The sequence below is a fragment of the Pseudophryne corroboree genome, chromosome 6, assembly GCF_028390025.1.
Source record: "Pseudophryne corroboree isolate aPseCor3 chromosome 6, aPseCor3.hap2, whole genome shotgun sequence".
In the NCBI taxonomy this organism is placed as follows: Eukaryota; Metazoa; Chordata; class Amphibia; order Anura; family Myobatrachidae; genus Pseudophryne; species Pseudophryne corroboree.
In genome coordinates, this window is record NC_086449.1 from 129,624,645 (window position 1) to 129,696,733 (window position 72,089).

Sequence of the window (72,089 nt, forward strand, 5' to 3'; positions counted from 1 at the left end):
AAGCAGCAGCGCTGACTCACGTGCCTACTAGAGTTTCCCTAGCCAAGTTCCCCAGTCGGGACCCTGCGTGCGCCAGCGGCCCGCTATCTGGCATGAATTTCCTGAATGTTACAACTATTAATCCTGGAAAGTGGGGCCTCCGGATGAATATTAAGCACAGGGAGAAACCAGCAATGAGGGACTGGAGGACCAGGGGAGAGACCCAGCCACCGCCTGACCCAGTCGGCAGCGGTGCTGACCAAGTACCTCGGCCGGGACTCTGCGTGCATCAGTGGCCCTGCCATCCGGTGTGAATTTCCCAACTGTTAAGGCCAGGTGAAGGAGCACTCCCCTCCGACTAGTAAGCGCTGAAAGCGAAGGATCCAGCTGAATATTAAGTAGAGGGAGGGACCAGCCATGGGGGACTGGAGGACCAGAAGAGAGACCCCGCCACCACCCGACCCGGCCGGCGACAGCGCTGACTTGCACGCCGACTGGTGTGTCCCCGGCCAAGACCACCTGCCAGGACTCTGCATGCACTGGCGGCCCGCCATCCGGTGTGAATTTCTCAACTGTTCAGCCCAGGTGAAGGGGCACTCCCCTCTGACTATTAAGTCCAGAGAGTGGGGATTCAAGCCGAATATTAAGCCCAGGACAGGACCAGCCATGGGGGACTAGAGGACCAGGGGTGAGACCCTACCGCTGCCCAACCTGGGCAGCAGCGGCGCTGACTAATGCGTCGACCAGAGTTTCCCTGGCCAAGTCCCCTAGTCAGGACCCTGCATGCCCTAGCTGCAAGCCATCTGGCGTGAATTTTCCGACTGTTAAGCCCAGGTGAAGGAGCTCCCTCCTACAACTATTAAGCGCAGAGAGCGGGGGCACTGGTCGAATATTAAGCACAGGAAGTGACCAGCCATGGGGGACTGGAGGACCAGGGTAGAAACCCAGCCACCGCCCGACCCAGCCGGCGGTGGCACTAACCAAGTACCCCAGCTGGGACTCTGCGTGCATCAGTGGCCCCACAATCTGGTGTGAATTTTCAAACTGTTAAGCCTGGGTGAAGGAGCACTCCTTTCTGACTAGTAAGCCCAGAGAGCGAAGGATCCAGCTGAATATTAAGCACAGGGAGGGACCAGCCAGGGGGACTGGAGGACCAGAAGAGTGACCCCACCACCACCCGACCAGGCCTGTGACAGCGCTGACTAGCATGCCGACTGGTGTGTCCCCAGCCAAGTCCCCCTGCCAGGACTCTGCGCGCACCAGCGGCCCACCATCCGGTGTGAATTTCTCGACTGTTCAGCCCAGGTGAAGGAGCACCCCCCTCCGACTAATAAGCCCGGAGAGGAAAGGCTCCGGCTGAATATTAAGCAAAGGGAGGGACAAGCCACAGGGGACTGAAGGACCAGGGGAGAGACCGCACCACTGCCCAACCTGGACAGTGGTGACGCTTACCCACATGCCCCGGCTAAGTCCCCATGCTGGGACTCTGTGCGCAACAGCTGCGGGTACGCTTCAGGTGTGAGGGCACGGATGCCCCATATGCTCACCCCCACAGATGGTAGCTCGGGCTCCTCTGGTTTCTCAGCTTTACACGTGCAACAAATTTCTGATCTTTTAGTTCCTCTCATATTTAGGAGTTCAATGGTGACAACACATCATCAGAAGGCTAAAACTAACCTTTCTTCCCAATAGTCTCTTGAGGACAGACGCACCAAGGCCCTCATTCCGAGTTGTTCGCTCGCTATCTGCTTTTAGCAGCTTTGCACACGCTAAGCCGCCGCCTACTTGGAGTGAATCTTAGCATAGTAGAATTGCGAACGAAAGATTAGCAGAATTGCGATTAGAAATTTCTTTGCAGTTTCTGAGTAGCTCGAGACTTACTCTGCCACTGCGATCAGTTCAGTCAGTTTCGTTCCTGGTTTGACGTCACAAACACACCCAGCGTTCACTCAGACACTCCCTCGTTCTCCAGACACTCCCACGTTTTTCCAAGAAATGGCTGCGTTTTTTCACACACCCATAAAACGGCCAGTTTCTGCCCAGAAACACCCACTTCCTGTCAATCACACTCCGATCACCAGAACGAAGAAATTTCTTCATAAAGCTGTGAGTAAAATACCAAACTTATTAGCAAATTTACTTGGCACAGACGCACTGCAAACATTGCGCATGCACATTAGCGACTAATCGCTCTGTTGCGAGAAAAAAATAACGAGCAAACAACTCTGAATGAGGGCCCAAGTGCGGAGGGGGTTCGCCCAATAGTAACAAAGTAACATAGTATTTGAGGTTGAATAGAGGCAAATTGCCCATCGTGTTCAACCTGTTTTAAGTTGTGATGATTCTACATACTTGCTAAATAATGTTTTATGACTAGTTAGCTACTATAACTCATGTTACCCCCAGATTAACCATGTTGATATTTTAAGTATTATAACCTTGGATAGCTTTTTTATTCAGAAATGTATCCATTCCTTTTTTAAATCCAATAACAGAGTCCGCCATTACCACCTTCCCTGGCAGGGAATTCCACATCCTGATTGCCCTAACAGTGAAGAACCCTGTCCTCCATTACGTTCGGAACTTTCTCTCCTCCAGTCGCAGCGAGTGCCCACGTGTCCTAAACAGTGTTCTTTTAATAAATAATTCCTCTGATAACTCTTTGTGATGTCCCTTTACATATTTGAAGATATTAATAATATCTCCTCTTAGGCGCCTCTTTTCTAGTGTATACATATTCAGCCTAGTAAGTCTTTCCTTATAGTCCAGTCTTTTTAGGCCTTTAATCAATGTAGTAGCTCGCCTTTGAACACTTTCGAGTTCACTGATGTTTTTTTTATACAATGGTGCCCAAAACTGAACACAATATTCCAGGTGCGGACGTACCAATGCCTTATACAGCGGCATGATTACATCCGAGTCCCTTGTCTCAATTCCCCTTTTTATGCACGCTAGCACCTTACTTGCCTTCTTTACTGCATTTTGACATTGTGTACAGTTATTAAGCCTATTATCAATGAATACCCCCAAATCTATTTCCAACTCTATTTCCCCTAGGCATTCCCCATTTAATATGTAGGATGCAAGTTTGTTTTTAGTCCCAAAATGCATAACCTTGCATTTGTCTGTATTGAACCACATTTTCCATTTAGACGCCCAGAGTTCAAGTTTAGATTGATCATTCTGCAAGGACTCCACATCCAACTCTGAATTAATTACCTTACACAGTTTAGTATCATCTGCAAAGATTGACACTGTGCTTTCCAGGCCTATTTCTAGGTCATTGATAAATATGTTGAACAGTAGTGGTCCGAGTACGGACCCTTGTGCTATTCCGCTGACTACTGGGGACCACTACTTGCTGTACCCTGCTATCCAACCAGCTGCTTATCCATGTGCAAATAGTTTTTCCTAGGCCAATCTTCTTTAATTTGATCATCAGTCTCCTGTGAGGAACTGTATCGAAGGCTTTTGCAAAATCTAGGTAGACCACATCCACTGCTTTATTGCTCACTTCCTCGTAGAAGCTAATTAAGTTAGTCTGACATGACCTGTCCCTCACAAACCCATGCTGGTTCTTGCTAATAATCCTAGTGGACTTTAGATACTCCTGTATGACATCCCTTAGAATTCCTTTCAATATTTTCCCCACTATAGATGTTAAACTAACTGGTCTGTAGTTTCCCGGAAGATTTTTGGGTCCCTTTTTAAATAATGGCACTACCTCAGCTATACGCCAATCCTTCGATACCATGCCTGATCTAATTGAACTATTGAAAATCAAGTATAGGGGTCGTGCAGGTTGTGAACTAAGCTCCATAAGAACCCTCGGGTGAAGTCCATCAGGACCAGGTGATTTATTAATCTTAATTTTGCTTAGTCTCTCCCGGACTGCTTCTTCGCTTAAACAAGTATCTAACCATGAATCATTACTATCACAATTGTTATGCTCTACTCCCACCATCAGTTCTTCACTGGGAAATACTGATGAAAAGAATTTGTTCAGTATTTCTGCTTTTATTTCATCATCATTTATCAATTCTCCTAATTCATCTTTTAATGGACCTATATTTTCCTTTTTTAACCCTTTACTGTTTATGTATTTAAAAAACTTTTTAGGATTGGTTTTACTTTCTATAGCGATTTGCTTTCCATTTTCCATTTTAGCTGCTCTTATTGCTTTTTTGCATTTCTTATTACACTCCTTGTAATAATTGAAAGACTCCTCCTTTCCATTAGATTTAAATGCTTTGAAAGCCCGCTTTTTTTTTCCATTTCTGCCTTAAACTTCTTGTTAAGCCACATCGGTTTGAGTTTAATACTCCTGCGTTTACTGCCCATGGGAATAAAGTTATGAATATTGCTATCCAGCAACCCTTTTAAAACATCTCACATTTCCGAAGTGTTCTTGTTATTAAACAGAACCTCCCACTCTGTGTTGTTAAGTGCACATCTAAGCATACTGAAATTAGCCTTCCTAAAGTTAAAAGTTTTGGTGGAAGCCCTGTAGCTATGTTTCCTGAAACTGACGTCGAATGTGATCATATAGTGATCACTGTTAACCAAAGTCTCCCCAACTTTAGTGTTTGATATAATGTCCACATTATTAGTAATTATTAGATCCAGAGTAGTTTTACCCCTAAGTTGGGTCCTCGACTAATTGAGAAAAGTAGTGATCCCTAAACATATTTAAGAACCTGCCGCCCCTCGCATTAGCACATGAATCGTTACTTCTGTTTATATCCGGGTAATTAAAATCCCCAATGACAAGGATATCCCCCAATCCAGCATCCGTTTTGATTTGCTGCAATAGTTGTTCTTCCTCATGTATGCTAATATCCGGCTGTTTGTAGCACATGCCTATGACTAGTTTTTTTGCATCAATTCCCCCACTTGAGATTTCTACCCATAGTGACTACACATTATCGCCAGTCTCCTCATAGATAACCTCCTTTAGGTATGGTTTAAGTGATGGTTTAACACCACCAGCGCCCAGCACCTCTCCCTGACACCAAAGGAAAAGACAACGACAGCAGACTCCCCCCCCCTCCAAGATGGAGGGGGGATGGAAAACCTCCCACAACAGCCCGCAGCGATGACATTGAACCATGGGTAATTAGTAAGGGAACAAGCAGCCCTCTGAACCATGCAGTGATATGCTGGAGGCAGGGTAGCCTAAGGAGGTGTCCCCTCCAGTCACCATCACCACCCTGCAGGGCCTGTCCCGCACCCCCACCGTGGGGAAGAAGGTAGCTATAACCCCCCTCCAGAATGGAGAGGAGTACGGACAACCTCAATCAGCATCCCACACCTGTGCCACTCAGCCTCGAGCAAGCATTGGGGAATCCGGCAGGCCTACGGATCATGTGGTGATGCAGGGGGAGGCAGCAGGCAAGGCAGCGGAGTGGCCGCTGAGGTATACCCCTCTGGCTGCATCACCTCCCTGCAGAGTCTGTCCCGCACCCCTGCCACCTAAGGAAAAGCGTCAGAGCGGCCAGTGAAGCGGACACCTCCAGCTGACATCACCACCCTGCGGAGCCTGTCCCGTACTCCCACCACCTAAGGGCAAATGAGGGTGGTTATCACCCCACCTCTGAGATGGAAGAGGAACTGACAACCTCCCATGAAAGATCCCAGCTATACCGCAAGCAAGCAATGGAGAATGCGGCAGCCCTCCGGGGGAGGCTGCGGACGGGGCAGAAGAGCGGCCAGTGGAAGTGACACCTCCAGCCGACATCACCGCCTTGTGGAGCCTGTCCCACACCCCCACAGCCTAAGGGGGATGAGGGTGGATGTCACCTCCCCCATCTCCAGGATGGATGGGGAGACAGACATCTTCAATTGACCACCGACCTGTGCTGCTCGGCCGCAAGCAAGCATTGGGGAATCCATCAGCCCTCCGGATCCTGTGGTGATGCGGGGGGAGGCTGCAAATGGGGCGGAAGAGCAGCCAGTGGAGGTGACACCTCCGGCCAACATCACCGCCCTGCTGAGCCTGTCCCGCACCCCCACCGCCTAAGTGCGATGAGGGTAGCTGTCACCTCCCCCTCCTCCGGGATGGAGGGTGGGTAGAAATCCTCAATCGATCCTGGACCTGTGCCGCTCAGTCGTGAGATAGCATTGGGGAATCCAGCAGCTCTCCGCATCCTGCGGTGATGCAAGGGGAGGCTGCAGATGTGGTAGAGGAGTGACCGGTGGAGGTGACACCTCATGCCAACATCACTGTCCTGCAGAGCCTAAGGGGGACGAGGGAGGCTGTCACCTCCTACCCCTTCCGGGATGGAGGGGGGGACAGACATCCTCAATTGATTCCTGACCCGTGCCGCTCGGCCACAAGTAAGCATTGGGAAATCCATCAGCTCTCCGCAGATGGGGCGGAAGAGCGTCCAGTGGAGGTGATACCTCTGGCTGACATCACCGCCCTGCTGAGCCTGTACCTCACCCCCGCCACCTAAGTGGGACGAGGGTGGCTGTTACCTCTCCCTCCTTTGGGATGGAGGGGGGGACAGACATCCTCAATCGATTCCTGACCTGTTCCACTCGGTCGTGAGAAAGCATTGGGGAATACAGCAGCCCTCCGCATCCTGCAGTGATGCGAGGGGGGGCTGCAGATGGGGCGGAGGAGCAGCTAGAGGAGGTGATACCTCCAGCCAACATCACCGCCCTGCAGAGCCTTTTCCACACAGCCACCACCTAAGGGGGGACGAGGGGGGTTATCACCCCACCTCCGAGATGAAAAAGGAACTGACAACCTCCCGTGACAGCCCCCGGCCGTGCCGATTGGCCGCAAGCAAACATTGGGTAATCCAGCAGCCGCCCGGATCCTGCGGTGATGCTGAGGAAGGCTGCAGACAGGGTGGAGGACTTGCCTTTGGAGAATACCCATCTGGCTGACAGTGTCCCACACCCCTATCGCCTAATGGGGACAAGGGTGCTTGTCACCTTCCCCCCTCCGGGGGGACAAACATCCTCAATAGATCCCGACCCATGCTGCTCGGCCGTGAGCATGTGTCAGGGAATCTGGCGGCCCTCCAGATCCTGCGGTGATGCAGAAGGAGGCTGCAGATGGGGCGGAGGAGTGGCCAGTGGAAGTCACACCTCCGGACGACATCACCGCCCTGCAGAACCTGTCCTGCACCCCCACCACCTAAGGAGGACAAGATGGAGGGGAAACTGTCAACCTCCCACTGTGCCTCTCAGCCGAGGGCAAGCATTTTGGGAAACAGCAGCCCTCCAGACCCTGCGTTAATGCGGGAGGCAACGATATTGTATCTGCACACTCACTCTTTTTGTCAGATAGAAATTTGAAACATAAGTTCCATAGCAAACCCCTTTAAAATTATTGCCCATTACAATTCACTGCGGGGGTGCTACCAACTACAGCTATAGTAAATACAAGAAGAAGAAGGAATAAAGGGCTGTATTATCGGTGCACGTTAGGAGGATTAGATCTGGTTATCACATCCCCCTATATTAATTTCAAAATTAACTTTTATTCATATCTATTAAAAAAATTGTGTAAAAAATGGTTACACACAAACTAGGAGTATAGGCGAAACATAGAGGTTAAAATATAACAGACAAAACATAGAAGTGCAATGAGATATAATAAAGGTGATTTTAAGATTAAAAAATGTGTCCGCGTGTTTATTCTAATGTCTAGATGTATATAATGTATCACGCCTTAATTGGATCGTTATTTATTTGTCCAGTCAATAAACGATTTCTGAAAAGGGTATTGAAAGGTATAGATATTAGTAATATTAGTATCTTTAGTATGAATTATTGAAAATCAGCTCAAATATATTGATATATTAAATCGTCTCAATATCAACATGAGACAAGTATAGGTGATAGACTATGAAATCTATGACACTCTGTTATGATACTCAGGTGTACATATTATTATTGTCCCAAAAAGGGAAACACCTTCTTTATTAGAGGCTGTTGACTCGTTGAGACTGTTCAGAATCAGCTTAAATATACTGAAAAATTTGCCACAGTATACTGTCACATTAAATATGAACAGTATGTTGTCTAGCATGTAACACTCTGTCAGGTATTAACAATATATACCACTCTAATATTCAGATATATATACTATCTTTATCCCTATAAGGAAGGCACCTTCTTTATTAGGGACTGTTGACACCTCAAAGCTAGTCAGGATCAACTCAAATATACTGAGATATTGATCAATATATGCAATCAGATGGAACATCTGGATATTACAATAGAGTGTCATACACCTAACAATTTATTACCGGGATTCTATCTGATTGTATATAGTGATCAATATCTCAGTATATTTGAGTTGATTCTGACTAGCTTTGAGGTGTCAACAGCCTCTAATAAAGAAGGTGTTTCCCTTTTTGGGACAATAATAATATGTACACCTGAGTACCATTTTTTAATAGATATGGATAAAAGTTAAATTTTAAATTAATATAGGAGGATGTGATAACCAGATCTAATCCTCCTTACGTGCACAGATAATACAGCCCTTTCCTCCTTCTTCTTCTTGATGCGGGAAGCTACTGGCAGGATCATCAAGGTAGCTCTCGACTTCCAGCGGTGACAGGGGTGAGCAAGCCGCAATCTCAAAAGCGGCAGGGCACCTCACAGAGGATAAGGCCTGGTGGATGGCCATCAAGTTCGGGCCAAGTGGGAAGTTCAGAGTCAAAAGGTCGGTGGGGCCTGCTCTGTTGGTGCCCAGGCACCAGTGCACATAGAACAGCCCCCAGATAAAGGGAGGACAGCACCCGCTCGATCTCACATTTATATCCTCACTCAACAACCCGTTCACTGGGAAACCAGTGCAAGCCATGCTGGGGGATGGTTTAGGCAAGCAGCTATTTAAAAAGGTCACTTGAGGCCTCCCAACCCAGATCCCCGCCGGTCAAGGTGAGGGTGAGCCTTCCACCCCCAGGGAGCCCCGCTGCCCCCAACCCACCACATCTCGATTAACGCCTGACAAGTTTCATCTTGTCCCGGGGGGTGAAAGGATGTAAAAGGCTCATCTTGCAGAGGGCTGACACCACTCTCCGGGATACTGATGGTGATACATGGGTAGTCCCGGGCACACTCAGTGTGCAGCTTCCACCAGCTTCCTTCAAGAGAGCCTCCCAATCTCCCTTTTTCTCCTGGATGGACTCCAGCCAGCCTTGCTCAGAGCCTGCACTTCTTTCTCACACCATGCGAGACTCGCCTTTCTCACACGCTTTCTCTCTCACTCTACCTCCAGGACCCACTTTTTTCCTCTATATTTGTGTATATATTGTACACTGGGAGGCAAGGCTTCCTTCCTCTGGTATGGGCACCCCTCCCATTTACCCTCAGGTATTTTAATTAGCTAGGTTCCTGCATTTCAGATCACACATTGAAAGGGCACTATTTAGTGGTAAGTCCTGTATACATTTATTTAATGTGATAGTATCATGAATGTTAGGGACCCATGTGATGAAGTCACCTGGCCGCGGTACATGGGCCCGCATATTTGTGCAAATGTGTGCTAAGAACTTCAATTATACTCCATGTTAATTATGAGAGTTTATTAAAATTATTTTTACTGTCAGTATTCTTAGTGCTTGGAGTGTGCATCTGCATCTCTCTTCCTCCAGCATAGTATTAGAAGCCTCAGCATGATAGCACCTCTTGAAATCTTTAGTATTTGGGTGTGCAGTCCAGGCCCCCCTTTTTTCTTCTCTCCATGGTGCCCCACAGCTGAACCCTTCCATGTGGCCACCTTGCCGTGGCGGCGCACAGGGCACTCTCCAGGAGCTCATGAAGAGCGTCTATTGATGGACCGCATACTTGGTTCATGGTGGCACTCGTGCAGTTCCCGGGAAATCGTGTGCTCCACCAGGGTCCAAGGGTGAGCTTTGCTAGGTGATGGAGACACTTCCCCAGCACCCCTGGCATTGTCAGACACCTGCTGGGCTTACAGACAGAGCAGACAGTATTGGCTGGAGTCACTAACAGGGCCCACCCAGCACTGGCCTGGAGCACTGGGAGGACACTTGAGGACTAGAAACCCTTACAACAGAGGGTTTCCAGGTGCGCCGTAGGCAGAAGGAGAGCCGGATTCACCTGGAGCTGGCAGGGATCCCTTGGTTCCAGCCAAGCGAGCATCCTTCCCCGCCGGGGCATGGATAGACACATCGATCGGGTTACAGGACAAAGAAAAGTCCTATCATTTCCCAGCTGGACTCTGGTCACAGCCTATGAATCTCTCAGATGGGTTCTCTCGGATGTAGCAGGACAGGTGATGCGCGCGACACTTTTGCAGTACAGTCTCCAATTTTCCCCAGGCTCTTGGAACCACTCCCATCCTGAGGGTTTGCCCATCCACACTCATCAGCACGACTTCCACAAATTTCAGTACTCAGTTCTACCCCCATTGGAGAGGGAGCCGGTCCAAGCCTGCTCTGCGGGCTCCACATGACACCCCGAGAAGCCCCCTCCTGGCCTCGGAGGGTAGGTCGGAGGAAGGGAAACTGTAAGTTCCAGAGGGACTGCACTTCCCCCATCTGCCACTGGGGGGGCGCTGCACCAAGGGAGAGGGAGCCAGCCAAACCAACTCAACAGGCTCCACACAAAGCCCATAGTAGCCTTCTCCCAGCCTCGCAGAGGAGGTCGGAGGAACAGGAGACTGGAAGTACCAGAGGGAATGCGCTTCCCCCGACTGCCAACAAGGGACTCTGTACTGCCAGGGAAGAGGGAGCCGGACCAAACACACTCTGTGGGCTCCAGGGGACGCCCAGAGTAGCCCGCTTCCGCCTAGGAGGGGAGTTTGGAGGAAAGGGAGAGAGGGAGGCAGGTCAAGCCCGCGGAGCGGGCTCCACGCGATGCATGGACTAGCCCCTCCGAGCCTCGCAGGGGACGTCAGAGAAACGGGAGACTGGAAGTCCCGAAGGGACTGCACTTCCCATGTCTGCCACCGGGGGGCGCTGCACCAGGGGAGAGGGAGCCGGGCCAAGACCACAGAGTAGGCTCCCCGTGACGCCTGGAGGAGCACCCTTCCAGCCTCGGAGCCCTGCCTGGGTTGCCTATGAAAGTGAAGACCACTCTCTATTGTTCAGCCTGTATCTGTCTCCAAGGCATTTATGTCACAGATTCTTCCGTGCAGTTCCAGTCTCTCAGCCACATCACCATCCCCTGAGGAACAGACCATATCAATATGCTCGAGGGGTTCTTTTGAGTGTAGCAGATCGGGTGCAGTACATGTCATTCTAGTCATGATCAGATTTTACCCTAGCTCCTGGAAGCATGTCCAGGCACGAGGGATACCTGTCCACACTCATTTGGGGGAGTTCCAGGATGGGAAATTCAACACTTTTTAACAAGGTATGCCAAATAGCTCCTCTCCAGTGCCTCGGAAAATTATAAGATGCCACTGGCTAAGGCTCTGCTGGGGAAAGTGGGAGGGGGATCACGAAGCGCCCCCCTGTGGCCACCTGGTGGTACTGCAGCGGGCCCTGAAAATCATGGGAAGGCGCCCTGGGTCCCCAAAATTACGTGGAGGCTGTCACGATCCGGGTATCTGGACGCCATTTCTTACCCATCAGGTGCCTCCTAAGGCTGGCTCAGCGCTCCAGGACCGGATCCCATCTGTTATCCTAATGTTCACATTCCTGCATCCTCTCCTGTCTCTCTGAGACGCTGTCACAGTAACGCCTTATTACATCTGGCATGGCGTCTCCCGCGGCCTCCGCCGCCGTCCCTGAGCTTCTGCATGCAGAGTGTCAAAGTGGCGATTACGTCAGCCGCGGCCTCCGCTGTGTCCGCGTGGTTGGATGTGCACTTGTCAGCCTGGCGTCTCCTGTGGCCGGCGCCGCCATTACTGTTTTCATTACCACATGGATTACAAACCAAACTTCCCTCCAAGTGTCTGCATGGGCGCAGCCATCTTGGATTCTGTCAGCTGATCGTTTCCTCCAATCTGTTGTCAGTATTGTTAATCTGCATAATTGCCTAGCCAATCCCTTCCTTGCTGCAGGTATAAATACACTGTGCCTGAGCAAGGAAGGCGTCAGTGCTTTGGTTGTCAAACCTAGTTCCTGTTTGTCTCTCTCCTGTGATTGTCTTCCAGGTTCCAGCTCCTGTCTCAAGACTTCCACCATAGAGACCCGCACCAGCATTCCACCTGCGGTGTAGCCTGACTCTCCAATCCATTGTGGATTCATCTGTTTCCAGCTACAACATTACCTGCTTCCAGCCCAGCTTACAGCAGAGTACAGCTTCTCTTAAAGGGCCGGTGTCCTTTCTACACTTTACCACTCTCCACCGGTATTATTATTTCTCCGCTCTCAAGTTCTACATTTCAGCTCATATTTCATCGCTCCCAAGTTCATTTATTATTTAACTGGTTCCAGCCAGTATCCACTCCGTGCTAACAACAGTCTGGTTCCAGACAGTATCCACAGCAGCCGTTTTATCTTCAGCAACCCAGCTTTTCCTGGAACACCAGCTGGTACAATCCTGGGTTATCTCCATTGCTACAGTCGGGCCTGGTAAGGACTTTCCATCTAGAAGATTATAAGAACTATCTCACACTACCAGTGCCCTGTGGCTCCTGCCATCCTGTAGTACCCAGGAACTGTATTTATTCTTTGCTGACTTTTACGTTTTCTTTTACTGCTGCTGTGTTGCGGAGTTGTCATAATAAACATCATTGACTTTTATCCAAGTTGTCGTGGTCACGCCTTCGGGCAGTTATTATTCATGTTACTTACATGTCCAGGGGTCTGATACAACCTCCCAGGTTCCGGTACATCTCAGCCCCTACAACTGAGGCTGCCTCCCGTCAGCTCAGGCCCTCAGTTGTGACAGTAAGCACTGGCCTAATGAATCCAGCCGGAGACCAGGATCAAGCGGCCAGGCCGATGCAAGAACTGGCAGCCCGACTAGAACATCAGGAGGCTGCACCTGGCCACATCATCCGCTGTCTCCAGGATCTCTCTACTCGGCTGGATGGGATTCAGACAACTCTCCGTGGATCAGGCGCTTCTGGTGCGTCAACCACAGTGATTCCAGTTATAACCCCACCCACCTTACCCATTTCTGCTCCACGTCTTCATCTTCCAACGCCAGCAAAATTTGACGGATCTCCAAGATTCTGCAGGGGATTTCTCAAACAGTGTGAGGAGGTAGAGCCTCTCTTGACCTTTTTTGTGAAGGGTTAAATAATAATGATCGCAATATAAAATTAGCCTTCACAATTAGTGACACCACCATAAACTTTTTAGATTTAACCATTTATGTGGAGAATAACCATATCTATACCAAGAATTATAGCAAACCCACCGACTGTAATTCTTATATTGATATGAGCAGTAATCATCATAGTAATTGGTTGTCTAGTATTCCTAACAGCCAATTCCAAAGACTACGTCGGAACTGTACAGATGTTAATGTTTTTGACCAACAGGCTGTCGAAATGAAACATCATTTTGTCAGCAAAGGATATAAAGAAATGGCTCTGGATAAGACCATCAGTAGATGTAGGGATTTGGATAGGGACACCATCTTAAAGAATACAAGAAGGGATATACCAGATAAGAAATATGGAGTACCCTTTATATCCAAATACACTAATCATCATAGAGAGATGGAGAGTATTATAAAAAGACATTGGGGAATACTTCAGGCGGACTCCGGTCTAAAGGAGTACATCGCCGAAACCCCTCGTTTTATATATAGAAGAGCGGACAATCTTAAAGATATTTTAGTGAATAGCGCAATAGAAACCCCTAAGCCCAGTATGCCAATTATAACTAAGGGTTTTCATAGATGTGGGGAATGTGCAATGTGCAAAGCCTGCAAAACAGAAAGAAAGATTGTAGAAGTAACATCAAGCAGTAATAACAAGAGAGAGAGGATTGATACCTTTATTACATGTAATAGCAAATATGTAATTTATTTGTTAGAATGTCAGTGCAACAAGCAATACATCGGCCGAACGACACGCCCACTAAAAGATAGGCTGACAGAACATGTCAGGAATATCAGACGGGGCTATGAAAACCACAATGTGTCAATGCATTTTAAGACCGCACATAATTGCGACCCAAAATATATCAAAATGTTTGCAGGGATAAAAATTGCAAGATGCAACTGGAGGACTAGTGATAGATCTGTCAGACTTGCAAAGTTGGAAATGCAAACGATTTTTGAGATGAGAACCTTGTTACCTGATGGCCTTAATAAAGACTTTGAGACCAAATGGTTTTTATAATGACCATCACTAATAATTGTCTCTTTTTTCCTTTTCTCTTCCCCTATGCATATGGAGCCCATCCATGGAGGAATAGTATGAATGGGAATGAAATGCTAGCATAGTTTTTATTGTATGTTTTTTTTAGTATTTATTGTTAATTAAACATATGCTTTTTATTATTTATTTACTATTGTGCAAATTACCATGTATATTGTATTTGCTGAATATGTAGACGAATGTCAATGTAATAGTGAAACACATAATGGTCTGAATGGGTGTGTGATTGAATTTAAAACTATCCGCCTACAATGACCTCATTGAGAATGATCCAATCAGAACCCAATTAAGAGCATATAAGGAAGATCCGGATCTACTACAGTGTATCTTGAGAAAGGGGGCGGACCCCCGAAACCGGTTGATGCTGTAGTGACGTGGGAACTGATCCAGGAGAGAGCTGCAACTTACCCGCACGCCTGAGGCTGTTTGCCGTTACAGCGGACTGAGATATTCCGGACATCTCAGTGGTGAAGCACAGCCTCTGTCTGGGAGCGGGTATGCGTTCCGTGTTCTCCTTCTTTTTTAAAGAAAAATTTGTTACGTCTTTGTGAATAAATTCCCTAAGGGGTACTTCTTTTTATCCATTTGTGATTGGTCTGTTGGAGTCCTGAATCCTGATGACACCAGATGGGATTAAGGAATACAAAGATACCTTTCAGTGAACGGTATTGGTTTTTTTAAAGTGAGTGTCAGTTTCATAGTGAGCACAGCAAAAAACAGAGATTCTGTTTAAACCGATCTCACTACTGACAATCAGCTGGATATCAAGTTTGCATAACGATTACCAACTGCTCTAATTAATGCACTCTATATCATATGCTTTTTCACTAATTATCCACTAAGCTATTTATTAGAGCTTGTATTACGCCCATTTGTATGTACAAAGGATAGAAGTTTGCATAACGATTACCAACTGCTCTAATTAATGCTCTCTATATCATATGCTTTTTCACTAATTATCCACTAAGCTATCTGTTAGAGCTTGGATTACTGCCCATTTTTATGTACAAAGGATAGAATAATCCTTTTTGTGTTTTATATATAGACACTATCCAGATTTTAAGGGTTTTTCAGCGCTGTACACTCCTCTCCAAATCTCTTTTTTGTGCAGTGTGATATTCAGTTTGAGCTACAACCTGGCAATTTTCCCAGTGACCGTACAAAAATTGCCTACATTATTTCTCTTCTCAGTGGCTCAGCCCTTGATTGGGCATCACCGTTATGGGAGAGGTCCGACACCCTGCTATCTTCTTACACTGCATTCGTGTCAACATTCAGGCGCATCTTCGACGAGCCAGGCCGGGTAACCTCAGCTTCATCCGAGATTCTCCGTTTACGCCAGGGGTCACGTACTGTAGGACAATATCTGATACAGTTCCAGATCCTGGCATCCGAACTGGCATGGAACAACGAGGCCCTGTATGCTGCATTCTGGCATGGCTTATCTGAGCGTATTAAAGATGAGTTAGCTACCAGAGACTTACCCTCTAAGTTAGATGAGCTAATCTCACTCTGCACGAAAGTTGATTTACGTTTCAGAGAGAGAGCAACTGAGCGTGGAAGATCATCTGCTCCAAAATCTTCTGCTCCTCCTCCTCGCCAACTGTCACCAACTAAAGATGAGCCCATGCAAATTGGCCGTTCCCGTTTAACTCCTGCTGAGCGCCGAAGACGTCTCTCCGAGTCTCTCTGTCTTTATTGTGCAGCTCCGTCTCACACCATTAATGCCTGTCCCAAACGTCCGGGAAACTCCAAATCCTAGCTCGCCAAGGAGAGGGCCGGCTAGGAGTAATGATCTCCTCTCCATCTCCTCAAGATTGTAATCTCCCAGTCTCGCTTCAAGTTGCTCAACGTTATCGGAACGTCATTGCCCTCCTTGATTCCGGAGCAGCTGGGAACTTTATTACCAAAGCCTATGTTAAACGGTGGTCCCTACCCACGAGAGACTTCCTTCGTCCATTTCTTTAACTGCCGTGGATGGCAGCAAATTTTTTGATGCAGTTATTTCTTTAAGGACTCTACCAGTTCGTCTGAGAGTGGGAGTTCTTCATTCCGAACTTATTTCTTTTTTAGTGATTCCAAGAGCCACACATCCTGTGGTCCTGGGCCTTCCATGGCTCCTTCTTCACAATCCTACAATTGATTGGACGACTACGCAAATCCTGGCATGGGGTTCCTCCTGTGCTGAGACATGTTTGTTTAAAGTATTGCCTGTCTGTTCTTCCTCCCCCAGGTCGTCTGATGTTCCACCTCCTCCATATCAAGATTTCACGGATGTGTTCAGTAAAGCTTCTGCTGATATCCTTCCTCCTCATAGAGAATGGGACTGCCCGATTGATCTCGTTCCAGGGAAGGATCCACCTCGAGGCCGAACTTACCCGTTGTCTCTGCCTGAGACGCATTCTATGGAGGAATACATTAAAGAGAACCTAGCAAAGGGGTTCATTCGACCTTCTTCTTCTCCAGCCGGCGCAGGCTTCTTTTTTGTAAAAAAGAAAGATGGTGGTCTGCGGCCGTGCATCGACTACAGAGGTTTGAACGACATTACCATCAAGAACCGTTATCCTTTACCCCTGATTACTGAGCTCTTTGACAGAGTTAGCGGAGCTACCATCTTTACAAAGCTGGACTTGAGAGGTGCATACAATCTCATCCGGATCCGTGAGGGTGACGAGTGGAAGACCGCCTTTAACACCCGTGACGGACATTATGAGTACCTCGTCATGCCCTTCGGATTGAGCAATGCTCCAGCTGTCTTCCAGCATTTTGTCAATGAGATCTTCAGAGACATTTTATACCATCATGTCGTGGTCTATCTAGACGATATCCTCATTTTTGCCAACGATTTAGAGGAACATCATTTTTGGGTTAAAGACGTTCTGTCCCGTCTCCGTGTCAATCATCTCTATTGCAAATTAGAGAAATGCGTCTTTGAAGTCAAGTCCATTCCGTTTCTAGGGTACATTGTGTCCGGTTCCGGACTAGAGATGGATCCTGAGAAACTACAAGCAATCCAAAATTGGCCGATACCCTTAACCCTCAAAGGGGTCCAGAGGTTCTTGGGGTTCGCCAACTATTACCGAAAGTTTATACGAGACTTTTCCACCATTGTGGCGCCTATTACTGCTTTCACTAAGAAGGGTGCTAACCCGTCCAAATGGTCTGAAGAAGCCATGCAAGCATTTCATCTTTTAAAACAAAGGTTCATCTCTGCGCCTGTTCTGAAACAGCCTGACATCGACTCTCCTTTCATCTTAGAGGTGGATGCCTCCTCCGTTGGAGTAGGAGCGGTGTTATCTCAGAGGGCTAAAGATGGCCATTTACACCCTTGTAGTTTCTTCTCCCGGAAGTTCTCCCCAGCTGAGCGCAACTATGCCATTGGCGACCAGGAGTTGCTAGCCATCAAGCTCGCTCTAGAAGAGTGGAGGTATCTGTTGGAGGGAGCTTCTCATTCAATCACCATACTTACAGACCACAAGAACCTTTTATATCTGAAAGGCGCACAATGTCTCAACCCTCGTCAGGCCAGATGGGCACTTTTCTTTTCCAGGTTCGACTTTAAACTCCAGTTCTGTCCGGGCTCTCAGAATCGCAAGGCCGATGCCCTTTCCCGCTCATGGGAGCAAGAAAATGAGTCAGAGTCTTCAGACAAGCATCCTATTATAAATCCGTTGGCATTCTCCACGGTAGGGATGGACTCTACGCCCCCATAAGGGAAAAGTTTTGTGAAACCGATGCTAAGGAAGAAGCTCATGCATTGGGCCCATGCTTCCCGTTTTGCCGGACATACAGGTATCCAAAAAACCCTGGAGTTTATCTCTAGGTCCTATTGGTGGCCAACTCTGAAAAAGGACGTCTTGGAGTTTATTGTATCTTGCCCAAAGTGTGCTCAACATAAGGTATCCCGCCAGTCGCCTGCGGGGAAACTGGTTCCACTATCTGTTCCCCGTCGACCTTGGACCCATTTGTCGATGGATTTTATTACAGATTTACCCATGTGCAACAAGTTCAATACCATCTGGGTGGTAGTTGACCGGTTCACCAAGATGGCACACTTCATTCCTCTCACCGGTCTTCCGTCAGCTTCCAAGTTGGCTCAAGTATTCATACAAGAGATCTTCCGACTCCACGGTCTTCCTGAAGAAATTATCTCAGATCGAGGAGTTCAATTCACAGCCAAATTCTGGCGAAGTTTATGTCAAGTCCTTCAAGTCAAGCTAAAGTTTTCCACGGCTTACCATCCTCAGACCAATGGTCAAACCGAGAGGGTGAATCAGGACTTGGAGGCCTTCCTCCGCATCTATGTGCCCTCCTCTCAAGATGACTGGGTTCAATTACTTCCCTGGGCCGAGTTCTGTCATAACAACCAGTATCATTCTTCATCTGCTTCAACACCATTCTTCACTAACTTTGGATTCCACCCTAAAGTCCCTGAGTTCCAACCGCTTCCAGCAACTTCTGTTCCCGCAGTGGATATCACCTTGCATCAGTTTGCCAATATCTGGAAGAGCGTACGATCAGCTCTGCTCAAGGCATCGTTCAGGTACAAGAAGTTTGCGGATAAGAAACGTCGAGAAGTTCCTGCTCTCAAGGTGGGTGATCGGGTATGGTTATCCACGAAGAATTTGAGGTTAAGAGTTCCCAGTATGAAGTTTGCACCTCGCTATATCGGTCCTTTCAAGATTGAACAAGTCATCAATCCTGTTGCTTACAGACTTCAGTTGCCTCCCTTCTTAAAAATACCCAGGACATTCCATGTTTCCCTGTTGAAACCGCTGATCTTGAATCGGTTTCATTCCTCACTTCCTCCAACTCCGAAAGTCCAAACTCAACGAGGCGTTGAGTATGAAGTAGCCAAGGTCCTGGACTCACGTCACCGTTACGGTCAACTACAATATCTTATTGACTGGAAGGGTTATGGCCCTGAGGAACGTTCATGGACCAATGCTTCTGATGTCCATGCTCCTGCCTTGGTCCGGAGATTCCATTCCAAGTTTCCTCAAAAGCCAAAGAAGTGTCCTGGGGCCACTCCTAAAGGGGGGGGGTGCTGTCACGATCCGGGTATCTGGACGCCATTTCTTACCCATCAGGTGCCTCCTAAGGCTGGCTCAGCGCTCCAGGACCGGATCCCATCTGTTATCCTAATGTTCACATTCCTGCATCCTCTCCTGTCTCTCTGAGACGCTGTCACAGTAACGCCTTATTACATCTGGCATGGCGTCTCCCGCGGCCTCCGCCGCCGTCCCTGAGCTTCTGCATGCAGAGTGTCAGAGTGGCGATTACGTCAGCCGCGGCCTCCGCTGTGTCCGCGTGGTTGGATGTGCACTTGTCAGCCTGGCGTCTCCTGTCTCCAGTGGCCGGCGCCGCCATTACTGTTTTCATTACCACATGGATTACAAACCAAACTTCCCTCCAAGTGTCTGCATGGGCGCAGCCATCTTGGATTCTGTCAGCTGATCATTTCCTCCAATCTGTTGTCAGTATTGTTAATCTGCATAATTGCCTAGCCAATCCCTTCCTTGCTGCAGGTATAAATACACTGTGCCTGAGCAAGGAAGGCGTCAGTGCTTTGGTTGTCAAACCTAGTTCCTGTTTGTCTCTCTCCTGTGATTGTCTTCCAGGTTCCAGCTCCTGTCTCAAGACTTCCACCATAGAGACCCGCACCAGCATTCCACCTGCGGTGTAGCCTGACTCTCCAATCCATTGTGGATTCATCTGTTTCCAGCTACAACATTACCTGCTTCCAGCCCAGCTTCCAGCAGAGTACAGCTTCTCTTAAAGGGCCGGTGTCCTTTCTACACTTTACCACTCTCCACCGGTATTATTATTTCTCCGCTCTCAAGTTCTACATTTCAGCTCATATTTCATCGCTCCCAAGTTCATTTATTATTTAACTGGTTCCAGCCAGTATCCACTCCGTGCTAACAACAGTCTGGTTCCAGACAGTATCCACAGCAGCCGTTTTATCTTCAGCAACCCAGCTTTTCCTGGAACACCAGCTGGTACAATCCTGGGTTATCTCCATTGCTACAGTCGGGCCTGGTAAGGACTTTCCATCTAGAAGATTATAAGAACTATCTCACACTACCAGTGCCCTGTGGCTCCTGACATCCTGTAGTACCCAGGAACTGTATTTATTCTTTGCTGACTTTTACGTTTTCTTTTACTGCTGCTGTGTTGCGGAGTTGTCATAATAAACATCATTGACTTTTATCCAAGTTGTCGGGGTCACGCCTTCGGGCAGTTATTATTCATGTTACTTACATGTCCAGGGGTCTGATACAACCTCCCAGGTTCCGGTACATCTCAGCCCCTACAACTGAGGCTGCCTCCCGTCAGCTCAGGCCCTCAGTTGTGACAGAGGCACTGTGCCTGCTGCACCTAAAGGGGGCAGGGGTCACATGCAATGGCTACCGGTGGCTGCCGGGCAGAACTGCAGCGGGCCTCCAAAATGATTGGATGGTGCCCTGGGTCCCCAAAATTGCGGGGAGGCACCCTGTCTGCTTCTCTTGCAGGGGTCAGGGGAAGGGGCACGCGCGGAACCCCTGGTGGCCGTCTGGCGGAACTGCAGTGTGCCCCTGAAATTATTGGAAGGTGCGCCAGGTCCTCAAATTGTGGGGAGGCACCCTGTCAGCTGCTTTTGCAGGGGGCAGGGGCACGTGCAGCGCCCACGGTGGCTACCGGGCAGAACTGCAAAATTATTGGAAGGTGCACTAGGTCCCCAAAATTACTGGGATGCATCCTGTCTGCTGCTCCTGCAGGGGGCAGGGGGAGAGGGTACGCTTGACACCCCCCGGTGGCCCCTGGGCAGAACTGCAGCAGGACCCTGAAATTATTGGAAGGTGCCACGGGTCCCCAAAATTACAGGGAGGCACCCTGTCTACTGCTCTTGCAGGGTGAAGGTGGATGGGGCATACTTGGCACCCCCGGTGGCTGCCAAATGGAACTGCAGCGGGCCCTTGAAATTATTAAAAAGCGTCCCGGGTCCCCCAAAATATGGGGAGGCATCCTGTCTGCTGTTCCTGGAGGGGTCAGAGGGAGAGGGCACATGCGGCACCCCCCAGTGGCCACCAGGCAGAACTGCAGCGGGCCCCCAAAATTATTGGGAAGTGTCCCAGGTCCCCAAAATTACAAGGAGGCACCCTGTCTGGTGCTCTTGCAGGGGGCAGGGGCCACACACGGCACGCACGGTGGCCGCCGGGTGGAACTGCAGTGGGCCATCAAAATTACAGGGAGGCACCCTGTCTACTTCTCTTGCAGGGAGCAGGGGGAGGGGCATGCATGGCGCACCCGGTGGATGCCAGGTGGAACTGCAGTGGGCCCCTGAAATTATTAGAAGGTGTCCCGGGTCACCAAAAATATGGGGAGGCATCATGTCTGCTGCTCCTGCAGGGGTCAGAGGGAGGGGGCACATGCAGCACCCCCAGTGGCTGCTGGGCGGAACTGCAGCGGGCCCCCAAAGTTATTGGAAGGGGACCTGGGTCTCTAAAATTACAGGGAGGCACCCTGTCTGCTGATCTTGCAGCAAGAGGGGGCATGCATGGTGCCCCCAGTGGTCACCTGATGGAACTGCAGTGGGACCCTAAAATTTATAAATCTATATTTTTTAGGAGACCAGTCAGTTGCTTTAACACACAATCTGCATTGTGCACTAATAAGCACAGTATGGTCTGGTAAATGTGATTCTCAAGGACATGCCCAATTTTGATGCTGGGTAGTTGGGACATGCCCTTACTATCACCTCCTGGGATCTGACTCATTTCAGATCCCCACCATGTTGAAAGTCCCATCAGCATTGGTGTGCTGTCTGGTCTGTGTCCCCATAAGGAAAAGAATACGAGTGCACTTACACACACAGACACTCACTCGGACATTCGCATACACATCGTATACTCAAAGCTGATGCAGAGGACCAGCTCCCAACGCTGCAGAAGACCCTACTTAGTTTGGTGAGTAATTACAGACTAATTACGCTATTTGGAAACTTCCAAATGCTTAATTAGTCCACAGGTGGGGGTGCTGTCGGGGTCTCAGAGCAGGTCTCAGTGAAAAAATAGACTTTCTTTGGAGGTGCAAGAAAAATGATGCAGTGATTTTTATATTCCATTTTCTGTTCCACAACTGACTACCAAAACCCTGCGGCTGCAGGCAAAAACCTGCCTTATGGGGTTTTTTTTACATTTCCCGTCATCAATTGGATTCACCCACAGTGTATAAATGTAGTGCCACTTCTGTGCATGTAGTATAAATTTAATTAAATATGAATTCACAAATATAGAGAAGAAATGATCATAAACATAACAGGTATCTGGAAGATAGGTCAACAGTAATAATATTAACAGTCAACAGGTTGACCACTACTTGTTGAAATACATTAGGTCGACATGTTCAAAAGTACAGCATGGTCAAAATGTCAACATGCCAGTGGTCGACACAGCATTTTGTCGACATTAGTTCTTTACAGTTTTCTTTATTTTTTTCATACTTTACCATTCACATGGACTACAATTGGGATCAGTAACTTGTGTCGTGCTCTGTGGTAGCGGAGTGAAGCATCTTGTCTGAAGCATGGTGAGCAAAGCCAGCCATGCATGGGGATGCCGTGCACTAATTGGGGTTCCTGGTCATTTTACTGATAAAATGACACCAAAAAACATAAAAAAAACCTCATGTCTACAAGAGATGACCAGGTTCGGTTCCCTGAGAACCGAACCCCCCCAAACTTCATTACCCAAGCCCGGATCCGAGTCAGGCTCAGGTTTTCCAAGAATGAGGCAAAACGTCATCATCGCTGTCAGATTCTCGTGAGGTTTGGATTCCATATAAGGAGCCACTCGTCACCGCCATTTTCACTCCGGCATTGGAGAGCGTAGAGAGAGGCCGTGTCTCCGTCCTCAGGGTCCTTCATCAGTTCAGTGGTAGTGTCTTGTGCTGCATCAGTCCAGTCACAGTGGTTGTGTCCTCTGCTGCCATATGTCCAGTGCTGCTGTATAAGTCCAGTCCAGTGGTGCTGTCTAGTGCTGCATCAGTCCAGTGGTGGTGTCTTTTGCTGCATCAGTCCAGTCACAGTGGTGGTGTCCTCTGCTGCCATATGTCCAGTGCTGCTGTATAAGTCCAGTCCATTGCAGTGGTGCTGTGTTGTCCAGCATCAGTCCAGTGGTGGTGTCCCTGTGCTGCCGTATAAGTCCAGTGGTACTGCCATATAAGTCCAGTGATACTGCCGTATATGTCCAGTGATACTGCCGTATATGTCCAGTGATACTGCCGTATATGTCCAGTGATACTGCCGTATAAGTCCAGTGATACTGCCATATAAATCCAGTGGTACTGGTGTATAAATTGAGTCCAGTGATACTGCATATAAGTCCAGTGATACTGCCCTATATGGCCAGTGGTACTGCCATATAAATCCAGTGGTACTGTCGTATAAATTCAGTCCAGTGATATTGCCGTACAAGTCCAGTGATACTGCTGTATATTACTAGAGGACTGGATTTGATTCCGCACAGGTTTAAGATCATTACATACGATGTTATTACCAGTTTATCTTAAATGTCTTGACAAAGTACCACATTAAATTAAACTGGTGGTGCACCCAGAAGTCCGTAATAAATTACTGTACACCTTATAGCAGAGAGAAGAAAGAAGACTTCTTTGTGGGCGCACTCTTATTTGAATATAGTACATTTCCTTATGAAGATGTGGAAATTAAAACTTCACTTTTAATAAAGTAGCTTAAAATAAAAATCTCCTACTACATAAAGACATAACATACATATAACACAACAGTGATTAAAAAGGCGATTGGCAGTAAGACTGTAATTCATACAGAGTATCTGTTCCTTAGTAATTGGGATATCCCTGGCGGTAAGAGGTCCCATAAACAATGTAAATGATATGGGGACCAGATATAAGGTGTATATTTGCTCCACTGGGAATTAGTAGGACCGATGGCGGGAGTCATAGAGAACAGATGAAAGAAAAAGTAGGATTCTGCTTTCAATGTTAGACTGGAGTTGTTCCTAGATTTTCAACTTACTGCACCGAGTCTTCCCTGGTAGTCGCCCACCAGGTACTGACCTTGCTGTTTAGCTTCCAAGATCGGATGAGATTGGGCACAAGCAGTGAGGTATGATAGTAGGTTATGAATGTTAACAAGCATCCGTCTCCTGAATCATTGATGAGAATTCAGAAGGAAGTAATTAAGAGTGGGGAAAAAGATGATCTGCTGTTGGTGTTAGATGGTGACCGGATGTCCCACCAGTTGAAAAACCGCCGTGGGAGGTTGTCCCCCAAATTACCAATGAGAGTACTGAATCGGAAAGATAGGTGTGCTCAAAGAGTGGCGCTCCTGTACTTATAAATGCTGAATATTTAAATATATTTACCAGTCTGTAGTGCTAAAAAGATCCATTGGTATCAATTATTGCCCTTAACTAAAGAGTACAGTATCAAAATATTGACAGTTTCAATCAAGCATAATTGTATTACAAAGTAGTATTGGCAAAGAGCAGATTTTAGAAAAAAATTGTATTTACATTTGTAGTATACTAAATAACATAGTAACCATCCATAAACCAGTCTTGTGTCTGAATGAGCAGATTGTTCAAAAGAACTCTATAGAGAGGTAATATTATTTTCAGACGTGACAGACAGGTCAGATAATAATTGTTAGAATGAGAAATAAACCTGACTTAAGAACAGGTTAACAGACAAGTATTTTGTCAATGGTTCAAAAGGAATTGGTCTGTGCAAGAAATGGTGATAGCCTTGATTGCCCACCTTTGGGAATGGATCAGTAACAAAGCAAGCCTATCTATAATAATGGCAGCTTAGATTTGCTGGAAAAAATTGACTCACACCACTCAAAATGAGAAACATGATCTTATCAATAATCAAAAAAAAATGTGGTTCACAGTGGTGGCCCATTCCACCTATGTGAATCATAGAAATCAATCAATTAATAAATACACATAGGAAAAGAAAAAAGAAAACAATAATATACCAATGGCAGAAAGAGAGTATGAAATTCAGTGTATTTGGAAGTGCCAATTTGATAAATGTACATATTCACCCGTTAATACAATGGACTGGTGAAAGCTAAGGTATTACCACTAATAGAGCTACCTGGAGGAAGTGACCAAGCCCGTAGGTAACGGAAAAAACACATCTTCCGATTCCAACAGGCGACTGCGTATATTATTTACTCCAAATAAAGGAGTTATTAATATTTAATCCAAATAAATGTTACAGTGTTTTCCCTGTGTGGTGTAGGGGTACGCTATCCTGTGCCGCATATTGTGTAATATAACTCCCGAAAAATAATGGAGAATCCAACAGCGGGATGATGACGTTCGGGCGTGTTCGGGTTAACCGAGCAAGGTGGGAAGATCCGAGGCTGCCTCCGAACCGTGTAAAATGGGTGAAGTTCGAGGGGGTTCAGATTCCAAGGAACCGAACCCGCTCATCACTAATTGGTACTGGCATATAAAACCAGTCCAGTGATACTGCCGTATAAGTTCAGTGATACTGCCGTATATGTCCAGTGGTACTGCTGTATAAATCCAGTGATACTGTCATATATGTCCAGTGGTACTGCTGTATAAATACAGTCCAGTGATACTGCTGTATAATTCCTGTGATACTGACGTATAATTCCAGTGATACTGACATATAATTCCAGTGATACTGCTGTATAAATCCAGTGGTACTGCTTATAAGTCCAGTGGTACTGCTGTATAAGTCCAATGGTACTGATGTATAATTCCAGTGATACTGACATATAATTCCAGAGATACTGCCATATAAGTCCAGTGGTACTGCCGTATAAGTTCATTCGTACTGCTGGATAAATCCAGTGGTTCTGCCATATAATTCCAGTGATACTGCCGTATAAATACAGTCCAGTGGTACTGCCATATAATTCTAGTGGTACTGTCCTGTGCTGTATATTATCTACTCCATATAAAGGGGTTATTAATATTTAATCCAAATACTTTTTACAGGGTTTGCCCTGTGTGGCGTAGGGATACGCTTTCCTGTGCCGCACATTTTGTTATATAACTCCTGAAAAATAATGGAGAACAAAAATTTGGAGGATAAAATAGGGAAAGATCAATAGCAACTTCCTCCTAGTGCTGAAGCTGCTGCCACTAGACATGATGTAGACAATGAAGTGCCATCAACGTTGTCTGCCAAGTCCGATGCTCAATGTGATAGTAGACGGCATGTAAAATCAAAAAAGCCAAAGTTCAGTAAAAAGACCCAAAAAAATACATTTAAATGGTCTGAGGAGAAACATAAACTTGTCAATATGCCATTTACGATACGTAGTGGCAAGGAATGGCTAAGGCCCTGGCCTATGTTCGTGACTATTGGTTCAGTGTCACATGACTATGGAAGCTCTCATCCTCCTGCTAGAAAAATGAGAAAAGTTAAGCTGGCAAAAGCACAGCAAAGAACTGTGCACTCTAAGATGGTATCAAAAATCCCCAAGGAGAGTCCAAGTGTGTCGGCGGTTGCTATGCCAGACCTTCCCAGCATTGGACATGAAGAGGTGACTCCTTCCACCATTTGCATGCCCTCTGCAAGTGCTGGAAGGAGCACCCACAGTCCAGTTTGAAAATGTCACTGTTGAAGTACACCAGGATGAAGATATGGGTGTTACTGGCACTGAGGTGAAGTTGATGAGGAGGATTCTGATGGTAATGTGGTTTGTTTAAATCAGGCACCAGGGGAGACAGTTGTTGTCCGTGGGATGAATAAGCCCAATGTCATGCCTGGGCAAAATACCAAAAAAGCCACCTCTTCGGTGTGGAGTTATTTCTCCACAAATCTGGAAAACAGGTGTCAAGCTGTGTGTTGCCTTTGTCAATCCGTAATAAGTAGGGGTAAGGACGTTAACCACCTAGGAACATCCTCCCTTATACGTCACCTACTGCACATTCATCAGAAGTCATTGTCAAGTTCAGAAACTTTGGTTAAAAGCATAAGCAGTCCAATGAAACCTAAATCCCTTCCTCATCTTGTTCCCAAGCTCCTGCAAGCCACGCCACCAACTCCCTCAATGTCAACTTCCTCCTCAGTCAGGAATGTCAGTAGTCTTGCAGGCCATGTCACTGGCAAGACTGAGGATTCCTCTCCTAACCAGAATTCCTCCAAATGATCCTTGAGTGGTACGCCTACTGCTGTTGTTGCTGCTGGGAGTTGATCGTCATCCCAGAGGGGAAGTCGGATGACCACTTGTACTACTTCAATTAAGCAATTGACTGTCCAACAGTTCTTTGCGAGGAAGATGAAATATGACAGCAGTCATCCTGTTGCAAAGCAGATAACTGAGGCTTTGACAGCTATGTTGGTGTTAGACGTGCTTCTGGTATCCGCCATTAGTTCAGTGCGACTTAGAGAATTGATGGAGGTAGTGTGTCCCAAGTATGAAATCCCATCTAGATTCCACTTCACAAGGCAGGCGATACAAAGAGACGTCGGAAAAAGTGTACTCAGTGTCCCAAAAAAATGCAGTTGTGCCCACTGTCCACTTAACCACAGACATCTGGACAAGTGGAACAGGGTAGACTAAGGACTATATGACTGTGACAGCCCACTAGGTAGATGTATTGCATCCCGCAGCAACAACAGCAGTGGCACCAGTAGCAGTACTTCACAAACGCCAACTCGTTCCTAGGCAGGCTTCTCTGTGTATCACCGGTTTCTGTAAGAGTCACACCACTGTCCACCTCTTACGGAAACTGAGGGACATCATCCCACAATGGCTTACCCCACTTAGACTCTCCTGGGGATTTGTGATATTGGACAACGCCACCAATATTTGTGTGCATTACATCTAGGCAAATACTAGCACGTCCCATGTTTTTCACATACAATTAATTTGGTGGTGCAGAATTTTAAAAAAAATGACGGGCGTGCAGGAGATGCTGTCGCTGGCATGAAAAATTGCGGGCCACTTTCAGCATTTAGCCACTTCGTGCCAAAAACTTGAGCCCCAGCAAGCACTCCTAAACCTGCCCTGCCATTACCTGAACAAGGTGGAATTCAACACTTTATATACTTCAGAGGATGGAGAAGCATCAAAAGACCAGTCAAGCCTATACATCCACCTACGATATAGGCAAAGGAGGGGGAATGCACCTGACTCAAGTGCAGTGGAGAAGGATTTCCATTTTGTGCGAGGTTCTCCAACCCTTCGAACTTGCCACGCGTGAAGTCAGTTCAGACACGGCCAGCTTGAGTCAGGTAAATCCCATCATCAGGCTTTTGCATAAGCATTTGGAGAAATTGAAGGAGGAGCTAATACGGATCGATTCCGCTATGTGTGTGGGACTTGTGGATGGAGCCCTTCATTGGGTTTGCCAGGATTCAAGGGTGGTCAGTATGTTGAAATCAGAGCACTACATTTTGGCCACCGTGCTCGATCCAAGGTTTAAAGCCTATGTTGTATCTCTCTTTCCAGCAGACACAAGTCTGCAGAGGTTCAAAGACCTGCTGGTTAGTAAATTGTCAACTCCAGCGGAACATGACCCGTCAACAGTTCCTCCTTCATTTTCTACCGCAACTGGGGCTGCGAGGAAAAGGATAAGATTTTCTAACCCACCCACTGGTGGTGATGCAGGGCAGTCAGGAGCGAGTGCTGATATCTGGTCCAGACTGAAGGTCCTGTCAACGATTACTGACATGTCTACTGTCACTGCATATGATTCTGTCAGGTTTGAAAAAACTGTGGAGGATTATATGACTGACAGCATCCAAGTAGGCATGTCATACAGTCCGTATGTATACTGGTAGGAAAAAGAGGCAATTTGGATGCCCTTGCACAAACTGGCTTTATTTTACCTAAGTTGATCCCCCTTCAGTGTGTACTCCGAAAGTGTGTTTAGTGCAGCCGGTAACCTTGTCAGCGATCGGCATAGGAGATTACTTCCACAAAATGTGGAGAAGATGATGTTCATCAAAATGAATTATAAATTTCTCCAGGAAAACCCTTTTGCCAGCAATTGCCTCCAGAAAGTACACAGGGACCTGTGATGGTGGATTCCAGTGGGGACAAATGAATACTCTGTTTGAAGGAGGATATACACACTGAAAGGGTTAAGGAATCAGATGATGAGGATGAGGTTGACATCTTGCCTTTGTAGAGCCAGTTTGTGCAAGGAGAGATTGATTGCTTCTTTTTTGCTGGGGGCCCAAACAAACCACTCAATTCACCCACAGTCGTGTGGCAGACCCTTTCGCTGAAATGATTGGTTTGTTAAAGTGTGCATGTCCTGTTTATACAACATAAGGGTGGGTGGGAGAGCTCAAGGGCAATTCCATCTTGCACCTCTTTTTCTTCTATGCATCATGTGCTGTTTGGGAACTAGTTTATTAAAGTGCCATCCTGTCTCACTCTACCGTACAAGTCCAGGGGTACTACCATATAATTCCAGGGGTACTGTCGTATAAGTCCAGTGGTGCTATCTTTTGCTGCATCAGTCCATTGGTGGTGTCTTGTGCTGCCATAATTCCAGTGGTGGTGTCCTGTGCTGTATATTTTTTATTCCAAATAAAAGGGTTAAATACATTACTTAAATTATTATTCAAATAATTTTTACAGGGTTTGCCCTGTGTGGTTTAGGGGTACGCTCACCTGTGCTGCATATTATTATAATAGCTCCAAATAAAAGGGTTATTATTATCCAAATAAATTTTACAGGCTTTACTGTGTGTGTGTAGTTTGGGGGTACGCTCTCCTGTGCCACCAATATTGTGCATGTATTACATCTGGGAAAATTCCAGCACATCCCATGTTGTTTGTGCCGCACACTTGTGTCGCTTAGGGTAGTCATACAGCAACCTTGGTGCACCTCTTTTTCATCTTTGCACCATGTGCTATTTGTGGCCTATTTTTTAAATCTGCCATCCTGCCTGCCACTGCAGTGCCACTCCTAGATGGGCCAGGTGTTTGTGCCGCACTCTTGTGTCACTTAGCTTAGTAATCCAGCGACATTGGTGCACCTCTTTTTTTCTTTGCATCATGTGCTGTTTGGGAACTAGATATTTTAAGTGCTATCCTGTCTGCCACTGCAGTGTCACTCCTAGATGGGCCAGGTGTTTCTGCCGCTCGCTTGTGTCGCTTAGCTTAGCCATCCAGCTACCTCATTGCACCTCTTTTTCTTCTTTGCATGATGTGCTGTTTGGGGCCTATTTTTTAAATCTGCCATCCTGTCTGACACTGTAATGCCACTCCTAGATGGGCCATGTGTTTGTGCCACACACTTATGTCGCTTAGCTTAGTCATACAGCCACCTCGGTGCAACCTTTTGGCCTAAAAACAATATTGTGAGGTACAAGGTGTTCAGAATAGACTGGAAATGAGTGGAAATTAATGTTATTGAGGTTAATAATACCGTAGGATCAAAATTACCCCTAAATTCTGTGAATTTAGCTATTTTTATGTTTTTTTCAAAAATCATCCAGATCCAAAACCAAAACATGAAAGGGTGGTTTTGGCAAAACCAACCCTGATCCAAAACACGAGCAGGGATCCAGAACCCAAACCAAAACACAAAACATGAAAAGTGCCCGCCTCTATTTTTGTCATAAGACAACAAAATACATTACAGTATTTCATTACATAAATACAACACATACAAAAATCAGTTGCATTAGTAGTACGCAATCTTGAGTTCATGTTTCTCTGCTACCAGTATGAAAACTTGAGTCAGTGTGTCTCTGCTACCAGTATGCAATCCTGAATCCCCGTGCCACTGCCAGAGATGTGAAATCTTGAATCCATGTATCAACATCAAGTTGATAATGATGACTTGTTATCTCTATTTGCTTACTGGGGATACCATTAAAGCACAATATATACAGTAATTATTGCGGGAAGCGGTCACCATACCGCAAGTCGGTATCCCGGACGTCACAATGCCGATGCAGGAATACTGACTAGTGGGGAAATACTGATGCCGGGATCCCGGCCACACAATATTTCCTCCCTCTGTGGGTGTTCACGTCACTTAAAGAGGGAGAATACATTTTGTGGCGAGCACAGGGAGCCACCGTGCCCACAGTGTGGCAAGTGCAGAGTGGTGAGCACAGTGAACCAGCAAGGGGCTTGCTAGTGGTTGCCCCGTTGCCTGCATACCCATGGCCGGAATCACGCCGTTTTAGGTACTGATCCCCTTATTGCAAATGATATGCTTTAAATGTTTTTTTTTAGCCATCTCATGGATTGTACATAGCATACTTACTTATACATCTTGATATTTGTTGGACTTCTATGTGAAAAGCTTTTGTGTGTGTGTGTGTGTGTGGGTGGAGGGGTGGAGGTGGGGGGCACATTTTGTGTCTGCATTTTTTTTGTTTTTTTAAAGTGTGTCTAATTATTTCTTAGAGCTTTTTTTAATTAAGATTTTTCTTTAGTTGTGAAGTACATACTCCTCTAACATCATGGAGTAAGGCAGCATGGGGTTGGTTTAGAGTCTTTACTAATTTCTGGGTACACTCATTAGCACTCAGAAAAGAGCCTACGGTCAGATTTGTTCTTAAAACATTGTTTGTTGAAGTAATATATTTGAGAGTATTAGTGTACTATGGTCCTGATTCATGTTTGTAAGTAAAGCCAAAAAAAAGCATGTTACTTTGTGTCTGGAGCAAACCATGCTGCCATGCAAGAAGAGCAAATTAATGTATATTTTTTTCTCTTCATGGTAAATACTGTCTGCTTCTGCATATGGGAGGTCATTCCGAGTTGATCGCTAGCTGCTGTTGTTCGCAGCACAGCGATCAAGCTAAAAATTGCCATTTCTGTGCATGTGTATGCACCACAATGCGCACGCGCAAGGTACAGGTGCAAAGTCCTTTGTGGTTTTGCACAGGTTCTAGCGACGCTTTCAGTCGCACGGTACAACGCAGGATGATTGACATGAAGTGGGCGTTTCTGGGTGGTAACTGACCATTTTCAGGGAGTGCTTAGAAAAATCAGGCGTGTCAGGAAAAACGCAGGCGTGCCTGGGCGAACGCTGGCCGGGTGTGTGACGTCAAAAGCCATCCCTCCAATGTTAAAATCAACGCACACGAAGAGTAAGTCCAGGGCTGGTCTTGTTTTGCACAAAAAGTTTTTGCAGGTGCTCTGCTGCACAGGCCTTCGCACTTCTGCAAATCGAAAATACACTCCCCGGTGGGCAGCGACAATGCGTTTGCACGGCTGCTAAAAACTGATAATGAGCTATCAACTCGGAATGACCCCCATAGCCCACAAACGTTAGCTTTATTTTTACACTTCAATTCAGATTTCAGTGTAAAAACACCCTACCCAAATCTAAATCTCACTGCACATGTTACCTCTGCCCCACTTGCAGTGCAACATGGCTTTGCCCAGTTGATTGCTTTTTTGCTTTATTTACAAAAATGAATCATGTTCTACATTTGATATTAATGAAACGTGGTATAGGGACTTATTGAGTAACTTGGTGGGGGCAATTAATGTAATGCATTACTGTAGTGTATTTGGGCAATGATAATGCTGGTGTGGCTGCTGTATTTATGTTATGTGGGTGCTGGTGAAAAATAATTTAATGTAGGGTTTAAGGGGCTTATCGATGCATTATAGGGGTAAACAATGTAATGTGTTTAATGTATGTGAGGAGAGTAAAAACTGATGATAAAGCTGGTTGGGGAGAAGAATACCTATTTATTAAATGTTGGTTATTGATAGTTGGCTTGTGGGTAGGTGGCTTATAGTGTTGCCATTTGTAAGGGCTTCATGCTACTATATACATGTGATATTTACCAGTGATAATGGAAACTATGTTCTACATAGATTTTCATCGACTGTACAATGGGGGTTATTCCGAGTTTGCACGCTAGCAGTTTTTAGCAGCCGTGCAAACGCTATGTCGCCTCCCACTGGGAGTGTATTTTAGCTTAGCAGAAGTTTCAGAGTAGCTTCAGACCTACTCAGCGCTTGCGATCACTTCAGACTATTCAGTTCCTGTTTTGACGTCACGTACACACCCTGCGTTCGCCCAGCCACGCTTGCATTTTTCCTGCCACGCCTGCGTTTTTCCGAACACTCCCTGAAAATGGTCAGTTGACACCCAGAAACGACCACTTCCTGTCAATCACTCTGCGGCCAGCAGTGCAACTGAAAAGCTTTGCTAGACCTTGTGTGAAACTACATCGTTCATTGTAATAATACGACACGCATGCGCATTGCGCAGCATACGCATGCGCAGAAGTGTCGATTTTTTGCCTGATCACTGCGCAGCGAATGAAAGCAGCTAACGATCAACTCGGAATGACCCCCATTGAGCAGTGTTAAGAGCTGCTGTGAAGATCACAGGTTAAAAGTAAGGATGGGGAACTGAATCCTTCCTGAACTTTGTGATCCAAGCTGGGATCCGAGTACGGCTCAGGACTTCCCGCCTTACTTGGATCACAAAATGAGGCAAAACATCATCATCGCGCTGTCGGATTCTTGCAGATTCTGGATTCTCTATAAGTCCCCAGTGATCTGCGCCATCTTCACTCCGGCATTGGAGAGTGTACTGGATGGACATGTCGATCTCCAGTACTGTATCTGGTGTGGCGTCGGGCGGGTGCTTTCTGCTGTATCTGAAAGGGGTGCTCTGTCTCCTGTAAATTAATGGGGTGCTCTCGCTGTCTGCTGTATCTGAAAGGGTGCCCTGTCTGCTGTATCTGAAAAGGGGGCTCTCTCTGTCTGCAATTTCTGAAAAAGGGGTGCTCTCTTTCTGCTATATCTGAAAAAGGGGTGCTCTGTCCGCTGTGTCTGAAAAAGGGGTGCTCTGTCTGTGGTATCTGAAAAAGGGGTGCTCTCTTTACTGTATCTGAATAAGGGGTGCTCTTTCTGCTTTATATGAAAAAGGGATGCTCTTTCTGTCTGCTGTATATAAACAAAGAGGTGCTCACTGTCTGCTGTATTAGAGAAAGGGGTGCTCTCTCTGTCTGCAGTTTCTGAATAAGGGGTGCTCTCTGCTGTATCTGAAAAGGGGTGCTCTCTTTGCTGTAACTGAATAAGGGGTGCTCTCCCTGCTGTATCAGGAAAAGGGGTGCTCTCTCTGTATGCTGTATCTGAAAAAGGGGTGCTCTCTTTGCTGTAACTGAATAAGGTGTGCTTTCTCTGCTGTATCTGAAAAAGGATTGCTCCTTCTGTCTGCTGTATCTAAAAAAGGGGTGCTCACTGTCTGCTGTATCAGAAAAAGAGGTGCTCTCTCTGCTGTGTATAAAAAAGGGGTGCTCTCTCTTTCTGCTGTATCTGAAAAAAGGGTGCTCTCACTGTCGGCTTTATCTGAAAAAGGGGTGCTCTCTGTCTCCTGTATTTGAAAGGGGTGCTCTCTCTCTGTCAGCTGTATCTGAAAAAGGGGTGCTCTCTCTCACTGCCCCAGTGTAAAATTATAATATTAAAAGCTAAAAACAAAAAGCCTAAAGTTATAATTATAAAAAATATATAGATTTTTTTTTTTGTGCTGTACCCCAGTGTACTGTGACACTGCTGGTTAGACCGCAGTATATTGGAAAAACAATGGCCGAGAAACTAATTGGGTGCAGATTAGAGTATTTGGCAGCCGTGGACACACTCTATTGAGTTCCCTTGTGTACCCCTTAATTGAAGTTTGGTAGTTTGTGAGAGTGTGGCCAGGGCGCTCACTCTGGATAGTTGTTATGTTGGAAAGAAGAGTTCAAATGGCAGTGCTCTCTGATGGTATATGAATGAATAATACGATTAATTAAAAATTAATAATTTAATAAGCATGAAAGTTTTAGCTCTATTGACATTGTCACACCTGAGGTCTGACTCTGGACAGTAGAGATCTCAGGCATAGGGGCAGAATGGTATGTGAACCTGGGAGCTTTAATTAAGTTCTTGTACATTAACCCGGATGTGGTGTACTAGAGCATAGACTCGAAGGCGTGACCCAAACAACAGCGATTGTAAAATAAAATAAGTCTTTTATTCAGCATGCAAGATGGTATAGTTAGCGGCAGTTGGTAATAGACTCAGATAATCGGTATCACAGAAAATGCAGTAACTTAGGCATAGGAACTGAGGCAATGCTGTAGCATATGTAACATCGATGGCAAGATGTAATGTAGGAGGAGAGTCTGAAAATGGACAAAATGTCACTTATACACAGAAATCAACATGAGGATAAAAAAGAAAAAAAACATTCCCAATGGTCTTTCATCACATGATATGACTCTCAACACAAGAGAATCGAATCAATAGTCAAGAAACACTGGCCTCTATTATGTAAGGACAGCACCTTAGGAGAGATTATCCCCCCAAAAATCTACTTTTATCTATCGAAAAGCATCCAATCTAAAAGATAAACTGGTACGCAGTTCCCTACCTCAAAAAACTACAAACCCCATTAAAACAAGTGGCTTTAGCAGATGCGGCACCTACCTGCCGTGTAGACAAGTTGTAATGGAGACATCTAAATACACCGAAATCACAGCAAATGGAATAAATTATAAGATCAAGGACTTTGTCATGTGCCACACGAGCAATGTAATTTATCTTGTTGAGTGTACATGTGGGAAAAATTACATCGGCAGAACATCAAGATCTTTAAAAACTCGACTAGGAGAGCATTTGCGAAATATAAAAAATGGACTCCTAACAAACAATTTATCTGAACATTTTAAATCAGAACACAACTTGTCCTACAAACACATCAGAAGATTAGTGGGCCTTAAACACATTAAGTTGACTTGGTGAGACAAAAACACGAAAAAAAAAGCTCGCCAAAGCAGAAATTAAATTAACCTATAAACTCCAGTCTTTATCCCAAAAAGGACTTAATAAAGACTTTGAGTTAAAATGGTTACTGTGAATGTTTAAAATTTAATTGATCCTCACCATTTACCTTTATGTATTTAAGTCCAATTTGAGCCAAATGTATACATTTTTATAGTTTTTACCTCCAAATGCATCATTATTTTTTCTTTTCTTCTTTTTACCTACTGAGCATGCTCTCTTTGGGAACATCTACCAGATCATCTGTTCTGACCGACATATTAGGAATTATTATGGACACACATGTAACAGGGAAAAAGATCCAAATGACTTTAGATGAAACCTTGTCATGGAAAATAAATTACAAATATAACCTGCATATAATTTATGTTTTCATTTTAAATCTTTTCGTTTGTGGACTTTAAAATTAAATTTTTTGCCTCACTCTCAGCCGACAATATAGTTCAATGAATCTGCCCCACTTCCGGCATTAAGAGACTAGGACTATAGCCACGGATGCCACACTTCCAGGATCACAATTGCGGATGCCCCACTTCCGGTTTTGTCACTTCCGGGAGCTGGAATTTCCGGATGTCGTGGCAAGCACAATAGTTAAGAATTACCTTTTTAACCACATATATTATTTTAGATTGATTACCTCACCTTATACAATAGGATGTTTTATGTATATCCATATAAATTCATGGTATTTGACCTTTAAATGTCACGGATTAGTACTTCCGCTTCCTGTAAACTCCGGACCAGAAGTACCATCCCACCAATTGCCCAAAGCCCATAATATCTTGTCTGGCACCAGTGCTTAAAGTGGTCCTAGAGAGGTGGTGGAACTCACCCCCCCTCCCCCTGGCACCCAAGCAATAAATGTATTGCATGTGCCATAGGCGTGCCCCCCAAAAAAGGGGCATGGTCTCAAAATGAAAGAGGCGTAATAGTAGTAATGCCCACAGTAGTAACACCCCAATACACATAATGCCCACAGTAGTAGCACCCCGTAATACACAATGCCCACAGCAGTAGTGCCCCTTTTACAATGACCACAGTAGTAGTGCTCCTTATGCAATGTCCACTGTACTGGTAATGCCCCTTATATAGAGACCATAGTAGTGGTGCCCCTTATGCAATGCCCCCAGTAGTAAAGCCCCTTTTGTCCCCCGGAGTGATGCCCCTTATGAAGTGCCCCCTTTACAATGCCCTCATTAGTAGTGCCCCCATTACTAATGCACTTAATGGTAATGCCCCTGTGTAGTATTGCCCCCAGTAGTAATGTTGCCTATAGTAATGCCCCCAGTCATTTAGCCCCCTATAATTTAGCACCAGTAGTTATGGCCCCACTAGTAATGCCCCTGCAGTAATGACTCCAGTAGTTTACCTCCACTTTAGTTTAGCCTCCCAGTGGTAATTCCCTCAGTAATTTAGCCCCCAGTGGTAATTCCCCCTGTTGTTTAGCCCCTGCAGTTATGCCCCCAGCAGTTTATCCTCCCAGTAGTAATGCCTCCAGTAGTTTAGCCCCATGTAGTTTGCCCCAAGTAGGAATGCCCCCAGTAGTTTAGCCTCTGTAGTTATGCCCCCTGTAGTTTGCCCCCTTGTAGTTTATCCCCCCTCTAGTTATGCCCCCAGTAGTAATGTGCCCTGTAGTTATGCCCCCAGTAGTAATGCACCCCTGCCCCAGTAATTTTCCCCCTTGTAGTTTGCCCCCAGTAGTTAGCCCTATGTAGCTTGCCCCTAGTAGTTAACCCCCTGTAGCTTGCCCCAAGTAGTAATGCCCCCAGCAGTTTAGCCTCCAGTAGTAATGCCCCCTTGTAGTTTAGCCCTGCTGTAGTAATGCCCCCTTGTAGTTTAGCCTTGCTGTAGTAATGCACCTATAGTTTGCCCCAGTAGTAATGCCCCTGTAGTTATGCCCCAGTAGTAATGCACCCCTGTAGTTATGCCCCCAGTAGTAATGTGCCCCTGTAGTTATGCCCCCAGTAGTAATGCACCGCTGTAGTTTGCCCCCAGTAGCTTGACCCCAGTAGTTAGCCCCATGTAGCTTGCCCCAAGCAGTAATGCCCCAAGTAGTAATGACCTCTGTAGTTTGCCCCCTTGTAGTTTAGCCCCCTGTAGTAATGCTCCATGTAGTTTAGACCCCCTGTAGTTTAGTCCCCAAATAGTAATGCCCCCTGTAGCATAGCCCCTGTAGTTATGCCCCCAGTGGTCTGCCCCAGGTAGTAATGCCCCCAGTAGTAATGCACCCCTGTAGTTTCCCCCAGTAGTTTACCCCTTGTAGCTTGCCCCCTGTAGCTTGCCCCCAGTAGATGTGCCTTAAAAAAAAACACCATACTTACCAAGCCCCGCTCCCGAGTCTGACCACTGTGATCTCCTGGCGTCTGGCTCCCTGCACTATGAGAGAGATGTCATGATGTCTTTCTCATAGCGCACACTGGAGCCTTGAGCTGGAAGCAGGAGCTCAGTAGTGAGCTCCTACCACCGGGCTTCCACTGTGCAGGGAGAGCTGGGCGCCGCTGGTAACAGCAGGTGCCCGGCATCTCCCTGCAGTGCAGGCACACATCGAGTGAGGTGAGCCAGAGGAGGTGGAACTGCATTCCTTCTCCAAGTGGAACTGACGGAACGCAGTTCTGCCCCGTTCCGGCTCGCTTTAACCCCTGTCTGGCACCAGGAAGGACCATGAAGCCCTGAGGAAGAGACCTAGTGTCTCGAAATGAATTGGTAATCCACTTTTCCAGAATCACAGAGGACAACTCTGTGTTGTACCTCATTATCTTTATGCTTAGGAGCTAGAGCAGGGTAAAGTTGGAGCACCCTGTTGTTATTCCACCTGCAGCTCCTTTTGCTTTTTATTGGTATGTTTTATCAATATATGTTTTAATATGTAAATTGTGAACAATCCATGCTGGACCTTGCCATTCTTAAGCTTAGCAGTCAGAGCAGGGTGAAGTTGGAGCACCCTATAATTATTCCACCTGTGGCTCCTTAGCTTTTTTCACTGGAATGCATTTATCATTATATGTTGTATATGTTAAATGTCTGTGTTATGCCATATGTCAATAGAGCTAACACTTTCATGCTTATTAAATTATGATTTTTTAATTAATCGTATTATTCATTCATATACCATCGGAGAGCACTGCCATTTGAACTCTCCTTTACAACATAACCACTACCTAGAGTGAGTGCCCAGGCCACACTCTCACAAACTACCAGACTGCAGTATATTATTTCCTACTCATAAACGCATTATGTGAAGTCAACTGCAGTGTGTAATTATTTATATATTTCTTTTTCATCCACTAGGGGTCACTGGGATATGGACGGTTCCACAGGAACTAGGCACTGAATAAATTAAAATTTGAGACTACTCCTCGCCTCCATATCCCAGAGTACCTCAGTGTTTTTTTCGGTGCTCACTGAGCAACAAGGCCTGTGGAATTTGTCCACAATTATTGGATTTCTTTTGATTTTTTTTTTCAATGTTCCACATCCCTTCCCCCCTTCCAGAAAGGCGAGGGTCCGGGATAGTGGAAGCTGCTGAAGCAGCTGTGGGTGTCAGGCCTCTCGGAAAGAGCTCCCTCACCACCACGTCCAGGACTCCTGCAGAAAAGGCTGGACGGAACTTACAGAAGAAGCCCTGTCAAAGCCCTCACCACAGGGTACAGGTATGTTGAATGGGGCGGTCAGCTCACGCTGCCGCCCCGCTGTGTTGGATACTGTGTGTGTGTCTGGCCCGCCCGCCGCTGCCTTCAGCCACCCGCCGCCGCTTCCAGCGCCGCTGATATGCTGCCTTCCCCGCCACTCTGAGCCACGCCGGCTAGTTGATTTATGCACAGGCCGCTCAGCGGCTCTGTGCAGCACGCTCCCCGGCTCCGATGCCGCTTCCGGCTCCCTCTCTCCGTGTGTAGTGAGGCGGTACACGGAGCCCGGGGGGGGGGGGGGGGGGGAGAGATAAAAAAAAACTCAGGTTCAGGCAGCGCTGCATAAACATGCTATTAAGCCTTTGTTAAAAAGGAGGTTATATGTGCAGGTTGATGTATAAGAGGTTTAATCTGCTTACATAATTATAAGACTGCACTTTGTGTTATACTGTGAGCATGGGGACATATTAACCATGCTTCCTGTTTTTCCTGTTGTATTTCCAGAATTTCCTGTATTACATCTCTCCACCATTGAAGGCGCAGGGGTGTTAGGGGAAATTTGGGATCGGGCATATTGCTGGCGTGCACTGCACTTGGCCAGATATATATTTAAAGAGACACCTTAGTGCTATTTACTGAGTCGCGCAAGTTGTCTGTCTTTGTAATTTGTATTGTCTGTCTGCATAATGAGTAAGACACCAGCAAAGTCCAAAAAGCAGTTTCACTGCAATGTCTGTAAGGGTGTATTACCGGATGGATCTACCACATGTAAAGTATGTTTTGTAAATTCAGAAACAAATACAATTTCTGCTCCGGTTCCAATTCCAATTTCAACCCCGGACTCCCCATGGGCTATGTTAGCAGATGTCCTAGCTGGATTGCAATCAGAATTGGCTGCCTCTCGGCAAGAGCGAGAGGAGGCAAGATCTGAGTCTAGGGTGAGGCCGCTAGAACTACCGGAGGGGTCTCAGCCTTTCCAAAAATCCAAATCCTCTTTGGATAAGAGGGATAAGTTTCATTTCTCTTATAAATTACCGGTTTCTGCTATGTTACTTTCTGACGATACTACGCCAGACCTCACTGTACAAGATGAGGTTGAGGAGGGCGAAGTAGACCAGCAGTCAGATGGTGACAATTTTGACAGCCCGGGCATTGATAATCTCATCAGAGCGGTGCGTCAGTCTCTGAAGTTTACAGAAACTAAGGAGCCTCTGACAAATGATGAGGTCGTCTTTACTAAACGACAGAGAACTCCAATATGTTTTCCTGTTTCGGAATCTCTTAATAAAATGTTACTAGAAACAAGGAAGAATCCGGATAAACAATTTTCTATACCTCGTAGATTTAGGTCTAGTTATCCGTTTCCAGACTCAGTAACAGCTACATGGGAGAATCCGCCGTTGGTGGATTCATCTGTGTCTAAACTTACAAAGAAATTAACCATACCAGTACCAGCTGCTACTACACTTAAAGACCCTTCGGACCGTAAAATAGAAGCTATGCTAAAGTCCATGTATACAGCAGCAGGAGTGCTGCTTAGACCTGGGTTAGGTGGCATTTGGGTAACTAAGGCGCTAATGGTATGGATAACTGAACTCAAGTCTGCCTTAACTGATGATCACTTATACTTCTTGCTGACCAAATCTGGGAAGCTGCTGACTATGTATGTACAGCTTCTACTGACGTCTGTCAGCTCACTTCTCGCCTTTCATCATCGCTAGTTACAGCATGACGAGCGCTCTGGCTACGTTCTTGGCAAGCGGAGGCAGAGGTCAAAAAAGGTATAGAAGCATTACCTTATGAGGGCGAGAAGTTATTTGGTCCTGAATTGGACAAATGGATTTCTGAGGCCATGGGAGGAAAGTCCGTTTTCTTACCATTACCTCCAACAGTACCTAGAAGGAGGTATTCTGGACCGGTGTTCAAATCCTTTAGACCTCAGTCCTTTCGCGGGCGTGGCAGGGGAACGGCCACACCTGGTAGAAGAGGTTGGGGACGTGGTTTCCAACAAACTAATACCACTCGTCAGGATACTAAAGTCGCCGGCAAGCCAGTGGCATGACGGGCTCCCAGCCCCTCTCGGATCTCCTATTGTGGGAGCATGCCTTCAGTCATTCCAGTTGGCGTGGCTTCAGACGTACACAGATGGGTGGATCCGCAGTTTAGTTTTAAGAGGTTACAAAATAGAGTTCGACTGTCTCCCGCCAATGCAGTTTTTCAGGACAGGACTGCCTGTGCGGGACGACAAGAAGGCGATTCTGCAGATTGCCATTCAGTCTCTGCTGGATGCAGCAGTTTTGATTCCGGTCCCTGTACACCAACAGGGTCAGGGTTATTATTCCAGTCTGTTTGTGGTACCAAAGCCGGATGGCTCAGTCAGGCCAATATTGAACTTAAAGGGCCTCAATCAGTACGTCACTTACTAAAGATTCAAGATGGAATCTCTGCGGTCAGTAATTGCAGGCCTAGAGCCACAGGAATTCATGATTGCGGTGGATCTCAAGGATGCGTACTTACACATTCCAATTTGGCCACCTCATCAAAGGTTCTTGCGGTTTGCAATACGACAGAACCATTACCAGTTTCAGGCTCTACCGTTTGGCCTCTCGTCAGCGCCTCGGGTATTCACCAAAGTGATGTCTGTGATGATAGCTCATCTCAGATCCCTGGGAGTGATAATAGTTCCATACTTGGATGATTTACTCATCAAGGCTCCGTCTCAACGAATCCTCCTTCAACAGGCATTGCTGACATACAATGTACTTGTTCACCACGGTTGGATTGTCAACTTCAAGAAATCACATCTAATTCCATCTCAACGACTTCAATTCCTAGGTATGATTCTCGATACGGTAAATCAAAGAATTTACCTACCAGAACAGAAAGTACAGGTCATTCGTCATCTGGTACAATTAGTGCTCAAGCCACGCACAGTCTCGGTTCATTTGTGCATTCGCCTCTTAGGCACAATGGTGGCGGCTTTCGAAGCGCTTCAGTTCGGAAGACTTCACTCACGTCCTTTTCAGCTGAATGTGCTCACACAGTGGTCGGGCTCGCATCTGCAGATTCACCACAGGGTGAGGTTGTCTCCAAGGGCCAGAGTGTCTCTACTCTGGTGGCTTAAAGTACAGAATCTAACCGCAGGGAAATGGTTCGGCGCCTGGAATTGGATAATTCTTACGCCGGACGCGAGTCTCAGAGGTTGGGGAGCAGTAGTTCAAAATTATCAGCTTCAGGGTCTCTGGGCGGATCACGAAAGATTGCGGTCTATAAATGTCCTGGAACTCCGGGCAATTTACAATGCGCTATGACAAGCAGTGCACATGCTGCAGGCTCAGGATGTTCAGGTGCAATCAGACAATGCGACGGCGGTCGCATACATCAACAAACAAGGAGGAACGAAAAGCCGCATGGCAATGCGGGAAGTAGCTCGAATCCTCATTTGGGCCGAGTTTCACCAAGTGATATTGTCGTCAGTATTCCGGGAGTGGACAACTGGGAGGCAGATTATCTCAGTCGGCAGGATTTTCATCCAGGAAAAAGGGCATTAAATCCAGAAGTGTTTCACATGCTGGTCCAGAAGTGGGGTTACCCGCAGGTGGACCTGATGGCATCTCGCCACAATCATCAAATGCCCCAGTACGTGTCCAGAATGAGAGATCCAAAGGCAGTGGCGGTGGATGCTCTCACAATCACGTGGCCATACAGTCTCGTGTATCTGTTTCCACTGTTTCCGCTGCTCCCTCTATTGCTAAAACGGATCAAAAGAGAGTCCGTCACAGTCATACTAGTGGCGCCTCATTGGCCTCGCAGAGCTTGGTTTTCGGATCTCCGCGGTCTACTCGCAGACGATCCTTGGCCACTCCCACTACGTCCGGACCTGTTACAACAGGGTCCGTTCCTTTACCCCGATTTAGCGCGTCTGCGTTTGACGGGGTGGCTGTTGAGACAGCCCTCTTAAGAAGAGAGGGCATTCCAGAATCCGTTATACCAACCATGTTGCGAGCTAGGAAGCCGGTTACGGCAGCTCATTATTACAGAATTTGGCGTGCCTATATAGGTTGGTGTGAAGCTCGGAAGTTTCCGACATCGTCTTTCAAGTTATCCCGTCTTTTGTTATTTCTACAGATGGGGCTAGATGGAGGTCTGCGTTTATCCACACTAAAAGTGCAGATATCTGCGTTGTCAATTTATTTTCAAAGAAGATTGGCTCTATTGCCATCGGTACACACCTTTATGCAGTGTGTTCTCAGAGTACAGCCTCCATTCACTCCACCTACTGCGCTATGAGACTTGAATCTGGTTTTAGATTTCTTACAGTCTTTTTATTTTGAACCCTTACAACAAGTGGATATTAAGTTTCTCACATGGAAAACATTTTTTCTCCTAGCCTTAGCTTCGGCAAGGCGTGTTTCAGATTTGGGTGCCTTGTCATGCAAGCCACCGTATTTAGTGTTTCATGATGATAGAGCGGAACTACGGACAAATCCCGCTTTCCTACCAAAAGTAGTGTCCTCTTTTCACATCAATCAACCAATAGTAGTTCCTGTGTTAACAGGAGATTCTGGAACCTTGGATGTGGTACGCGCACTACGCATTTCTGTATCCCGAACGTCTACAGTTCGTAAGATGGATACGTTGTTTGTTCTCTATAATGCTGCCAAGATGGGTTGGCCAGCTTCTAAGCAGACCTTATCCAGATGGATAAAACTGACCATACGTCAGGCTTACCTTCATGCTAGGTTACAGCCGCCTACATCAGTAACAGCTCATTCCACACGTTCTGTAGGAACGTCATGGGCAGCTGGTCATGGAGCTTCTAATACACAGCTTTGCCGTGCGGCTACATGGTCTTCAGTGCACACGTTTGTGCACTTTTACAAGTTTGATACTTTTGCGGCATCAGCATCTAGCTTTGGTCGTCTAGTGTTACAGGTGCCAAACAGCTCTCCCGCCCACGGGGGAAACTTTGGTACATCCCAAGAGTACTCCAGTGACCCCTAGTGGATGAAAAAGAAAATAGGATTTTGGTACTTACCAGGTAAATTCTTTTCTTTGAATCCATAGGGGGCACTGGACGCCCACCCAGAGCAGTTTTACCTGGCTTGTGGTAAGTTCAGGGGATCTTATGGTAACACACTCTCACCGACTGGTTCAAATTAGCAAGTTTATCGGGTTCGTGTCAACTGTTAGTTGTCTGTAACGTTATGTGTCAACTTTATTGTTGTCCATTTTTGTTATATGTATTTCTCCATTGTCAACCTCTATAGCTCCTGTTCGGCTCAGTAAAAAAACACTGAGGTACTCTGGGATATGGAGGGGAGTAGTAGTCTCAAATTTTAATTTATTCAGTGCCTAGTTCCTGTGGAACTGTCCATATCCCAAGAGTACTCCAGTGCCCCCTATGGATTCAAAGAAAATGATTTACCTGGTAAGTACTAAAATCCTATTATTTTTTACTTATTTGTGCGACACTGTAACCAACGGTGTGTGATATAAAAAACACTTCTACATATTTCTGAATCATGTGTGCGATGCTGTCGGTGAAGTCAACTGCAGCGTGTAATTATATATATTTCTGACTCATTTGTGCGATAATGTTACAGCTGGTGTGTGATATGAAAAATACTTCTACATATTTCTGACTCATTTGTGTGACGCTGTTGGTGAAGTCAACCACAGTGTGTAATTATTATATATATTTCTGTCTCATTTGTGCGATGCTTTCAGTGAAGGTCAACCCCTCTTTGTGTTGTTAGAAAGAAATTGAGGCTACTACTAATGCTGGATCTGCTTCCACAAATTATGACATTGACAATGCAAGTCTGTCAACGTCATCTGGTAAGGCAGATGCCCAGGGGCATAGATGGCTTATGTCAGGGCATGTAAAATCATTTAATTTTAGAGTGGTAGATAAAAACAAAACAAAAGGAAAGTTAGCTGCAGAGTTAGTAAGACAAGCAGCACATTCAGAATCAGAACCATCAGACATTCTTGAGGAACATTTAGGGGTGTCCATGTCAGCTATGTGTGAGTCTGACATTTCTCACACTGTTCTCATAGAGAAGCCACTTTCACCTCCTTCCACCATTTCTGAACAATCTGCACATGTGGAGAGCAGTACAAGTAAAGATGGTGATGAATATAATGAGGATGACATATTACAAATTGAGGATTCATATGTGGAAGTGGGACAGGATGAGGGGGATATGTGTGTACTATCTGACAGTGAGGATGTTAATGATAATGTTTTTAATGTAAGTCAGCCACCAGTGGCTGCAGTTGTTGACTGTGATAAAAAGAAAGCCATTGCGATGCCTGGGAATAAGACTAAAAAAGACACCTCTTGGGTGTGGGATTATTTTTACCCCAATCTTGTCAATGTTAGCCATCTAGGCACCTCATCTATGTTACATAATTTGCGGTGAATTAATTTTGTGGTGAATTAAATTTTTGGTACAAGATTAAAATATAATTAACACCTCATCATCAACATCTTCAGAGTAATTATTTAACGGAAGTAGTATTTCTAAAACATTTTTTTGTGATTGCCCAAACAAACCAATCATTTTGGCCACAATTAATGGTCCCTGACATTTAAATTATTGGTTTGATAAACTGTACATGTCCTGTTTAATATATTCAACATAAGGGTCGTTGGGAGGACCCAAGGACAATTCCATCTTGCACCTCTTTTCTTAGCATTATATGCTCTTTGGAGCATTTTTTTGGCATAGTTTGTAAAACTGATATCCTGCCTGCCACTGCAGTGCCACTCTTAGATGAGCGACGTGTTTGTGCAGCCCACTTTTGTTGCTTAGCTTAGTCATCCAGCTACCTTGGGGCAACCTGTTAGCCTAAACTGGTTGAAAACAATATTAGGAGCTGTGAGGTGTACAAAATAGACTTAAAATGAGTGGAAATTAATGGTATTGAGGTTAATAATACTGTAGGAACAAAAACACCCCTAAATTTTGTTATTTTAGCTGTTTTTATAATTAAAAAAAAATACAGATCCAAAACCAAAACCAAGATATAGATCGAAAACCACAAAACAAAACCCCAAAAATGGCCTGGTGTTCACCCCTAGTTAAAATTAATAGCCTGAGATTTGAAGTAAAGTTAGCCCCTAATGTAAATGGCAAAACCAACTGCGTTTTGACTTTAAAATTATTGTCACTTAATATTTAGAGTCTAATGACCTTATTTCGAGTCACATGCAATGCCAATTTTCACAGGGTGGAGCTAATTTTTACTACTGCTTATGAACCAAAATTCTTAAAAACTCATATGGTACATTTGGTGTACAAGCAATTGATAAGTGTGGTAACAGAAATGTGCTAGACAAGTCCTAGGAGCTTCTGGGTGTTGACTGGGAGGTGGCTATTCAAATGCACTGAGAGGATCTATCTTCTAGGTGTTTGCACATACAGGACCTCAATTATTTAATTTAGCAACCATACTCAGATGGAAGAGATTGGTGCAACAAAGGGTGGTGCCTAAAAACACACCAGGGGCAAAATTTACTATTATTCGATTTTGATTTAGTAGAGATTTTGGCATTCTGTTACCATTCGATTTCCATTTGATTTGTATTAAACAGATTTGCTAAACGCCAAATCGAATGTCAAATCGTTTCTATCTCCAAATTTAACTCACATCCCAATAGAAATCAAATTTCAGAAAAACATCAAAGTTTTCCCATAGCCTATCATAAAATCCTCTCATTTACTAAAATTCAATTTGCAAATCGGTTTGAAATCGAACTCAAAATCGAACCTCAAATCCCCAAATGTTTAGAATAATGTTAGACATTCGATTTTGGCTTCTAAACACCATTCTAATGATAGGAAATTGATAGTGATGATTTTTTAAGTACCAAAATGCATTTAGGGCAGTGTGGAAGTAGTAATAATGGATGTCCAAGGTTATGGTATGTTGTGCACCTACCTGCACAATACAAATCACCACCTAAAATAACCCTAGAGGATTTGGCTGGATGATATAATTCATTTGAAAATCATGATTGTTGTAACTGGCTAGCCTGGTTCATCCCATGATGCCTACATTCTCAGCAATTCATCCTGGTATGCAGAAATTATTGTGGGACAAATGCCAGAAGGATGGTTGTTGTGTAAGATACATACACTTTTTCCATTTTGCTCAATTTGGCACGCCATGCATATCATGGCTAAGCTTTTTTCTATGAGTAGTGAGTGGATGAATTTTAAAATTGTTGTTTGCCATAATAGAATATGTATGAAGTAGCATATTTAAGAAGCAAATTAAGAAAAGTTACACAGCATGGCTAAATCTCTGAGTCTATAGCATGCCAAGCCATGCCAAACATGGCAGTGTATAACAAAGGCTTATGTGGATACATCTATACCAGTACTGTATGTGCTAATAAAGCAGCTAATAGTAATTTTTATTATATTGTTCTAATGTGTTCCCCTTCCACCAAAAACGGCTATTCTGGCTATGGCTGTTGCTCCTGTTTTCAGACTCCATTGTCAAATCCACAAACACCTGCTGAGCATAACTATAAAGGGCCACATACTGTATAGCCACCAAACCCATGACAGAATGCATCTTTGGTTTATTTCCCAAAATAATATTCGGAAGACATATTATTATATAATTTGGCAAAAGTGTTCAAAATTGTGTTCTGCTGCTGTCTTTTGCATAATTGTACACTAAATCAACCACTCCTCCCAAATTATGCAATTAACAGGGAAGAGGCAGAGAGTTTTTTTTCCAACAACTGACTATGTGTACATACTGTAAAAAGTGGAAGGCAGCCATAAAGGCAGAAAAGAGCTACGCTTATTGCCAACTATTTCAGCTGTAAGTAGTTGAAACAAAAAGTAATCATCAGTTTAGTTTTCATGTATAAAACAGTGTAAAGAGAGAGCTTCCCCTTAAGTTAGTGTGTATGTGATACATTAGGACCAATAGGAAGCAATGAGGGAGTACTGTCCGATTTTGCATTTGGTTTGCTGGGGATTTTAATGTGGATTTGAGGTTCAATTTAAGAAGGGATTTCATAAATTCAACTCAAAATCCCTTCCAAACATGAATGCACATGGAATTTGATTTGAAAATTGATGCAAAATCAAATTTTAGTAAATGAGATTCATAAAGAGGATTCCAAAATCTAATTTTAGTAAATATACCCACAGGCGGTATTAAAGCATCTATAGACACTCATAGTAGGCATCTCCGTCCTTGTACATTCATACATCAGGATGTAGGCCAGGCAAGTGCTTTCTAGCGGTATTTGCATAAAGTCGCAGACAGGTGACTGTCAAATGCAGATGCATCAATGTCTGTGTCCACCACAGGATCAGGCCCTAAATAACAAAAATCAAGTGGTTTCCTACAACTCACAGTCTATCACATTTATCCCTGCAGCTCTCTTCCATTTAACACCACAACAAGTATGTGATATGGATAAAATAGTGGGGGCACTGAAGTAACAAGGAGAGGGAAGGAAATGCATATTTCACATTAATTGCCCTGCCAGTGGGGGTCATTCCGAGTTGATCATAGCTGTGCTAAATTTAACACAGCTACGATCATCTTTCCTGACATGCGGGGGGACGACCAGCACGGGGCTAGTCTGCCCCACATGTCAGTCCGGCCCCCCTCACAGAAGTGCAAAGGCATTGCACAGCGGTGATGCCTTTGCACTTCAGGAGTAGCTCACTACCAGCGCAGCTTTAGCATGCTGGCCGGGAGCTACTCCTCGCTCCCTGGCCCGCAGCGGCTGCGTATGATGTCACACAGCCGCTGTGGCCCGCCCCCCATTCGGTCCGGCCACGCATGTATTGGCCAGACCGCACCTACGAAACAGCGGCCAAATGTCCTCGTTTTGCCCCCTCCCGTCTATCGATTGCCTCTGCCTGTCAATCAGGCAGAGGTGATCGCTGCCCTGCTACAGCCTTCGGCCGTCCCGCATGCCCAGGCACACTACGGCGCGGGGCATACGCAGCAGGGACCCGTTCGCATTGCTGCATTTAAACGCAGCGAGCGAACGGGACAGAATGATCCCCAATGTCCAAATGTGAAATCTGAGTGGAGCACAAATCTTGCTCACAGATGCAAGAAATTAATAAAACACTCTTGTTTTATTCCCTTATGGGAGATTCTGAAACTATTGTCCTTATAGGGGATTCTGAAACTATTATAAAAGTGGTCTATAGTATTAAATATCTTGAATACATTTTGTTAGTCAACTGTTTTCTTTTGAACAACTTAAAAAGTGTGTGTTGCCCAAAACTATGCTATTCAGAGATCCCCAACTACACCATGAAGTGATAATGCGTTATTACCTGTGAAATGGCCTGGTATTACTTGAACCAGTTAACACACCATCCAATGATAAAGAAGATTTTTAGCAGTAAATATAGATTATTATTATTATTATTATAATTTGCTTTTATTTATAAGTTGCTACAAATGGTCTGCAGCATCATACATAGGACTGAACAAAGAACAAGCAGAACAGTATTATACAATGGACAGACAAAGGAGGAATATATGGTGGGCAGTGAAGTATACAGTAGATTAAAGAGTGGCAATATGGGACATGGGAAGGCCGGAAAGGTTACATTTATCAGGGAAAGAGTTAATGAGGGAGCGTCACGATCCACGGCAGTACCACTCTTTTACTTCTGGAATTGCTCTTCCTTGTGTTTTAATTTCAGCTTGTCTGTCTGCCACTACAAATTGCCTGATTCAGCAGTAAGGGGTGCTATATGTCCCATTTACTGGGAACGTCCAAGAAATGAGTGTGCATCCAGGCATCCAGAACATTGTGTTCGGGATACCATAGTTTCCTGGTTTTGAATTGGGAAGGTTGTGGTGGGTAATGGCAGGGACCAATCAGAAAGGGGAGCAGCTACAGGTAGCAACTATTCTGGGACTACAACTCCCACAACTTGCCGGCACAGCGGAGGGAGCATTCTGGGTGTCTGCTATGAGTCACATGCCTATTGGCTGTGTGTTGGAAGTAAGTGTGTACTCGGCAGCGGCCGAGGGAAATTAGAATTGTCCAGTCATGAGCATAGTGGCACTGCCGACCTGGTTTGTACTGTATATTATAATGCTGTGCTGTTGGCTCTGCACGATGTACAGCCCAGGAGATTTCTCTTTGTCCCGATGTTCCAGGCACGCTGCAGGAAGTCAGGTACTGACTATTGTGTAAACAGTGTTTACATTCTAACCATGAGCGATGTATCACCTGCCTATAAATAGTGAAAGGTGCAGGGTTGAGAGTTGGGAGGAGGTACTTAGGGAGGGAAGGATAATTTTCTAGCTGAGAATAAGAGGGAGGGAGAGGTGCAGGGGTGAGAGATGGAAGGAGGTGCTGAGAAAGAGATGGAGGGAAGAATAATTGTATGGTTGATAGATGGAAGGAAGGAGAGAATTTAAAGTGCACAGTTATAGAAGGATAGAGGTTAGGAGAGGTACAGGAGGGAGGAAGTAAGAGTAGCAGGGATGATGTGAAGCATTATGGGAAAGGTGAAATAAAACAGATATGTGGAAGAGGTAGAAGGACACATTGAAAATAGTATTTATAAAACATTTTTGAGAGGTGGCTTGATCACATCCCAGATTTAGCCACACCCCTATAATTGGTCACCCCTCTCCCCTTCCCCCCAGTGTGTACCAGATTTTTATTTTTTTCAATACTCAACCCTAAATTAGCTGCCATGTCTTTTCTGCTCCACAGATCTTCTGGTGCCAGAACAACTAGTCTGATTCACAGGCCAGTCCATGCAAGATACAGTATCCTGCGCTCCCAGATCTGGTCCCTGGTTCCTGGTTCTTCTGTTGTTCTAAGCCTGTATGAATTGACTCAGCAATATTTGTTTATTGCAAAATACTTACTTTATCAAATCCCTGTTTATGTGCATAATTAGCATGTAACAAGCTATAGTCTGCCCCAAACACAGTGCAGTTTACTGTAGGTAATACAGTACTTCAGACATACAGTATGCAGGCTCAATAATCACTGTAAACCAGTGGGTAAGTGATACACTTGGGTGTCTACAGCGTACAGCTGATATTGAAACCCAAAATCTTCTGAAATCACTAAAGGAAGCGGTGTATAGGGAGGAGAGTAGATTCTCTGGGATTCTCTGATTGCTAAGTGAAGAAGTAATTGAGCGGTGTCAGGAGTTGATTCAAAAATCCACCTGCTACAGTCTGCTGAGCTCTACTATTGGGAGCCCTGTGTGAGCAGGAGTATGTACAGATTTATGAAGTATAGCTGGTCCCAGCCACACACATACCCAAACAGTAAGTCATCAAAGCTACAGCATCTAAGCCAAGGAATCTTATGCAGGCCATACGCTAGGTCGATACCATGTATGAATACATGATTTTAACGCCTCATGTGTACATTGTGCATGTTTTGGGTATGATTAAGATGCGATGCGTGGCCCTGTGGGTAAAACGTCACATCCTCAGATCAAATGTGCAGCCCATATTATCTGTTGTAATCATATGCACATGGGTCATTCCGAGTTGATTGTAGCTGTGCTAAATTTAGCACAGCTACGATCATCTTCCCTGACAAGCGGGGGGACGCCCAGCACAGGGCTAGTCCGCCCCGCATGTCAGTGCCGCGCCCCCCCCCCCCCCCTGCACAAATACAAAAGCATCACACAGCGGCGATGCTTTTGTATTTCTGGAGTAACTCCCGGCCAGCGCAGCTCCTGCGGCTGGCCGGGAGTTGTTTGTCGCTGCTGCTGGCCGCAGGAGCTGCATGAGACGTCATACAGCTGCCGCGCCCCCCCTGCATTGGCCGGACCGCGCCCCCTGAACGGCAGCTTAATGTCGCCATTCATCCCCCTCCCGCCCAGCGACCGCCTCTATCTCAAAGGTGATCGCTAGGCAACGACGACTGCCATGCGCCGGTGCACTGCAACACCGGTGCATGCGCAGTTCCGACCCAATCACTGCGCTGCGACAAACTGCAGCGAGTGATCGGGTCGGAATGGCCCCCATTGTACCATGGGGGTAATTCAGAGTTGATCGCAGCAGCAAATTTGTTAGCAGTTGGGCAAAACCATGTGCACTGCTGAAGGGGGTGGCAGATATAACACATGCAGAGAGAGTAAGATTTGGGTGGGGTGTGTTCAAATTGAAATCTAAATTGCAGTGTAAAAATAAAGCAGCCAGTATTCACCCTGCACAGAAACAAAATAACCCACCCAAATCTAATTCTCTCTGCAAATGTTATATCTGCCACACCTGCAGTGCACATAGTTTTGCACAACTGCTAACAAATTTGCTGCTGCGATCAACTCTGAATTACCCCCCATGTTTTATGCACATACGATGCATTGTACGATTTTGAATGGCTTTTCCCTGGCCTTTTTTTTTCGTGAGGCACACAATTGATCATTTAATGACGGGTCATTAGCACATGTGTGTCACTCATGTTATCCGGGACTGTCAGGAGGTGGAAGGGAAATCGTGATTTGACTCACATCGGATGCGGGTCATCCTGATGTATGGCCAGCATAAGCCACAGAGTCTAAGGGGTCAATGTACTAAGCCTTGGACAGAGATAAAGTGGACAGAGATAAAGTACCAACCAAGCAGCTCTGCACATTTTTCAAACACAGCCTGTAACATGGTAGCTAATAGCTGATTGGCTGGTACTTTATCTCTGTCCACTTTTTCTGGTCCATGTAGTGCTAATGGGAGATCTTAGGGGTGGATCTTCGATAAGCTAGCCTCCAATCTAAATGTAATTTTGTATGAGCCTTTATCATGAGGTCTTACTCTAGACAAATCACATGGCCCTATGTGGGCACTGCTATTAGGTAGTGTAGGACTGCTGATAACAGAGAAGCCTTGATGTGTCTCAGCAGTTTTTCCACGTATTTGCAAATTAATGTAACAAATATCTTTGAAATTCTATTACCAGATAGGTTCAGGTATTTTTGCGGGTATTAGTCAGTGTGCTGGGGAAAACAGGGAGTAAAAAGCAACCCCTCTCTGTTTGCTCTTTGCTGTGACCCCTTTCCTTTTATAGTACCTGGTAATTATCTCCAGAGTCATGGAGCTGCTACCACTGTTTATTTGCATGTGTGAGAAGGCATTGAGTGGGAGCAGCATTTGGAAAGCATGCTGGTCCTTGTAGTGCTAATAGGAGATCTTAGGGGTGGCTTTTCAGTAAAATGGCCTCAGCCTGGATGTAATTTTGTTTGAGCTTTTATCATGAGGCCCAAATCATGGGTTTAGGTTTTGGATGTGTATCTCCTTTGTATTTTGGATCTGATTTTGGTTTTTGCAATAACCGTCTACTCAGGTTTTGGTTTTAAATCTGTATTTTTTTACAAAAATCATTAAAACAGCTAAAATTATTGAATTTTTCCAGTATTTGTTCCTACAGTATTAATAAACTTAATACCCTTAATTTCCACAAATTTCCAGTCAATTTATACCACCTCACAGCTCACAATATTGGTTTCATCCAGTTTAGGCCAAAAAGTTGCACCGATGTAGCTAGATGTCTGAGCAACCCGAACATTGCAACCCAAGCCAGGATCCGATTCCAGCTCGGGACTTCCCATCTTACTCGGATCCCAAAGCAATGCCGAATGTCATCTTCTCGCTTTCGGACTCTCGCAAGGTACTCTGTCTGCTGTATCTGAAAGGGGTACTCTGCTGTATCTGAAAGGGGTGCTCTCTCTGCCTGCTGTTTCTGAAAAAGGGCTGTTCTCTCTGCTGTATCTGAAAAGGGGTGCTCTCTCTGTCTGCTGTATCTTAAAGGGGTGCTCTGTCTGCTGTTTCTGAAAAAGGGGTGCTCTCTTTGCCTGCTGTATCTTAAAAAGGGGTGCTCAGTCTGCTATATTTGAAAGGGGTGATATGTCCGTCCATCCAGGAGCTCCACCCCAGTGTAAACTTAAAATAATAAAAGCTATAACAGAAAGCCTAAAATTATAGTTATTAAAAAAATATATTTTTGTGTGTGTGTGCTGTACCCCAGTGTACTATACAATTTTTATTTTATTTTCATAAGTACTGTAACACTGCCGGACAGACCGCAGTATATTATTTCCTACTCATACACGTATTGTGCCTCATTCTGACTTGGAAACCAGAACGAAGCAAAACGTCATCATCCCGCTGTCAGATTCTTGCAAGGTTTGGATTCCATATAAGGAGCTGTGCGTCGCCGCCATTTTCACTCCGGCAATGGAGAGTGTAGTGAGAGGACGTGTCTCCGTCCTCAGTGTCTGTGCAGGAGGGAAAGTAGGGTGGCGATTCCAGTGTTGTCTTGCGCGGCTCAGTCCAGTGTAGTGTCTTATGTTGCCTCAGTCCAGTCACAGTGGTGGTGTTCTCTGCTGCCATATGTCCAGTGTAGCTGTATAAGTCCAGTGCAGTGGTGCTGTGTTGTCCTGCATCAGTACAGTGGTAGTGTTTTGTGCTGCCTCAGTCCAGTCACAGTGGTGGTGTCCTCTGCTGCCATATGTCCAGTGTAGCTGTATAAGTCCAGTGCAGTGGTGCTGTGTTGTCGTGCATCAGTACAGTGGTAGTGTCTTGTGCTGCATCAGTCCAGTCACAGTGGTGGTGTCCTCTGCTGCCATATGTCCAGTGCTGCTGTATAAGTCCAGTCCAGTGGTGCTGTGTTATGCTGCATAAGTCCAGTGGTGGTGTGTTGTGCTGCATCAGTCCAGTCACAATGGTGGTGTCCTCTGGTGCCATATGTCCAGTGCTGCTTTATAAGTCCAGTCCATTGCAGTGGTGCTGTGTTGTACTGCATCAGTCCAATGGTGGTGTCCCTGTGCTGCTGTATAAGTCCAGTGGTACTGCCGTATAAGTCCAGTGATACTGCCATATATGTACAGTGATTCTGCCGTATATGCCCAGTGATACTGCTGTATAAGTCCATTGATAGTGCTGTATAAATCAAGTCCAGTGATACTGCTGTATATGTCCAGTGGTACTGTCAAATAATTCCAGCGATATTGCCATATACGTCCAGTGGTACTGCCGTATAAATCCAGTGATACTGCCGTATATGTCCAGTGGTACTGCCTTATAAATCTAGTCCCATGATACTGTCGTATATGTCCAGTGGTACTGCCATATAACTCCAGAAATACTGCCGTATATATACAGTGATACTGCCATATAAGTCCAGTGATACTGTCGTATAAATCCATTGGTACTGGCATATAAAACCAGTCCAGTGATACTGCCGTATAAGTTCAGTGATACTGCCTTATATGTCCAGTGGTACTGCTGTATAAATCCAGTGATACTGTCATATATGTCCAGTGGTACTGCTGTATAAATACAGTCCAGTGATACTGCTGTATAATTTCTGTGATACTGACGTATAATTCCAGTGATACTGACATATAATTCCAGTGATACTGCTGTATAAGTCCGGTGGTACTGCTGTATAAGTCCAATGGTACTGATGTATAATTCCAGTGATACTGACATATAATTCCAGTGATACTGACATATAAGTCCAGTGGTACTGCCGTATAAGTTCATTCGTACTGCTGGATAAATCCAGTGGTTCTGCCATATAATTCCAGTGATACTGCCGTATAAATACAGTCCAGTGGTACTGCCATATAATTCTAGTGGTACTGTCCTGTGCTGTATATTATCTACTCCATATAAAGGGGTTATTAATATTTAATCCAAATACTTTATACAGGTTTTGCCCTGTGTAGCGTAGGGATACGCTTTCCTGTGCCGCACATTTTGTTATATAACTCCAGAAAAATAATGGAGAACAAAAATTTCAAGGATAAAATAGGGAAAGATCAAGAACTTCCTCCTAGTGCTGAAGCTGCTACCACTAGTCATGACATAGACAATGAATTGCCATCAATGTCGTCTGCCAAATCCAATGTGATAGTAGAGGGCATGTAAAATCCAAAAAGCCAAAGTTCAGTAAAAGGACCCCAAAAAATAATTTAAATGGTCGAGGAGAAATGTAAACTTGCCTATATGCCATTTATGACACGGAGTGGCAAGGAACAGCTAAGGTCGTGGCCTATGTTCATGACTAGCGGTTCCGCTTCAAATGACGATGGAAGCACTCATCCTCCCGCTAGAAAAATTAGAAGAGTTAAGCTGGCAAAAGCACAGCAATGAACTGTGCATTCTAAGATGGTATCACAAATCCCCAAGGAGAGTCCAAGTGTGTCGGCGGTTGCGATGCCTGACGGGAAGACGTGATGAGAAGAGGTGACTCCTTCCACCATTTGCACACCCTCTGCAAGTGCTGGAAGGAGCACCCACAGTCCAGTTTCTGATATTCAAATTGAAGATGTCACTGTTGAAGTACACCAGGATGAGAATATGGGTGTTGCTGGTGCTGAGGAGGAAGTTGATGATGAGGATTCTGATGGTGATGTGTTTTTTTTAAATCAGGCACTGGGGGAGACAGTTTTTGTCTGTGGGATGAATAAGCCCATTATCATGCCTGGGCAAAATACCAAAAAGCCACCTGTTCAGTGCGGAATTATTTCTCCACAAATCTGGACAACAGGTGTCAAGCCAAGTGTTGCCTTTGTCAATCCATAATAAGTAGGGATAAGGACGTTAACCACCTAGAAACATCCTCCCTTATACGTCACTTGCTGTGCATTCATCAGAAGTCATTGTCAAGTTCAGAAACTTTGGGTAAGAGCGTAAGCAGTCCATTAACACCTAAATCCTTTCTGCCTCTAGTACCCAAGCTCCTGCAAGCCACACCACCAACTCCCTCAACGTCAACTTCCTCCTCAGTCAGAAACGTCAGTAGTCCTGCAGACCATGTAGCTGGCAAGACTGAGGAGTCCTCTCCTAACCGGGATTCCTCCAGAGGATCCTTGAGTTGTACGTTTACTGCTGCTGCTGCCGCTGCTGTTGTTGCTGCTGGGAGTTGATCGTCAACCCAGAGTGGAAGTTGGATGACCACTTGTACTGCTTCAAGTAAGCAATTGACTGTCCAAAAGTCATTTGCGAGGAAGATGAAATATGACAGCAGTCATCCTGTTGCAAAGTGGATAACTGAGGCCTTGACGGCTATGTTGGTGTTAGACGTGCGGATGGTATCCGCCATTAGTTCAATGGGACTTAGAAAATTAATGGAGGTAATGTGTCCCCGGTACCAAATCCCATCTAGATTCCACTTCACTAGGTAGGCGATACCGAGAATGTACAGAGACGTCAGAAAAAGTGTCCTCAGTGTCCTAAAAAAATGCAGTTGTACTCACTGTCCATTTAACCACAGACATGTGGACAAGTGGAACAGGGCAGACTAAGGACTATATGACTGTGACAGCTCACTGGGTAGATGTATTGCCTCCCGAAGCAACAACAGCAGTGGCACCAGTAGCAGCATCCCGCAAACGCCAACTCATTCCTAGGCAGGCTATGCTGTGTATCACTGCTTTCCATAAGAGGCACACCACTGCCATCCTCTTATGGAAACTTATGGAGGGACATCATCGCACAATGGCTTACCCCACTTAGACTCTCCTGGGGATTTGTGATACCAGACAGCGCCACCAATATTGTGCATGCATTACATCTGGCTAAATTCCAGCACTTCCCATGTTTTGCGCATACAATTAATTTGGTGGTGCAGAATTTTTTTAAAAATGAAAGGGCCGTGAAGGAGATGCTGTCGGTGGCTCGAAAAATTGCAGGCCACTTTCCGCATTCAGCCAATGCGTGCCGAAGACTGGAGCACCAGCAAACACTCCTGAACCTTCCCTGCCATCACCTGAAGCAACAGGTGGTAACAAGGGGGAATTCAACACTCTATATGCTTCAGAGGATGGAGGAGCAGCAAAAAGCCATTCAAGCCTATACATCCACCTATGATATAGGCAAAGGAGGGGGAATGCACCTGACTCAAGCACAGTGGAGAATGACTTCCAGGCTGTGCAAGGTTCTCCAACCCTTCGAACTTGCCACACATGAAGTCAATTCAGACACTGGCAGCTTGAGTCAGGTAATTCCCCTCATCAGGCTTTTACAGAAGCCGCTGGAGAAATTTAAGGAGAAATAAGATGGAGCGATTCCGCTAAGTATGTGGGACTTGTAGATGGAGCCCTTCATTCACTTTGCCAGTATTCAAGGGTGGCCAATCTGTTGAAATCATAGCACTACATTTTGGCCACCATGCTCGATCCTTGGTTTAAAGCCTGCAGAGGTTCAAAGACCTGCTGGTGAGAAAATTGTCAACTCAAGAGGAACGTGAATCATCAACAGCTCCTCCTTCATGTTCTCCCACAACTGGGGCTGCGAGGAAAAGGATAAGATTTCCTAGCCCACCTGCTGGCGGTGAAGCAGGGCAGTCAGGAGTGAGTGCTGACATCTGGTCCAGACTGAAGGAGCTGTCAATGATTACTGACATGTGTACTGTCACTGCATATGACTCTGTCACCATTGAAAGAATGGTGGAGGATTATATGAGTGACAGCATCCAAGTAGGCATGTCAGACAGTCCGTACGTATACTGGCAGGAAAAAGAGGCAATTTGGATGCCCTTGCACAAACTGGCTTTATTTTACCTAAGTTGATCCCCCTCCAGTGTGTACTCTGAAACAATGTTTAGTGCAGCCGGTAACCTTGTCAGCGATCGGTGTAGGAGGTTACTTTCACAAAATGGAGAAAATAAAAATGATTTTCATCAAAATTAATTATAAATTCCTCCAGTAAGACCTTGACGAGCAATTGCCTAATGAATGTACACAGGGACCTGTGATGTGTATTCCAGTTTGGATGAATTACTACTCTGTGAGGAGGATGATGTACACACTGAAAGGGGTGAGGAATTGGAGGATGAGGATGATGTTGACATCTTGCCTCTGTAGAGCCAGTTTATGCAGGGAGAGATTGATTGCTTCTTCTTTGGTGGGAGCCCAAACAAACCAGTAATTTCAGCCACAGTCATGAGGCAGACCCTGTCACTGAAATTATTGGTTTGTTAAAGTGTGCATGTCCTGTTTATACAACATAAGGGTGGGTGGGAGGGCCCAAGTACAATTTCATCTTGCACCTCTTTTTCTTCTTTGCATCATGTGCTGTTTGGGGACTAGTTTTTTAAAGTGCCATCCTGTCTGACATGGCCGTACAAGTCCAGGGGTACTACCGTATAAGTCCAGGGGTACTGCTGTATAAGTCCAGTCCAGTGGTGCTGTCTTGTGCTGCATCAGTCCAGTGGTGGTGTCTTGTGCTGCCATAAGTCCAGTGGTGGTGTCCTGTGCTGTATATTATTTACTCCAAATAAAAGGGTTATGTACTGTACATTACTTATATTATTATCCAAATAATTTTTACAGGGTTTGCCCTGTGTGGTGTAGGGGTACGCTCACCTGTGCTGCATATTATTATAATAGCTCCAAATAAAAGGGTTATTATTATCCAAATTAATTTTACAGGCTTTGCCGTGTGTGTGGTTTAGGGGTAGGCTCTACTGTGCCACCAATATTGTGTGTGTATTACAGCTGGGCAAATTCCAGCATGTCCCATGTTGTTTGTGCTGCACACTTGTGTCGCTTAGCTTAGTCATGCAGCTAACTCATTGTACCTCTTTTTCTTTGCATGATATGCTGTTTTGGGCCTAGTTTTTTTAAGTGCTATCCTGTCTGCCAGTGTAGTGTCACTCCTAGATGGGCCAGGTGTTTGTGTGGCACACTTGTGTCGCTTAGCAATGACACAGGAATTATACGCCAGTATTCCAAGAATTATACGCCAATGTCACAGGAATTATATGCTAGTAACAATGGATATATGGCAGCAGAGGACACCACCACTGTGACTGGTCACTGGACTGATGCTGCACAAGAGACTTCCCCTGGACTTCCCCTGGTCTAATGCAGGACAAGACATCACCACTGAAAGGGACTTATACAGCTACACTGGATATATGGCAGCAGAAGACACCAACCTCTGTGACTGGTCACTGGACTGATGCTGCACAAGAGAGACACTACCCCTGGTCTGATGCAGGACAACACAGCAAAACTGCAACGGACTTATACAGCAGCCATCAGCACTGGGGACATACAGTATAGCAGCAGAGGACACCAACACTGTGACTGGCTGTATTAATGCAGCACAATACACTGACTACACTGGACTGGACTGAGCAGCACAACACAGCACAAGATTCGCCACCCCACTTTCCCGCCCCCACACAGACACTGAGGATGGAGACACGTCCTTTCACTACACTCTCCGAGACTGGAGTGAAAATGGCTGCGACGCATGTCTCCTTATATGGAATCCAAATTCCGTGAGAATCCGACAGCAGGATGATGACGTTTTGCTTCATTTGGGTTTCCGAGTCAGGCGGGAAAACCGGAGCCTGACTCGGAGCTCTTATTTCAACAGATTGACCACCCCTGAATCCTAGCAAAGCAAATGAAGGGCTTCATCCACAAATCCAACATACCGTATTTTTCGGACCATTAGACGCACCGGACCATAAGACGCACCTAGTTTTTAGAGTAGGAAAACTGGGAAAAAAAATATTCTGACTTCTAAGAGATATTTCTGTGATTTCTCAGACTCAACACAGTGCAGCCTTCTGTCAGAGCCAGAACACACAGACACACACACATCAGAGCCAGCATACACACACACACTGACAGTACCAGTGGTTCCCTGCGTCTCCTGAGAAGGGAGGAGGTAGGGAGGAGGTGGGGGCGAGTGGGGGAGTCACCTGACGCTGGCTCTGCTGCTGAGATGTGGCCGCTCTGCTTATGACGGCACAGAAGCAGCAGCAGCATCCAGGACCCGCCGCTACCCGCCGGCCGCCGCTACCCGACAGGAGGGAGGAGGTATGAGGGAGCGGGGGAGTTACATGACGCTCTGCTGATGACGGCACAGCAGTAGCATCCAGTACCCGCCGCTACCCGCCAGCCTCTGCTACCCGCCGGCCGCCGCCACTACCCGCTACCCGCAAACGTCTTATTCGCTCCATAAGACGCACATACTTTTCCCCCCACATTTTTGGGGAGAAAAAGTGCGTCTTATGGTCCGAAAAATACGGTATTTAGCGGAATCGCTCTGTTTCAGCTCCACCTTCAATTTCTGCAGCTGCTTTTGCAAAAGCCTGATGAGGGGAATGACCTGACTCAAGCTGGCAGTGTCTGAACTAACTTCACGTGTGGCAAGTTCAAAGGGTTTGGGAATCTTGCACAACCCGGAAGTAATTCTGCACTGCACATGAGTCAGGTGCATTCCCACTCCTTTCTCTATGTCGTAGGTGGACGTGTTGGCTTGAATGGCCTTTTGCTGCTCCTCCATCCTCTGAAGCATATACAGAGTAGAATTCCACCTCATTACTACCTTTTGCTTCAGGTGGTGGCAGGACAAGTTCAAAAGTGTTTGCTGGCACTCCAGTCTTCGAAACGCAGTCACTAAATGTAGAAAATGGACACAATAATTTCAGTACACTGCACACCCCTGTAATTTTTTTTTAAACTCTGCACCACCAAATAAATTGTGTGAGAAATACATGGGACGTGTTGGAATTCGCCCAGATGTAAACTCTCACAATATTGGTGGTGTTGTCAGATCTCACAAATCCCGGGGAGAGTCCAAGTGGGTGTAAGAGTCAGATATATTTCTAATAATTATTTAAAATGCCAGCGTTAATATATATTGCGGACGCAAGGCGCATCTTATTACCATATATGATAAAAGTGCTCTGTACATCGCAAACACTACATCCCTTAAGAGAAAACAAGCACACATTGGGGTATATTTGCTAACATTCGTAATTCTCCCGATTTGGTGGGAGAATAATCACGAATTACATTGAAAGTGTAAAACTGCAACTTTTTGAATTTATTACGACTAATTTACTAAGCTGCCGTATTCTGCATTTTCGGGTTTTCCGATGTCGATGTCATTCGTTTTTTTTGGCAGTGTTTTACGTGAGTGACTTGTAAAACACTGCCGACTTTAATACAATGAATCTCGGCCGGATCTGAGAGATCCGTGCTGGGCTTCATTATGCACTTTGTTAAAAAAAAAAAAAGTTTAAATGTTAAAAAAAAATTGCGTGGGGTCCCCCCTCCTAAGGCAAACCAGCCTCGGGCTCTTTGAGCCGATCCTGGTTGCAGAAATATGGGAAAAAATGGACAGGGGTTCCCCCATATTTAAGCAACCAGCATCGGGCTCTGCGCCTGGTCCTGGTTCCAAAAATACGGGGGACAAAAAGAGTAGGGGTCCCCCGTATTTTTGAAACCAGCACCGGGCTCCACTAGCTGGACAGATAATGCCACAGCCGGGGGTCACTTTTATACAGTGCCTTGCGGCCGTTGCATCAAATATCCAACTAGTCACCCCTGGCCGGGGTACCCTGGGGGAGTGGGGACCCCTTCAATCAAGGGGTCCCCCCCCAGCCACCCAAGGGCCAGGGGTGAAGCCCGAGGCTGTCCCCCCCATCCAATAGGCTGCGGATGGGGGGCTGATAGCCTTTGTGAAAAGTGATTGATATTGTTTTTAGTAGCAGTACTACAAGGCCCAGCAAGCCTCCCCCGCAAGCTGGTACTTGGAGAACCACAAGTACCAGCATGCGGCGGAAAAACGGGCCCGCTGGTACCTGTAGTACTACTACTAAAAAAATACCCCAATAAAGACAACACACACCTTGAAAGTATAACTTTAATACATCCATCCACACCTCCATATACACATACTTACCTTATGTTCCCACGCAGGTCGGTCCTCTTCTCCAGTAGAATCCATGGTGTACCTGTAGAAAAAATTATACTCACATAATCCAGTGTTTTCGGCTCCTCTGTAAATCCTTTTGTAATCCACGTACTTGAAAAAATAAAAAAACGGATACCCGACCACGAACTGAAAGGGGACCCATGTTTTCACATGGGCCCCCTTTCCCCGAATGCCAGAAACCCACTCTGACTGATGTCTAAGTGGGTTTCTTCAGCCAATCAGGGAGCGCTACGTTGTGACACCCTCCTGATCGGCTGTGTGCTCCTGTACTGTATGACAGGCGGCACACGGCAGTGTTACAATGTAGCGCCTATGCGCTCAATTGTAACCAATGGTGGGAACTTTCAGGTCAGCGGTGAGGTCACTTTCGGTCAACCGCTGACCTGAAAGTTCCCACTATTGGTTACAATGGAGCGCATAGGCGCTACATTGTAACACTGCCGTGTGCCGCCTGTCATACAGTACAGGAGCACACAGCCGATTAGGAGGGTGTCACAACGTAGCGCTCCCTGATTGACTGATGTCTAAGTGGGTTTCTTCAGCCAGAGTGGGTTTCTGGCATTCGGGGAAAGGGGGCCCACGTGAAAACATGGGTCCCCTTTCAGTTCGTGGTCGGGTATCCGTTTTTATTTTTTTTCAAGTACGTGGATTACAAAAGGATTTACTGAGGAGCCGAAAACACTTGATTATGTGAGTATAATTTTTTTCTACAGGTACACCATGGATTCTACTGGAGAAGAGGACCGACCTGCGTGGGAACATAAGGTAAGTATGTGTATATTAGAGATGAGCGCCTGAAATTTTTCGGGTTTTGTGTTTTGGTTTTGGGTTCGGTTCCGCGGCCGTGTTTTGGGTTCGACCGCGTTTTGGCAAAACCTCACCGAATTTTTTTTGTCGGATTCGGGTGTGTTTTGGATTCGGGTGTTTTTTTCCAAAAACACTAAAAAACAGCTTAAATCATAGAATTTGGGGGTCATTTTGATCCCAAAGTATTATTAACCTCAAAAACCATAATTTACACTCATTTTCAGTCTATTCTGAATACCTCACACCTCACAATATTATTTTTAGTCCTAAAATTTGCACCGAGGTCGCTGTGTGAGTAAGATAAGCGACCCTAGTGGCCGACACAAACACCGGGCCCATCTAGGAGTGGCACTGCAGTGTCACGCAGGATGTCCCTTCCAAAAAACCCTCCCCAAACAGCACATGACGCAAAGAAAAAAAGAGGCGCAATGAGGTAGCTGTGTGAGTAAGATTAGCGACCCAAGTGGCCGACACAAACACCGGGCCCATCTAGGAGTGGCACTGCAGTGTCACGCAGGATGGCCCTTCCAAAAAACCCTCCCCAAACAGCACATGACGCAAAGAAAAAAAAGAGGCGCAAAGAGGTAGCTGTGTGAGTAAGATTAGCGACCCTAGTGGCCGACACAAACACCGGGCCCATCTAGGAGTGGCACTGCAGTGTCACGCAGGATGGCCCTTCCAAAAAACCCTCCCCAAACAGCACATGACGCAAAGAAAAAAAGAGGCGCAATGAGGTAGCTGACTGTGTGAGTAAGATTAGCGACCCTAGTGGCCGACACAAACACCGGGCCCATCTAGGAGTGGCACTGCAGTGTCACGCAGGATGGCCCTTCCAAAAAACCCTCCCCAAACAGCACATGACGCAAAGAAAAAAAGAGGCGCAATGAGGTAGCTGTGTGAGTAAGATTAGCGACCCTAGTGGCCGACACAAACACCGGGCCCATCTAGGAGTGGCACTGCAGTGTCACGCAGGATGGCCCTTCCAAAAAACCCTCCCCAAACAGCACATGACGCAAAGAAAAAAAGAGGCGCAATGAGGTAGCTGACTGTGTGAGTAAGATTAGCGACCCTAGTGGCCGACACAAACACCGGGCCCATCTAGGAGTGGCACTGCAGTGTCACGCAGGATGTCCCTTCCAAAAAACCCTCCCCAAACAGCACATGACGCAAAGAAAAAAAGAGGCGCAATGAGGTAGCTGACTGTGTGAGTAAGATTAGCGACCCTAGTGGCCGACACAAACACCGGGCCCATCTAGGAGTGGCACTGCAGTGTCACGCAGGATGTCCCTTCCAAAAAACCCTCCCCAAACAGCACATGACGCAAAGAAAAAAAGAGGCGCAATGAGGTAGCTGACTGTGTGAGTAAGATTAGCGACCCTAGTGGCCGACACAAACACCGGGCCCATCTAGGAGTGGCACTGCAGTGTCACGCAGGATGTCCCTTCCAAAAAACCCTCCCCAATCAGCACATGATGCAAAGAAAAAGAAAAGAAAAAAGAGGTGCAAGATGGAATTGTCCTTGGGCCCTCCCACCCACCCTTATGTTGTATAAACAAAACAGGACATGCACACTTTAACCAACCCATCATTTCAGTGACAGGGTCTGCCACACGACTGTGACTGATATGACGGGTTGGTTTGGACCCCCCCCAAAAAAGAAGCAATTAATCTCTCCTTGCACAAACTGGCTCTACAGAGGCAAGATGTCCACCTCATCTTCACCCTCCGATATATCACCGTGTACATCCCCCTCCTCACAGATTATCAATTCGTCCCCACTGGAATCCACCATCTCAGCTCCCTGTGTACTTTGTGGAGGCAATTGCTGCTGGTCAATGTCTCCGCGGAGGAATTGATTATAATTCATTTTAATGAACATCATCTTCTCCACATTTTCTGGATGTAACCTCGTACGCCGATTGCTGACAAGGTGAGCGGCGGCACTAAACACTCTTTCGGAGTACACACTTGTGGGAGGGCAACTTAGGTAGAATAAAGCCAGTTTGTGCAAGGGCCTCCAAATTGCCTCTTTTTCCTGCCAGTTTAAGTACGGACTGTGTGACGTGCCTACTTGGATGCGGTCACTCATATAATCCTCCACCATTCTATCAATGTTGAGAGAATCATATGCAGTGACAGTAGACGACATGTCCGTAATCGTTGTCAGGTCCTTCAGTCCGGACCAGATGTCAGCATCAGCAGTCGCTCCAGACTGCCCTGCATCACCGCCAGCGGGTGGGCTCGGAATTCTGAGCCTTTTCCTCGCACCCCCAGTTGCGGGAGAATGTGAAGGAGGAGATGTTGACAGGTCGCGTGCCGCTTGACTTGACAATTTTGTCACCAGCAGGTCTTTCAACCCCAGCAGACCTGTGTCTGCCGGAAAGAGAGATCCAAGGTAGGCTTTAAATCTAGGATCGAGCACGGTGGCCAAAATGTAGTGCTCTGATTTCAACAGATTGACCACCCGTGAATCCTTGTTAAGCGAATTAAGGGCTGCATCCACAAGTCCCACATGCCTAGCGGAATCGCTCCGTGTTAGCTCCTCCTTCAATGCCTCCAGCTTCTTCTGCAAAAGCCTGATGAGGGGAATGACCTGACTCAGGCTGGCAGTGTCTGAACTGACTTCACGTGTGGCAAGTTCAAAGGGCATCAGAACCTTGCACAACGTTGAAATCATTCTCCACTGCACTTGAGACAGGTGCATTCCACCTACTATATCGTGCTCAATTGTATAGGCTTGAATGGCCTTTTGCTGCTCCTCCAACCTCTGAAGCATATAGAGGGTTGAATTCCACCTCGTTACCACTTTTGCTTCAGATGATGGCAGGGCAGGTTCAGTAGTTTTTGGTGGTGCTCCAGTTTTCTGTACGTGGTGCCTGTACGCCGAAAGTGTCCCGCAATTCTTCTGGCCACCGACAGCATCTCTTGCACGCCCCTGTCGTTTTTTAAAAAATTCTGCACCACCAAATTCAAGGTATGTGCAAAACATGGGACGTGCTGGAATTGGCCCATATTTAATGCACACACAATATTGCTGGCGTTGTCCGATGCCACAAATCCACAGGAGAGTCCAATTGGGGTAAGCCATTCCGCGATGATCTTCCTCAGTTGCCGTAAGAGGTTTTCAGCTGTGTGCGTATTCTGGAAAGCGGTGATACAAAGCGTAGCCTGCCTAGGAAAGAGTTGGCGTTTGCGAGATGCTGCTACTGGTGCCGCCGCTGCTGTTCTTGCGGCGGGAGTCCATACATCTACCCAGTGGGCTGTCACAGTCATATAGTACTGACACTGCCCTGCTCCACTTGTCCACATGTCCGTGGTTAAGTGGACATTGGGTACAGCTGCATTTTTTAGGACACTGGTGACTCTTTTTCTGAGGTCTGTGTACATTTTCGGTATCGCCTGCCTAGAGAAATGGAACCTAGATGGTATTTGGTACCGGGGACACAGTACCTCCAACAAGTCTCTAGTTGGCTCTGCAGTAATGATGGATACCGGAACCACGTTTCTCACCACCCAGGATGCCAAGGCCTCAGTTATCCGCTTTGCAGTAGGATGACTGCTGTGATATTTCATCTTCCTCGCAAAGGACTGTTGAACAGTCAATTGCTTACTGGAAGTAGTACAAGTGGGCTTACGACTTCCCCTCTGGGATGACCATCGACTCCCAGCGGCAACAACAGCAGCGCCAGCAGCAGTAGGCGTTACACGCAAGGATGCATCGGAGGAATCCCAGGCAGGAGAGGACTCGTCAGAATTGCCAGTGACATGGCCTGCAGGACTATTGGCATTCCTGGGGAAGGAGGAAATTGACACTGAGGGAGTTGGTGGGGTGGTTTGCGTGAGCTTGGTTACAAGAGGAAGGGATTTACTGGTCAGTGGACTGCTTCCGCTGTCACCCAAAGTTTTTGAACTTGTCACTGACTTATTATGAATGCGCTGCAGGTAGGGAGGCCAATCCCGGGCCGTTTTTCCAATCCCGGGGATCGGGATTGAAAAATGCTCAATCCCGGGATTCCCGGGATCCCGGGATTGTACTGTGTATGTATAATAAATAAATAAATAAATATATATATATATATATATATATATATATATATTATGGTACATACAGCCTGGCACTCTGCTTCAGGGAATAAAGTGATGGAAGCAATGGGATAAATTAATGCTGCAGCACTCTGAGTCGTTTAAACATCACAGGTGTACTGAAAAAATCATGATGTAATTTTTCCAATACACCTTTGATGTTTAAAAGACTCAGAGTGCTGCAGCATTAATTAATTCTATATATATATAATATATATATATAAGATATATATAATACTCACTATTATAGGGGGTCACTGAGGTCCAGACTCGAGAGGCAGGCAGCAGGGCAGCGCAGCGTGAGTATCACTCACAGGCACAGTGCACCTGCTTTAGAGTCCTCCTCTTTACTTTAAAAATTGTGGCGGGCAGGAGGGCTGGCTGGCTGGCTGGCAGGCACGCGCATTGGAGGGCGGAAGGAGCGGCCATGGCTGAAGGGGCTGTGCAGCGTGACCTCGCTGACGTCACGCCGCACACAGGAGGGCAGCCGGGGCCGGGCAGCGTCTGAGGCTGAGCCGAGCGCTAGTGCTCAGCGGCGCTGCCCGGTCAAGAATCAGTAGTGCGCATGCGCACGTGAATCCCGGGATTGAAGGCTCCAATCCCGGGATTCAAATCCCGGCATTTTTGGCCTCAAATCCCGGGATCCCGCCGATCCCGATCCCGGGATTGGCCACCCTAGCTGCAGGTGACGTATAAGGGAGGATGTTCCGAGGTGGTTAACGTCCTTACCCCTACTTATTACAGCTTGACAAAGGGAACACACGGCTTGACACCTGTTGTCCGCATTTCTGGTGAAATACCTCCACACCGAACTGACCGAAGAGCTGATTTTTTTGGTATTTTCACCTGGCATGTCAACGGCCATATTCCTCCCACGGACAACAGGTGTCTCCCCGGGTGCCTGACTTAAACAAACCACCTCACCATCAGAATCCTCCTGGTCAATTTCCTCCCCAGCGCCAGCAACACCCATATCCTCCTCATCCTGGTGTACTTCAACACTGACATCTTCAATCTGACTATCAGGAACTGGACTGCGGGTGCTCCTTCCAGCACTTGCAGGGGGCGTGCAAATGGTGGAAGGCGCATGCTCTTCACATCCAGTGTTGGGAAGGTCAGGCATCGCAACCGACACAATTGGACTCTCCTTGTGGATTTGGGATTTCGAAGAATGCACAGTTCTTTGCTGTGCTGCTTTTGCCAGCTTGAGTCTTTTCATTTTTCTAGCGAGAGGCTGAGTGCTTCCATCCTCATGTGAAGCTGAACCACTAGCCATGAACATAGGCCAGGGCCTCAGCCGTTCCTTGCCACTCCGTGTGGTAAATGGCATATTGGCAAGTTTACGTTTCTCCTCCGACAATTTTATTTTAGGTTTTGGAGTCCTTTTTTTACTGATATTTGGTGTTTTGGATTTGACATGCTCTGTACTATGACATTGGGCATCGGCCTTGGCAGACGACGTTGCTGGCATTTCATCGTCTCGGCCATGACTAGTGGCAGCAGCTTCAGCACGAGGTGGAAGTGGATCTTGATCTTTCCCTAATTTTGGAACCTCAACATTTTTGTTCTCCATATTTTAATAGGCACAACTAAAAGGCACCTCAGGTAAACAATGGAGATGGATGGATTGGATACTAGTATACAATTATGGACGGGCTGCCGAGTGCCGACACAGAGGTAGCCACAGCCGTGAACTACCGCACTGTACTGTGTCTGCTGCTAATATATAGACTGGTTGATAAAGAGATAGTATACTCGTAACTAGTATGTATGTATAAAGAAAGAAAAAAAAACCACGGTTAGGTGGTATATACAATTATGGACGGGCTGCCGAGTGCCGACACAGAGGTAGCCACAGCCGTGAACTACCGCACTGTACTGTGTCTGCTGCTAATATATAGACTGGTTGATAAAGAGATAGTATACTCGTAACTAGTATGTATGTATAAAGAAAGAAAAAAAAACCACGGTTAGGTGGTATATACAATTATGGACGGGCTGCCGAGTGCCGACACAGAGGTAGCCACAGCCGTGAACTACCGCACTGTACTGTGTCTGCTGCTAATATAGACTGGTTGATAAAGAGATAGTATACTACTAATATTATATACTGGTGGTCAGGTCACTGGTCACTAGTCACACTGGCAGTGGCACTCCTGCAGCAAAAGTGTGCACTGTTTAATTTTAATATAATATTATGTACTCCTGGCTCCTGCTATAACCTATAACTGGCACTGCAGTAGTGCTCCCCAGTCTCCCCCACAATTATAAGCTGTGTGAGCTGAGCAGTCAGACAGATATATAATATATATAGATGATGCAGCACACTGGCCTGAGCCTGAGCAGTGCACACAGATATGGTATGTGACTGACTGAGTCACTGTGTGTATCGCTTTTTTCAGGCAGAGAACGGATATATTAAATAAACTGCACTGTGTGTCTGGTGGTCACTCACTATATAATATATTATGTACTCCTGGCTCCTGCTATAACCTATAACTGGCACTGCAGTAGTGCTCCCCAGTCTCCCCCACAATTATAAGCTGTGTGAGCTGAGCAGTCAGACAGATATATATAATATTATATTATGATAATAGATGATGCAGCACACTGGCCTGAGCCTGAGCAGTGCACACAGATATGGTATGTGACTGAGTCACTGTGTGCTGTGTATCGCTTTTTTCAGGCAGAGAACGGATTATAAATAAAAGTGGTGGTCAGTCACTGGTCACTATCAGCAAAACTCTGCACTGTACACTACTGAGTACTCCTAATGCTCCCCAAAATTAGTAAATCAAGTGTCACTGTCTAAACGGAGAGGACGCCAGCCACGTCCTCTCCCTATCAATCTCAGTGCACGTGTGAAAATGGCGGCGACGCGCGGCTCCTTATATAGAATCCGAGTCTCGCGATAGAATCCGAGCCTCGCGAGAATCCGACAGCGTCATGATGACGTTCGGGCGCGCTCGGGTTAACCGAGCAAGGCGGGAAGATCCGAGTCGCTCGGACCCGTGAAAAAAAACATGAAGTTCTGGCGGGTTCGGATTCAGAGAAACCGAACCCGCTCATCTCTAGTGTATATGGAGGTGTGGATGGATGTATTAAAGTTATACTTTCAAGGTGTGTGTGTGTTGTCTTTATTGGGGTATTCTTTTAGTAGTAGTACTACAGGTACCAGCGGGCCCGTTTTTCCGCCGCATGCTGGTACTTGTGGTTCTCCAAGTACCAGCATGCGGGGGAGGCTTGCTGGGCCTTGTAGTACTGCTACTAAAAACAATATCAATCACTTTTCACAAAGGCTATCACGGGGACCCCTACTCTTTTTGTCCCCCATATTTTTGGAACCAGGACCAGGCGCAGAGCCCGTTGCTGGTTGCTTAAATATGGGGGAACCCCTGTCCATTTTTTCCCCATATTTCTGCAACCAGGATCGGCTCAAAGAGCCCGAGGCTGGTTTGCCTTAGGAGGGGGGACCCCACGCAATTTTTTTCCAGAAAATTTAGAACATTCCCCCCCCCTTCCCACTGAAAAACATGCACAGATCTCATGGATCCGTGCATGCCTATACAAACACGGGATAAAAAAGCAGGTCTGTTTTTTTTTAGCACTTTTTCACGATTTGTATTTTATCACGGCAGTGTTTGGCTATTGTCGGCAGTGTTTGTGTTTTGCACTTTTTAGTAAATTCCCGATTTCTAGCAAATTGCAGGCGTATTTGACCGATGGTGTATTGATGCGTGATTTTTTCCTAGGACTTCCAAAATATTACGAATGCCCTCATCACTGCCGTGATTTTTGCTTA